At 35.3% G+C, this 72,089-nt stretch overlaps 7 protein-coding genes and 2 pseudogenes across 7 annotated transcripts; 5 read left to right on the plus strand and 4 right to left on the minus strand.

Moving 5' to 3' along the window:
- Positions 1-9,310: 9,310 nt before the first annotated feature.
- Positions 9,311-9,967, plus strand: LOC125202750 (17.8 kDa class I heat shock protein-like). The gene has a single exon (XM_048101199.1). It carries the CDS (start codon positions 9,371-9,373, stop codon positions 9,839-9,841), a length of 471 nt encoding a protein of 156 aa, XP_047957156.1. The 5' UTR covers positions 9,311-9,370; the 3' UTR covers positions 9,842-9,967.
- A 9,144-nt stretch (positions 9,968-19,111) lies between these two features.
- LOC125191888 lies at positions 19,112-19,842 on the plus strand (annotated as a pseudogene).
- A 4,618-nt stretch (positions 19,843-24,460) lies between these two features.
- Positions 24,461-25,173, plus strand: LOC125201298 (17.8 kDa class I heat shock protein-like). Its single transcript, XM_048099360.1, has one exon. The coding sequence runs from the start codon at positions 24,548-24,550 to the stop codon at positions 25,016-25,018; it is 471 nt and encodes a 156-aa protein (XP_047955317.1). The 5' UTR covers positions 24,461-24,547; the 3' UTR covers positions 25,019-25,173.
- A 1,504-nt stretch (positions 25,174-26,677) lies between these two features.
- Positions 26,678-27,751, minus strand: LOC125191899. Its single transcript, XM_048089328.1, has one exon. It carries the CDS (start codon positions 27,749-27,751, stop codon positions 26,678-26,680), a length of 1,074 nt encoding a protein of 357 aa, XP_047945285.1.
- A 2,151-nt stretch (positions 27,752-29,902) lies between these two features.
- Positions 29,903-30,643, plus strand: LOC125201210 (17.8 kDa class I heat shock protein-like). The gene has a single exon (XM_048099231.1). It carries the CDS (start codon positions 30,045-30,047, stop codon positions 30,513-30,515), a length of 471 nt encoding a protein of 156 aa, XP_047955188.1. The 5' UTR covers positions 29,903-30,044; the 3' UTR covers positions 30,516-30,643.
- Positions 30,644-50,167: 19,524 nt separating this feature from the next.
- LOC125191914 lies at positions 50,168-52,267 on the minus strand. The gene is made up of 2 exons (XM_048089350.1): positions 51,455-52,267; positions 50,168-51,253 (listed from the first exon to the last, which is right to left on the minus strand). The coding sequence occupies exons 1-2, from the start codon at positions 51,842-51,844 to the stop codon at positions 50,168-50,170; spliced, it is 1,476 nt and encodes a 491-aa protein (XP_047945307.1). The 5' UTR covers positions 51,845-52,267.
- An 11,919-nt stretch (positions 52,268-64,186) lies between these two features.
- On the minus strand, positions 64,187-65,569 carry LOC125191922. The gene has a single exon (XM_048089361.1). The coding sequence runs from the start codon at positions 65,567-65,569 to the stop codon at positions 64,187-64,189; it is 1,383 nt and encodes a 460-aa protein (XP_047945318.1).
- Positions 65,570-65,622: 53 nt separating this feature from the next.
- Positions 65,623-66,903, minus strand: LOC125191933. The gene has a single exon (XM_048089373.1). The coding sequence runs from the start codon at positions 66,901-66,903 to the stop codon at positions 65,623-65,625; it is 1,281 nt and encodes a 426-aa protein (XP_047945330.1).
- Positions 66,904-68,321: 1,418 nt separating this feature from the next.
- On the plus strand, positions 68,322-70,891 carry LOC125202754 (annotated as a pseudogene).
- Positions 70,892-72,089: the final 1,198 nt, after the last annotated feature.

Raw genomic sequence — 72,089 nt, forward strand, 5'->3', positions numbered from 1 at the left:
AGAGGCTATGGAAGGTGTTGAGAGAACTCAATGGATCAGAGCAATGGAGGAAGAAATTGAATCATTGCTCAAGAATGGCATATGGATCTTGATAGAAAGGTCAGATCACCAGAAGGCCGTAGGATGCAAATGGATTTTCAAGAAAAAAATTGAGGAAAATGCAGAGAATGGAATAAGATTCAAGGCACGGTTAGTAGCAAAAGGATACACTCAGCAAGAAAGTATTGACTACAATGAAGTATTCTCTCCGGTTGTTAAACATAGTTCTATAAGGATTATGCTAGCTGTTGTGAATCACTTGAACTGGGAACTGCACCAACTTGATGTGAAAACAACTTTTCTTAATGGAGAATTGAAAGAAACAATATACATGGAGCAGCCCGAGGGTTTCAAAGTGAAAGGGAAAGAGAATAAAGTGTGCTTACTCAAAAGAAGCATCTATGGGTTGAAGCAAAGTAGCAGACAATAGTATAGAAAGTTTGAATCATATTTGGCAGAAATTGGTTTTCAAAAGTCAGATTATGATAGCTGTGTTTACATAATGGTGGAAGGTGGAGCAGCAGTTGCATATTTGGTCCTCTACGTTGATGATATGCTAGTGGCAGTTGCTGACTTAACCTTGGTCAGAAACATTAAAGAAAAGCTGGGAGATAAGTTTGAAATTAAAGATCTTGGCGAAGCCAAGAGGATCTTGGGAATGGACATCTCAAGGAACAGAGAAAAAGGGGAATTGAGGCTGAAGCAAACTGACTACATCAAAAGGGTGATCAACAAGTACAAGATGCAAGATTCAACAGAGAAATATGTGCCCTTGGCACAACACTTTAAGCTGACAGTGGATCAGAGACCGAAGAATGATGAGGAGATGATGGAAATGAATTTGATTCCTTACTCAAATATCATTGGAAGCATCATGTATATTGTGCTGTGCACTCGGCCCGACCTAGCACATGCTATCAGTGTCACAAGCCGTTTCATGAAGGATCCAGGAAAGGAGCATTGGCTTGCCTTAAAGTGGATGCTGAGATACATGAAGGAGTCTAGTAATGTTGGATTTGTGTACAAGAGATTCAAGAGGGATTGTGAAGAATCTCTGATTGAATTTTGTGACTCGGATTATGCCTCCAACCTAGATAGCAGGAAGTCACAAAGTGGATATGTGTTCAGAATGTTTGGAGAAGCAATCAGTTGGAAATCTTCGTTGCAATCTGTGGTTGCTTTGTCTACTACCGAGGCAGAGTATATCGCCCTCACAGAGGCCATAAAGGAGGCTGTGTGGTTGAAGGGAATTGTAGGAGATTTTGGTCTTGATCAGAAGTCTGTGGCAGTTATGTGTGATAACATGAGTGCAATCTACCTAGCCAAGAACCAAGTCTTTTATGAAAGGAGTAAGCATATAGATGTGAGACTTCATTTCATCAGAGACATCATTGACAAGGGAGAGATTAGAGTTGAAAAAGTTGGAACCGAGGACAATGCTGCAGATTGTCTTACTAAAGCTCCGCCAGTTTCGAAGTTCAAGCACTGCTTGAAACTGGTGGGAGTTGTGTCTGATTAAGGTGGAGCCGTTTAGAAGAAGAGCAGCTCATAACCATTTCGAGTCCAAGGTGGAGATTGTTAAGTTTGGTGGCCTCAAAATGATTCGAGCCTGAGACCGCGAAGGAAGAAGTCGTGCTGTTGAGAAACACGTTTCTTATCTTCAACGGTCAACTAGATTAGTTGAGCTGGATGAGTCGATCCAACGACTGAGATTTACGGAGAGATAATCTTTAATATAGACCGTTGATCTCAAGGAAGTAGTTTGGGGATCTGGTTGCTCAATTAAAACAGAAAGGGGGAAGAAGAAGAGGCAGAAGGTTACGAGAGAGAGAAAAATAAGATCAGCTGAAATTTGATCCTTGAGAGTCCATCACCAGCTGCGAAGCCATCAACTCGCGATTGCAGATTGCTTGTTACATTTTTCTTCTTTGTAATTCTTGATTCCAAGTGTAGCGAGTTGTATTCACTAAACCCGAAATAATATTGAGTGCTCGTTCTTCCGTGGATGTAGACTTATGTCGAACCACGTAAAATCTTCGCATCTATTTCTTTTTCATTCGTGTTGTTCATCGCAAAATCAACATTTTATGCTTGGAGTTATTATCATCTCTTCTAAAAAAATTTCCCCAACAACGTCATCTTTGAATAACGATCATAGCTTTAAAGTTGAAATCACTAAAAAAAGTCACACCCTCTTGACAAAACAATGATATCAACCACGGTGAAACAAATTTCTTGTTATGAATTCTCACTAGCCGAGATCCGATCAGCCACAGGAGATTTCAGTGTGGAACATCTCATCGGAAAAGGAGGATTCGGAAAAGTCTACAAAGGCGTCATCGACAACGGCTATATGACTGTGGCCATAAAGCGGCTAGCCTCAAACTCCAACCAAGGGGAACGCGAGTTTGCGGCCGAGACAGCGACACTAACTAAGATCCAACATTGTAATCTAGTCTCTCTGATTGGCTTCTTTAACGAGGAGGGAGAGATGATTCTTGTTTACGAGTACATGTCCAATGGAACGTTATCTGACCACCTATACGGCCTGATGAGGGACAGTGACGACCAATCCTCGTTAACATGGAATCAACGACTTAAAATCTGCGTTGGAGCTGCCCGAGGTCTGGACTATCTTCACTTCACCAACTCAATCATACACCGTGATGTCAAGTCTAGTAATATCCTTCTTGATGGAGATTTCACAGCTAAGGTCTCAGATTTTGGCTTGGCAAAACAGATGAGTTCGGATATGTCATCAAGCCATGTCAGCGCAAGCGTTAAGGCTCGTTTGGGTATTTTGAGCCGTGCTATTTTACCACGGGGAGGCTTACTATGGCAAGTGACAAATATTCCTTTGGAGTTGTGCTGTTGGAAGTATTGAGTGGGAAACGAGCTGTTGATCCGTGCCTTGACAAGGACTACCTCTGTTTGACCATGTGGGCTCAAGAAAAAATTCGAAATGGAAAAGCTGACCAGATTGTTGCTCCGAATTTGAGGGGTAAAATCTCAAAAGATTGCCTCAAGACATTTTTAGAGGTTGTTAAGAGATGTTTAAATCATGAACCAAAGAAACGGCCAGCAATGAATCAAGTTGTGTCCCAACTCGAGTTTGCCCTTCAACAGCAGGAGAAAAGGAGAAAGGGGCAACAAGTTTGTTTAATGCATTTTGGAAGAGAGTTAGACCATCTGATAAAAGTGAATTCTTTCTATTTATACACAACTATACATTTTATGAGTCTTTCTTTATGCAATTATGTGGCTTATGGTGACATAGGAACTGCGAAAAAGGATAATGATGAGGTTGAAGTTACTAAGCTTCCTGCATTTAAAAATGAAGAAGAAGAAATAGTACAGTATGATGAACTGAGAGAAGTTGGTGTGCTCCCTAGCATTTCAGTTGATGAATTAGATGATAAAGAGAATGTAATCGACGTTCCTTCCATTCCAATAGCAGAACTCGGGGAGCTGACAAACGATTTTAACGTGAGGTTTTTGATTGCTAACGAATCCAGTGGAGGGAGTTTGTACCATGGAGTCTTACAAAATGGACAGCATGTAGCAATCAAAAAGCTCTACAAGAAGTCACCGCTGAAAATATTTCTGTCCGAGGTTCAACATATTTTGATTTGTCTTTGAAAATAAACTGTGTTACCTAAGCATAAGTTTTGTTCTGTTTAGGTATCAACAATATCTAGGTTGAAGCATGAACACGTAGTTGAGCTACTTGGTTATTGCGTGGACGATGACATGCAAATCTTGGCGTACGAGTTTGATCCACAGTGTTCCCTGCATAACAGTCTCCATGGTCCGGCTCTGTCATGGGTTCAAAGAAGTAAAATTGCTCTTGGGGTTGCAAGAGGATTATGCTACATTCATGGGAAGGCGATGATTCATCGTGGTGTTAGATCTAGAAGCGTTATACTGTTTGATGATGAAATTTCTAAAATAACTTATTTTCATCAATCAATGGAGTGTTCTTGTAAGGAAGCCAATCTTGATGAGCGCCATCCCCTCGCGTTCCCCCCATGCTTGCAGTACCATCCTCCAGAGTAGGTTTACTATTTTTATTGTCTTAATTTCTCAATGATGATTGGTGAAGAAAATTAGTTTAGCAATGCAATTGGTTTGGAGATTTATGTTGCCTGCAGGTCATAGTCAGAAAGGCGACGTTTACAGCTTTGGTGTGGTTCTGTTCGAACTCTTGGCAGGTCATGTATTAGCTCCGAGATTGGTATGTGAAATTTTCTTTTATAAAAGACTCAACCAAATCATCCAAGTTGACTAATGATGATGAACCTCCTTTACTAACAGCCTTTTTAGCAAGTTTTGACCAATCTCGTGCCCTTTCCGAAAATTCATCCTTCCTCACTTCCATATCCTTTCTAGCCGCTTTCTCAATAGTCAATCTATCACAACTATCTTAAATATCCAAACCCATTCCCCAAACCTCACTTACAAACCTACTATTAATAGTTTGATTACCAAAATAAGGCCAACATATCATCGGCTCACCCACAACAATGCTCTCCAGAGTTGAGTTCCAACCACTATGCGTCAGAAACCCATCATGCGGGGCCCACTTCACCATGTAATCCTTCTCTTTAGTACCCTCCATCAATTCCGCCGGAACTTGATCACCGGCATCTTTTCCGGCGACGGAATCCGGCCGCATCACCCACAAGAATCTCTGAGAACTATTCACTAAACCATGCCAGTACTCCAACAACTGCTCTCTTGTGACGACCGTTATGCTCCCGAAGCTCACGTAGATCACCGATCTAGGCGGCTGTGCGTTCCAGCCGGATTTATGAAGTTTGGCAACAATTAGAAAAATCATTAAGTACTTATCATACTAACATTAGTTTATGTGGGTTTGAAAAAACAAAACTATATGGAGTATATATATAAGATTATTGTTGATATGGTTTAAATGATATTAACCTTCATTTGAAGTCTAGTTTAATTTATACACTGTTTATGAATCATAATATTTCTAAAACTCCCTTTCGTCACTCTTTCTTTTTTAGTTCATTCTACGAGTTTATGTACTTTTTAATTTTGAAATATTTTTTTAACGAGGTGGGGACACTAAAAAAAACGTTTTTTTTTTTAATCAAACACCTTCGCGGTGGTCGGTTGAGTAGGTCCCTCATCCCATGTATATCATGAAAACAAAATTCATATAGAGACCATTCCCGAAAGTGGAGGGCCCAAGGGGGAAGCGCATTACACCAACCTACAACTTCCTCTACACCAAACAAACCTCAATCAAAACAAATGAGAACAACCTCAGAATCTGAAGCCAGGCATGCCGAGCTGGTCGAGCCTTGCCATGGCTCTCACCTGTGCCGGGATTGTATTACCCTCAAATCTTACCAAGTTCCGGCACTCTTTCCCTTTTGACGCAAGGAAGTTCGCCACTTTGTTTCCTTCTCTTCGAATATAAGAAATTCTCCAATGAATCCCTTTTAGCTCCATGTAGATTTTTAACATGGTGTGCCTTGTTTCTGCCGGCCCCAACTTCCTTTTTTCTAGCAGCATACACATTATTTCTGCATCCGTTTCGATCCACAGGTTGTTACCATGACGTTTTTGACACAATTTTTAACACAGTTATGGATTTTAATTTGTACTCCCTCTGTCCACAAAAGATGTCAAACTTGTGGGACGGTACGGGATTTTAGGAGGTTTTGTTTTGTGTGTTAGGTGGAAAGAGAAAATATAATATTTATATTATTGTGAGAGAACCTTTTCTAAAAATGGAATGTGACATCTTTAGTGGGACAAACTAAAAAGGAAAGTGAGACATCTTTATTAATATAACACCAATGCTTCAAAAAAGGTCCTTATTGTTGGTATTCCAACAATAAAAAAAATTAGAGGCGTAAACGGAAGTGTCAAAAAGAAAGGGAAAATTAAATTAATTTATCTTTCATTTATGAACACTTTTTTTGCATCCAAAATTGTTGTTATTTTAAAATAATTTCAAGGCAATAATTTTGTCTCAATTGTGATCTTAAAAAACAAGTTTTTTTTAAGAAATATTCATTCTCGATTAACAATACTTTTATTTACTTGTTTTTCTAACTCTCTCTTCTTGAGTAATCGTGCAATAAAACTCATGGCCAACCAAAATTACATACTCGCATGGCGGAGGGAATATAATCAAAAGAGATAGTTATTATGTATCACAAAATTTGTGCTATATTTACAGATTTAATTAGAGCATCCACAATAGATGCTTGATCTCACGCCCGATCGGCCGAAATCGGACTCGGACATGATCGGACATCCATTGCAAGTCTCGGGCATGCCCGAGGACGACCGAGAGTTCGGTCGCGCCCCATCTCTCGACCGATCCATCGGGCGTGAGATCGCAGGCCGATGACAGAGCCCGAGCCCGATCATTTTCTGTTTTTTTTTTTTTAATTAGTTAAACCCTAATTAAACCACTACAAATACTCTGTTTTTCTTCACTTTTCACACACCAAATTTAGATGACAAGTTTGATTTTTTTTTAATTTAGTGTTTTAGTTTTAATGTAGTTTTTTTTTTTAACTAAGTATGATGTAATTTCACTTTTAAATTAAGTAATGTAGTTTTTTCTTTTTTTTTTTTTTTTTTTTTTTTTTTTTTTGCATTTGTGGTGTTTAATATAATATATTTTGGTATTTTAGTTTAATTAAAAATAAAATTACAAAACAATGATTTAAAATTGAAATGAAAAGTGGATAAGAGATAGGGTATCCACTAGGGCTCCACCATTACAGAAAGATAGGGCATGCTGATGTGGTAATAACTAGGGTTTTCACTAGGGCATCTGGATGCTTTAATAGCTTAAAATTGAGTATCCTGCAAAAAAAGAGTTGACGATCATGACAGATTTGTCCTAAAGTTTGCCCTTCCTTGATGTTAAATGTAGGCCATTAAAATGAACTCGTTCTATAGCGTAAAAAATGAAAAGGAAAAAAAGATTTACCCAATGACAAATGTGATAAAATTTTCCTGAGGTACAGCAGAATCGCAGATCAATCTAGGAGATTGAGAATATCTTTTTTAAGCTAGTAAATTCAATTACTCCTACTTTGAAAAGAAAGCTTGTTTTGCTTGCATGAATTTGATGGTTCAAAAGAAATGAACTATTGTTATTAGGACTATTAATATTTGTAAGACTTATTGTATGACGTCTCTTTATTCCATGTTAATTTAAGGCACCGAATATTTATACACTATTAACTTTCCTATGGTTGGTTTATTTCTCTTGGACTAATTAATCTTAGAGTAGTGATTTAGAGACTCTATGCCATAATATTCTTATATCTCTATGCAATAATTATACTCCCTCTGTCCAGTTTTATAGTCACATTTTGCCATAAAAGTCCGTCCCACATTTATAGTCACATTTAGAATTTTCCATATTTGGACATAAAATCTTACCCCATTATTCACTAAAATTACACCCAAATGTCATTATCAACACAAAAATAAATCAAAACAAAAATAAAAAACCAAAAAGTCAACAAGGGACCCACCTTCAACCAACTCACTTAATTTATTACACACTCCTTCATCTCACTTCATTTATTACACACTCCACCATCTCACTCTTCCATCTCACTTCATTTATTACACACTCCACCATCTCACTTCATTAATTACACACTCCACCAATTCCTTAAAACTCGTGCTCTAACTAATTGTGACTATAAATGTGGGACGGAGGGAGTATTTTATATGTGGACAAATATAACCAAACGCTATTTTTGGATAAAATCAATTAGCATGATCATTAGGGAGTGATCTAATTTCTATAATAAAGACTAATAAAGCTAACGGTGAAATTCAATAGAGTATATTATATATTTTACATAGGAATAACATAAAAATAAATACTCAAAAATCAAACTAGAGTACTAATATTATAAAATACATAAAATTAAAATAATAAATTCAATTAGTATTATATTTATTTTGACTAAGGTTCGACAATAATTTTCCAAAAATTAAACATTTGAATAAATTAAATTTTTAAAATTGAATAATTTAGAATAGTAATATGATATAAAAAAACCTACACCCAATTAGTATTAATATATTATACATATTTTCTTAATTTTATTTCATGATACAGTGAATTGAGCTAATAACTCAATTATTTATAAAGTAAAAGAGAAAATGCCTTGTAATTATTTATTTGATCGATGTTTGATTGCAATGTTCTAAGAATAAAAAATTTAAATAAATTAAAATTTTGGAAAGGAAAGAAGTAGTATAATAAAAATTACAAAATTCTTAAAATAAAAACTATAAAGTCAATTATTATTATTATTATTATTATTATTATTATTATTATTAATTTTTTTAATGATATATTGAATGGAGCTTAAAACTCTAATATTTTATATAAGAAAAAAGAAGAAAATAATATAGGATTAGTATTTTTATAAAATGGATTCATAATTTATTCATTAAGTTCAAATCTCATAATTTATTCGCTTAGTTTTGGAACATTACGTTGAATAAAACATTTATGAATAAGTCTCCCATTTCTCTAATATTCTACTTCTTTAGGTATATATTTTTATTTTAAATCATATCTTCCATATTTATATATATTCCATAATTAAGCTACCACGTCCTTATCCTTATTTAAGATGTAAGGGCAAAAAAGTAGATGTAAAAAAGTGTAGATTTAATTAAAAATATAATATAGTATAAGATTACAATTTTAACCTCATTGTGGCATTATAACTTGGATACATTATGTCTCTGAAACATTTTTCTTAATGTTATTATAGCCTTCATGAGATGCGTACGCGAGAGGTTATAAATTACTTTAAACTTATAATAAGCTATAGAGATAATTGTAAAACGGGTATTATATTGAAATTCGAAAATAAAAAATCATAATCTAGTTAATTTTTACAAAAATGTATTTAATGAAATAATTATTACACAAAGTTATAGTCCATATTTTAATTGAGTGTTATAAGAAATTCCCCAAAAAGTAAGAGTATACTGCTCAAATTAATGAGCTACAGTTTGGGCAGCCTTTTGTCATGGGCCTTAAATTTATTCACAAGCCCAATTCATATATAAGTGTAATCCACGAAGAGAATTAAGAGATATGTGTATAAAGTAGGAGTACAATCTAGAATCTAACATTAAACAGAGCATTCCAGAATCCGCACGAAACGGACCGATTTCTCCTCTCATTAATATAAATTCTCCTCTTCCTTCATCCCGATTCCTCATCACAAATCTCAAGTCTCATACCAATCAATCAATCAATCAATCGTGTACATAAATTCTCTGATTAGAAGCGAAAATGTCTCTGATTCCGAGCTTCTTCGGGCGCCGCAGCAGCAATGTATTCGACCCATTCTCCCTCGATGTGTGGGATCCCTTTCAGGACTTTCCTCTCTCCACCAACTTCCCCTCCTCCGCGCGTGAAACCACTGCGGTGGCCAACGCCCGCATCGACTGGAAAGAGACGCCGGAGGCTCATCTCTTCAAAGTTGATGTTCCTGGATTGAAGAAGGATGAAGTGAATGTTGAGGTTGAAGATGGTGGCATTCTGCAAATCAGTGGAGAGAGAAGCAAGGAGCAGGAGGAGAAGAATGACAAGTGGCACCGTATTGAGAGGAGCAGCGGCAAGTTCTGCCGCCGCTTCAGGCTGCCGGAGAATGCGAAGCTGGAGCAGGTGAAGGCGGCCATGGAGAATGGGGTGCTCACGGTGACTGTGCCAAAGGAGGAAGTCAAGAAGCCTGAAGTTAAGGCTATTGATATCTCTGGTTAATAATATATCAACTGTTGGTTTCTTAGCACGATATACTAATAAAGTTGTGTGATGTTTTGGTTTTGATCAATGAGTGATATTGAACTCTTAAATGATGTGAAATTTTAATATATTGAACTTTTGTCACTTATGGAATCTTCGTTTTGATCTCCAACGCTCCTGACTTTTGGCCTTTTCCTAATATTTAAATAATGGTGATTTTTCAATACCTATGGGCTATACGAAATCAGTATATATAGAGATAATATCATTTGTTATATTTTGAACATGAGTTCATTTATTAGCTATGGATTCTGGCTTGAAAAACTATTACTCTCTCCGTCCCAAGATAAGCGACTCACATTCCGTTTTGGGACGTCTTAAAATAAGTGAGCTATTTCTTTTTTTGGTATTTTATCTCTTACTTTTTCTCTCTATTTTATTAACTTTCTTACCTTATTCACTTTTCACTTTACCCGAAAAGTTTGTACAATACTCGCTTATCTTGGAACGGAGGGAGTACTGTGATTTCGAAAATTTCTGATAATTTTTATATTACACTTAACAAATGATTAAAATTACTGATGAACATACAAAAATAGTATGACAACTGTATTCACTCTAAAATAAATGTAGCACGCATACATGCATGCATGGATAATGCATTCTTTGTATTTGAGTTAAGTCAATATAAGTACTATTTCTCTATTTTTTGTCTTTTCTTTTTGGTTTGGTTCGATTCCTTCATGTATGTTATGTAGAAATTTCCCGATACGGTTTCCCTTGTCATGCTTTGTGTGAAGGTTTCGTGATACTATTATGATTACAAATTTATAGTTTATTGAATGACCAGGACTGTGCTTTTGTAGAAAGTCTCACTAGCTTAGTACTTTAGTAGCACCTTTTTCATTATCAATAGTTTTAGTGCGCTCTCCAATTATTTGCTTAAAATTCAACATATTCAATCAACAAGTGGATGTATTGTTTCGACACAATTATTGATCATGGATTCATGAAATTTAATATACTGGCCTAGCTAATTTAAGTACCTCTATATAGTATCTGCTCGATATCAACTAATCATTTCTTTATCCAACTCTCTCTAGATCACTTACTTATGTCTCAAATGCCATTAGAATGTTAGATTGATGCTCAGGTAGCATAAATCTTAGCCAATTTTTCTAAACAATATTTTCTCGAAATCTCGAAAAATCTCTTCAAAATTGGAAACTTCCTCCTTCTTCAGCCTCAGATATTTTTGAGCGAAGCAGTAGTGGCTGCTTCTTCCCTGATTGTAGAGTCAAAACCGTTGAGAAAGAAGTTCTATTACACGAAGGGAGCGCAGCTTTTCCCCTCATCACCAAGTGTCGTAAAAGAGCACATCAAATTTGTACCTGGGCTGGGCTTATTCATGTCGGAATGATTCAGGTGGCTTTGAAACCTACGAAGCTAGATTCAGATGCATATGCAACAATATATCTTTCCGACAACAGATTGAACTATCCTTCTTCTGTTTTGAGTATGGTGGAATCAAGTTTATGTGATGGCCCCATTCATTTCACCTACTTCCCTACCTACTGTGTCCCCTTAACTGATTGCTGCGATTCATTTGGCATTGATGTTGAAATCGGAGGGGAAGGAAGCATAACCCTTATGTATAGGTTCCACTATAAAGTGGTGAAAGAGGCATATCTAGCCTCGAATCGTTTTCGTGTCTATGAGCGAGGGAAAACTACTTTCCACCTTACTAATATTGCTGAAGGCCTTCGTGTGGTGTCGAAAACGGTCTCCTGGGGCCAGGGAATAGGCCTGGGATCGGTGGCTGGGAACGAACTTGCCTCCTCGGGTGCTGAGATGGGTAGCGCTAATGTCGACTTGTGTTGAAGGTGGATGTTCCTGGTTTCAAGAAAGAGGAAGTTAGGGTTGTGGTTGAAGGTGGTGGGATTCTACAGATCAGTGGAGAGAGAGGCGACGGCGAAGGGGGTGAAGAAGGGACTGACAAGTGGCACTGCGTGGAGAGGAGCAAAGGGAGATTTGTCCGGTGCTTGAGGATGCCGGAGAATGCCAACTTGGATGAGATGGAGGCGGCGGTGGAGAATGGAGTGCTGACGTTGACGGTACCTAAGCAGGAAGTTGGCAAGAAGGTTGAAGTGAAGGTTATTGATATCTCTGGTTAAGCAAGAGAATTGTGGATGCGTGATTGATATGAAGTGTAAAATAGAAATGTGTGTTTATGTTTGAAACTTTGTTCAATGAGAAAGAGAGGTTGCATCTTTCTTTTGCTTGGGGATGAAAACATAGTGACTTTGGTTTGGTGTCAACATATGTACTCTCTATGTCCCTCATTAATTATGTATCCTCAAACACGCTTGCACGTGTAATTATCGCGTGCTCAAAACGCTTCATCGGCTAGTGAGCGCGACAGTTAATATGTGCTTGGTACTCCCTTAAGCACCGAGACGATGATCATGCTCTAAGTGTTTAGTATGTTTTTCTTTTGCCTTTTTGTATTATGCATTATTACGAGTTGTTAGTCTTCGTTTTTTGTATGCACGAGATAATAAAGTTGTGTAAATGCAATTTGTTATGATAAACTCATAATTAATGTAAAATTTTAGTATGTTGAACTCCTTGTTGATGCTTCCTATCCCTTTAAGAGGTAGGTGGTTTGAAATTTGAATCATCATGGTGTAAACGAGAACCATGATTGATTATTACAAAAATTTTTTTGTTATTTTGGTAATCTTTATTATGTTCTCCTATCTATTAGGAGTCCAATCTTTTGGCTCCTCCTAACATTTTTATGACTTAAAGGAAATTTCTTATATACATATTTTTATCAATAAATGTTGATTTTATTACCTATACGAGATCAATATAGATGAAACAAGGGTTGAATCCTCCAATTTTATGAAAAGCTATATGAATTACCACGGAAAAAGCTTCATCAAAAGTTCTAAAAAAAGTGGTAAAAATTATGGAGTATAGTACTCCAAATAACAATCGGAATCAAACATATGCATGAAAAATATTCTCCTTCTATTTAAGTTAGGTCAGTATACGTTTATTTTTCTCTTTTTTCGTCCTTTTCTTTTTTGTTTTATTTGACTCATTCATGTTATGTTATGTTGAAATTTCACAAATAAGATTTTCCTTGTCATGCTGTGCGTGGATGTTTGGTGATGCTATATGATTACAAATTTTATATTTATAGTTTATCGGATGACCAATACTTTGCTTTAGTAAAAGTCCTTTTAATTTATGCCAAAAAAGTTAATGCGGTCTCCAATAATTTGAGCCAAATTTACCATATTAAATCAACAAGTGGATGTACTATTTTGCCACAATTATTGATGCTAAAATTTATTATAATTTGATCTCACCAATTTATGCACCTTTTATTTAGTATCTGCCCGATATCATGCAAATCATTTCATTTTCCAAATCTCTCTAACTCACTTAATAATCTGTCAAATGGTATTAGATTGATGCTGAGGTAAGTCACTACACCCATTTCTCTCCTTATTCATAAAATTTTCCCAGTTTTCATAGCCATACTATCTAAGGCAATATGAAGAATGTAAACAAAAAAGTCCCCGAAAATTTCGAAAAATGCCTTATGGAAGCTGCCTCCTTCTTCAGCCTCAGATATCTTTGAGCCAGGGTGTTTTAGTTGTTTTTGTTGAATATTCAAATATTGAGTTTGAAAGAGAAGTTTATTCTCTGAATTGTATTTTTTGGATACATTGTACATTGGTATTTATAGGGCAAGAGATATAAATGTACATAGAAACTAGACTATTGGGACTCTACATTATAAATGCAATATTTTCTTTGCAATGGGTTGGAACTTCACATTTTCTCTTCCCAACATTCTTGGATACTTCAAGTTGTCTTTCCAACACTCCCCCTCAAGTTAAGTAATGAGATTCCCGATACTTAACTTGCCAAAAACAACCGAGAAATCTCTTACGCCAATTGCCTTAGTCAATATGTCTGCAAGTTGATCTTTGGATCGAACAAAAGGGAATTCAACAATTCCTGCCTCAATATTTTCCTTGACGAAGTGTCTGTCAACTTCAACATGTTTTGTTCGATCATGTTGAACTGGACTCTCTGATATACTGATGGCAGCCTTGTTATCGCAAAAAAGCTGACATGTTTTCTGTGATAACAACCCCAATTCTTCCATTAGTCTTCGTAACCATAAGACTTCTGTTAATCCATTTCTAATACCTCTAAATTCTGCTTCTGCGCTTGAGAGTGCCACAACTTTCTGTTTCTTACTTTTCCAGGTGACCAAATTACCCCCAACGAATGTAAAGTAACCAGAAGTGGATCTGTAACGCCCCACTTTTTCAAACCCTAATTTTCGGGTTATAAAGTTTTTGCATTAAATGCCTTAAATGCTATGATATGTGGATTATTTGATGAGTAATTAATTGCATAGTGTCTTTGTGACCTAATTGCGTATGAGATTTTAGATTTAGTGGAATAGTCAACTTGTTGAAATGTTGACGTGGCTATTGAATAGTCAAAGATGGGAAAATATGACGTGGCCGTTGAAAGGTCAAGGCGATGAGAAAAGAAGAGGAAATATGGAGATGATTGTTTGGGTATGAATTTTTGATGCGGAGAAATATAATTGTGGGTGAATTATTTTTCCTAAGGGATGAGTGAGAATTAAATAGGAGCATTGTTGAAAAATGTGGAATTTTCGGCCATCATGATTATTGGAGAAGAAATCCTATTTTTCTTGGATTTAATTATTTGTTTGGGATAATTATCCAAATTAAATCCAAAGTCCAATTGTACTTAAATTCCATCATGGAATTTTCGAAAAATACCACCTTTGATATCCATGAGATTTTCGAAAATCTCATAGTTTGGAGAAGAGAGAATTATTTTATTATTTGATCTCTTATTTATTCTACTCCATGAATAAATATAAATATGCTAAAATATCCCACCATATCTTGCCAAATCTAAGAAGATATTGCATATCCTAATTGAATTAGGATTTGAATTTATTCCTTGTTGGAAGAGGAAAATACACGCCACTTTTGGCTATACTTGAGGAGATTTAATTATTTATTCTTGCTCCGTGATATATTATTCTACTCCGTGAAATATTTGAATTAAATCATAGGCTAAATAAATAAGCCTAAATTTTCGAATTCTCCTAAGTCTCAACGGCTTCAACGCCAACTACTCCTCAAATCTCTCCATATCTATTCCAAATCTTTATTTATTTAATTATGGGATATTATTTTGGCACTCTATAAATACATGAGAGATTCTAAACCCTAGCACTCACAAAACCGGCGCCCCACTCCTCTATAATTTTCGAAAATTACTCCCCCACTCTCTCCAAGTTTTCTTCAAGTTTTCTACAAGATTTCTTCATCAATTGAGAAGAATTCAAGTGAAATTCAAGAGATTATTGAAGAATCAAGACTAATTCCTTGTTTCTACCGTTCGTTCTTTTGGAAAAGGTACTTTAATTATTGATCTTCTCTTCTTCTACCGATTAATCGGTATTCTTGAGTCCACATACATTTTAGATCGAGGGAATGGGAAATTAATCGGTGAATTTTGGGATGCATGGATGTGTGGGTGTGTATTTGACCGTGTGTGTGTGTGTGTGCGCACGCCTCGGCGTGCGTGCACAAGTGTGGTGTTCGTGTGCGTGTGTTGTGTGTGTGGAACACTCATGCGTGACACGATTTAATGGTGAAATTGGAGTTGTTATTTGAATAAAAATGATATGCTTAGCATACTTTGATTTTGATTGATGATTTTGAAAATAATCGATGGGAAAAAGGGAAATATGGGAGACATGCATGATTTTTGAAATCAATGTTTGAAACTGATGTGTGATACGCCTAATTTAAAGGTGATACTTCGCGCTCTCAGCGTGATAAACGAGGAGAAGAGAATACTATCGAGCTAAGCCGACGAGGTGGGCTTTCTTTTAAAATAAGGACATTGTCCTAAACTGATATTGATGAGAATGAGATATGTGTTATCATGCCTTGATTTGTTTTGTCGTGCCTATCCCTCGTGGCTATGCCACTATTGTTATAATCGAATTCGGATCCTTGTAGAGCCGCAAACTCTACTTGGGTTAGTGTACACCAATGTTAGACCGAGAGTCAGCGTACGGGTTGGCCGGTCTAGTGACCTGGATTGCGGCCGCATTCCTTGTCATGTAGAATGAGGATATGGTAAACGTCGATGTGAAAAATGGTTGCGCGACCGTGATATTTGATAAAGGAAATATTTTGGTGCCTCGGGTCTTTCTAAAGTTAAAACCCCGATGGACACTTGAGAATGGCATGATAACTATAATTGTGATAAAACTGTTTTCGGCATGAGTCCACTGAGTATGTTTATAGTACTCAGCCCTGCATGTGTTTTCTCTATGTGCAGGTTGAGCGGTGGCGAGCGGGCGGCGGTGTTGAGTAGAAAATAATGTCATGATCTGTTGGTACTATAAGTGTCGTTGTGTCTCCATACATAGCCTCACTTCTTTCTTGGTCGCTTCCGCTATATGTTATGAAAAATTGTTATCTTTTGGTTGGGATGAATACTTTTATTGCGTGGGTATATTTTGGAACACTTGAAAATATTTTGGAACCTTTACTACTTTGGAGCATTTATGGTGATAGCCTTTTGTTGGATTTCTTTGCTAAGGCATTATTCTTTTCTTATTTAATTGTTCATTTAATGCTTTGGATAAATCCCTTTTCAAATGGAACCCTAGCCTATGATCTTTGATGCATTTAAGTCCGTTTAGTTAACGATTGCCGCATTTATTATACCCTAGATGGGCGGGTCGTTACAGGATCTCCTGTCAACGGGATTCCTTGCCCAGTCTGCATCAGTGTATCCATGAATTTCCAAATGGTCATTCTTTTTTAACATGATCCCGTGATCAAATGTTCCTTTCAGATATCTCACGATCCTTAGTGCTGCTTCAAGATGCTTTTGTTGAGGTTGGTGCATAAACTGACTTACTATACTTACTGCGTATGCAATATCAGGTCTAGTATGCGATAGGTAGATTAGCTTCCCCACAAGCCTTTGGTAACTTTCTCGATCTGTCGGTTGAGCACCTTCTTCAATTTGTAGACCATGGTTGACAACGATGAGTGTTTCTGTTGGTTTACAATCCATCATTCCTATTTCCGCCAATAGATCAAAGATATATTTTCTTTGGTTGATGAAGATCCCTTTCCTTGATCTTAATACTTCCACACCAAGAAAGTATTTCAGTGCTCCTAGATCTTTCATCTCAAATTCAGTGGCCAAATTTTTCTTGAGTTGATTGATCTCCTCTTCATCATTTCCTGTTATGATCATATCGTCAACATAGATAAGTAGACAAGTAATCTTTTTTCCTTTCCTTTTTAGGAACAAGGTGATCTGCATTACTTTGTTGATATTCAAATTTCTTCATTGCTTCACTGAATCTACCAAACCATGCTCTTGGAGACTGTTTTAGTTCGTACAAAGTTTTCTTCAGTCGGCATACCTCCCCTTCTTTGAACTCTCCCTCAAAGCCAGGAGGGCTCTCCATATAGACTTCTTTCTTCAAATCTCCATGTAGAAAGGCATTTGTAACGTCGAATTGATGTAAAGGCCAATCTTTGTTTGCTGCAATTGAGAGTAATACTCGAACTGTATCCATCTTGGCTACTGGGGAAAAGGTTTCTGAATAATCCACTCCATAGGTTTGAGTGTACCCTTTTGCTACAAGTCGAGCTTTGTACCTTTCAATGGATCCATCTGGTCTTCGTTTGATTGTGAATACCCATCTACATCCCACTGCGTGTTTCCCTTCTAGGAGCAGACATTTTTCCCAAGTATGATTCCTTGCAAGTGCCTTCAATTCTATTTGCATTGCTTCTCTCCACTTTTTATTTTTCATGGCTTCTTCGACTGACTGGGGAATCTCCTTTTCTTCATATAATGCTTCTTCGAAAGCTCTCGCCATTTTTGTCAAGTTTGCCCTTGCTATATTCCCGACTGAGTATCTTGTTTTCCCTCCTCTTTCTGGCGAATATCTTTTGGGTGGGACACCTCGATTACTCCGGTGAGGTAGAATGTATTGTCCAGTATCTCCATCTACTGGGTGACATGCAGAAGTATCATCAGTAATAACAGGAATTTCAATTGCAGTATTGTTTACCTCAGGTGTCGGACGGGATATTGGTGAGTCACTGGGTTCCACAGGTTGTATCGTGTGCGAGACTTGCTCGGAGGAAATATTAGCTGGCTCGGGTGCAGTAGGATCTGCTGTGTATGGCATAGGTGACCAACTTAGGAAGTCTATCGTATTTCCCTCCCCCAAAATCGTTCATCAAAAATTGACAAATCAAAGCTTTACTGCACACACTGTGGTATGAACAAACACACAATGGAGACATGCTTCAAGCGAGATCATAGATTTGGACTCGATCGGCCCTCACACCGAAGGTTGTGACCAAGCTCTTCCACATGGCCTTGGCCGTCTGATGTTGGGCAAACTGCATGACGAGCCGGGGCTCCATGTTTTGGATCAGCCATGAGAACACCGTGTAGTCGGCAGCCTGCCATTCTTTGAATTTTGGATCGTCGGGCTTGGGAGGAATGGCGTCCCCCTCAAGATGATCCAGTTTGTCTCGGCTGCCGACGGCAACGAGCATGAGTTTGGACCAAATAGGGAAGTTTTTCCCATCGAGTTTGAATCCTATTGACACTGATTCAATTGATTTTGCCATTTGAATTGGATCTCACTTGATTTTGGTTTGCAGGTTTGAGATTGGATAAAAAAAATGGGAGTTGTATATTGCTGGATCTTTGGCCGGAGGGCTGGAAAGGTACCGAACGATGATGAAGAAAAAATTCTGAGTTCGAAAAAAGGTGTTTTTCTGATTTTGGAAAAAAAAAAAAAAAACTAGGATCGAAACATTGCTCTGATACCATGTTGAATATTCAAATATTGAGTTTGAAAGAGAAGTTTATTCTCTGAATTGTATTTTTTGGATACATTGTACATTGGTATTTATAGGGCAAGAGATATAAATGTACATAGAAACTAGACTATTGGGACTCTACATTATAAATGCAATATTTTCTTTCCAATGGGTTGGAAAGAAAAATGTACATAGAAACAGTTTTCCTTTTGGTAGAGTTCACACCGTGGAGAAAGAAATTCGTTTAAAGAGGGGATTCTCAACGTTTCCTCTCTTGTCCAAATTTCGTAAAAGAGCACATAATATCGGTTACAGCTACATTCATATTGGAATGATTCAGGTGGGTTTGAAACCCACAAAACTAGGCTCAAATGCCTCTGCAATAATCTAGCTTTGCGACAAGAGATATATTGAATACGAAGTTTATGTGTTGAGTAAGGTTGAGTCAAGTTTATGTGATGGCCCTATTTACTTCACCTACTTCCCTGACCATTGCGTTGCTTTAGTTGACTCGTTTGATTCTTTCACCGTTGACGTTGAAATCAAAGGCTCTGGTGGGAATGAGAGCGTCGTTCTTATGTATAAGTTCCACTATCAAGTGGTGAACAGGCCATATTTAATGGATTATTCGGCTGATTTTCCTATTGATAAGAGAGGGAAGACTACTTTATACCTTGCTAAGATTGCTGGGGGAGATCGTGTGGTGTCGAAAACTATCTCTTGGGATGAGACTGAAACAAGCCAAGGATCTGGCACCGCCGGTGTTGACTGGAGGGAGATGGCGAGGGGGCATGTGGTGAAGGTGGATGTTCCCGGTTTCAAGAAAGAAGAAGTTAAGGTTGTGGTTGAAGATGGTGGAGTTTTACAGATCAATGCAGAGAGAAGCGAGGAGGAGGACTGCAAGGAGAGGAGCAGTGGGATACTCCACCGATTGAGGCTGCCGGAGAGTGTTGATTTGGATGAGATGAAGGCGTGCATGGAAAATGGGGTGCAAACAGTTACTGTGCCCAAGGAGGAAGTCAAGAGGATGAAGCAAGTGAGATTATTGAAATCTCTGGTTAAGCTAATTAATTATGGGTAATAGTCCCCGTCCCAGATTTATAGTCACATTTAGTTATGACACGAGTTTTAAGGAATTGGTGGAGTGTGTAATTAATGAAGCGAGAGGTGGAGTGTATAATAAATGAAATGAGATGGTGGAGTGAGGTGTTGGAGTGTGTAATAAATAAAGTGAGTTGGTTGTGTTAAGTTTGGTATACTGAAAAGCATGTTTCGAGCAAGTTTCGCGGGAATAGAATCTTGCTTGTATACGTAAAACTCTACAATCCACTTTTAAGTCGATTCAGTATTATTCGAGCAGTCTCGCACAAATAGAATCACTATTATTATTACATTGTGTTTGGTTGTGCATTTATAAAATGTTTACAAATATTTAAATGCATAAGAAGTAAACAAAGTCTAAGTCTTTTGCTTAGTAGACCGGTTGTGGGCGTCGTCCACTTTAAGGTAACACGGTCAGATCTATGCAATGCTTTACAAAAGAAAAAGAAGAATTTCACAACCTAGATAGGCTTTGGCTACCTATCGTGAAAGGTTGCAATGTCAGTCCGCATATTTCTAAGCCTTACTTGAAATAAGATGACATTGGTGTGGTATAGCATTGAACGGATCTAACAAGCAAGACGTGTCTTTATGCTATCTACCGAAAGACTAGGTCTTGATAAAATACTATTTCTTAATCTACATATGTTAGCATTGAGCATATGGTATTGATTATGCACTACTTTGACTTATCAAATGGTGCGGGTTTTTCGCAACCCAATAATCCCGATATATTGGGTAGTGGTGATTAATATCTAGTGGTGCTAGGATTGCTATTATGTTTAATCGTGCGCGAGCTGAGTCTCGTTTGATAATGTTCTCGAGAGGAGCTCGAACAAGGTTTTATTATTCGGAAAACTGGCCAGTTGGAGTTTTATTACTCTATAAATAATAAATAAATGTTTCTTGCTAAGTCCACTCTTGGAATTGTTAAGATGTTAATTAATTAAGTCCATAGCAGACATTAATTAATTAATGGACATTTATATCTTAAGCGCGGGAAATAAATAATAAACAAAGTGGAAACCCGGATTACTTGTAATTTCGGATTTGGATGGGGAGAGTTTAATATTACTTTTGTAGTGGCTCGCTCGTAATATTCCAATATAAGCTTGTATTAAATTGTGGTCTAGTATCGAAGATCATCACGTGGAGAAGGGCAAGCAATCGTCGATTCTTTGGATAATCAAATCGGTAACTCTAAACCGTAGAAATTATGTTTAGGATTTATATTTTCTATGAGCATGAATTATTTGCGTTCTAGCATGCAATTATCTGTTTAACATGTGAATTGATTAATCGCATAATCGGTCAAATAGATCCGTATTCCGATTTATTTGTTTTGTACAAGTCTTCCGCTGTGCAAGGGCCACCAAACCCCAACAGGTTGAAGGTGAGTCCCTTTTTGACTTTTTGGTTTTTTATTTTTGTTTTGATTTACTTTAATGTAGATAATGACATTTGAATGTAATTTTAGTGAATAATGGGGTAAAAGTTTATGTCCAAATATGGAAAATTCTAAACGTGACTATAAATATGGGATGGATATGACAAAATGTGACTATAAATCTGGGACGGATGGGGTATATGTTTGTGGCTTTAATACTGTACTCCCTCTGTCCCAGATAATTCGACCCAGTATTCCATTTCGGGTCGTCCCACATAATTTGTCCCATTTCACTTTTACCATTTTTTGTAGTGGACCTTATATTCCACTAACTCATTTCTACTCACATTTTATTATAAAACTAAAACTTTAAAAGTAGGATCCACATCCCACCAACTTTTTCAACTCATTTTTCATTAGATTTGTTAAAACTCGTATGGGGTCAAAGTGTCCCAAATTATCTGGGACGAAGGAAGTATTTGCTATCGTGTTTTAGGCTTTAGTAAAGCCATCATTATGTAATGTAGAATCCAATTAATCTAATCAGTTTGCGAGTTATTGTGGTTTGTGCTGCAATTAAAATAGATGTGAATAATGTATTACAACTAGAATTTATTTGATCAAACCACCATATACAACAATTGCCTATATTTTTATTTGATCAAAATTCATACTTATAAATAATGAATAAAATTTTATAAAAAAAATAATAAATTTATTTCAGTCGGGCTTGAAACGACCCATGATATGAAGTTATCGAATATGTGGTCCAAGGCATCTCGAAAAATCAAATACTACTCCCTCCGTTCCATAAACAATGTCGAGATTTTAAGAAGTTTTTCTTTTGTATGCTAAATGGAGAGATAAAGTCATTTCTATATTAATATAGGAGAGATCTTTTCCAAAAATAAAAATATGACATATTTAATGGAACAAATTAAAAAGAAAAATGAGACATCTTTCATGGGACTAAGAGCATCTCCAATGGCTTTAGGCCAACCACAGGCTAGCCACTCTCTTTCCCTGCCATGTCATCAGCACTAAAATTCCATCTGCCACATCATCATTTTAAGCAAATAGGTTAGCTTAAGGCTAGTCACAGGCTAGCCGCAATAAAAATAATTCAATTTACGTAATTAAATTTATGACAAATTACGGAAATAAATTTACGAGAAATATACGGGAAAATTCATTAATTTCATTTAAATAAAAAAAATGTACATTGATTATAAAAAATAACATTAATTAAAAAAAATTACATAAATTACAATCACGCAAAATACGAAATTAAAGTTACGACACAGATACGGGAAAATGCAGTAATTTTATATAAATTAAAAAAAAGATACATCCTAAAATAATCACATAATTAAAAAAAAATATTCATAAAAAAAATACATTAAAAATGCAATAAAAAATGCATTAAAAATACATTAAAAATGCAATAAATAAAAAAAAATACATAAAAAATATATTAAAAAAAATGCAATCGGCTAGCCGAAATTGAGCCCGCAATGGAGACTAGCGGATCGGCTAGAGCTCGCCGATCGGCTAGCCTAAATTGCCGCAATGGAGGCTAGCGGATTGGCTAGCGCCGCGATCGGCTAGCCTATCCGCTAGCCTCCATTGGAGATGCTCTAAGGAAATATAATTTATAAAATTATTTGAATAATTAAATTTATAAGTTATTGAGATAATTATAAAAATTATTACATTGAAAATAATAAAATCATAATCAGATTATTTTTTATAAAAATGTTGCTTATATCTTTACTCAAAATTATACTTCGTATTTTAATTGATTTTTAAGAACTTCAAATTAATCCCTTAAAAATAAGAGTATGTTGCTCATATTTGAAAATAATAAATCATAATCAGGTTATCTTTTACGAAAATGTTGCTTAGGGCATTCACAATGGTGGCCTTAACTTCGGTGTCCATCTCAGAACCTATATTCGTGCAATGAGAGCTCATCCTACAACTTATCTTATTTCCACATCATCACTATTTTATATATTTCACAAAAAACAAACAAACTAAAAACATTGGAAACATTGTGACTAGAGAGAGTAAAATGTAGAATGAGATAAAAACAAGTGGAATAATGTGAATAATTAAAAATGTTGCTTAGGGCATTCACAATGGTGGCCTTAACTTCGGAGTCCATCTCAGAACCTATATTCGTGCAATGAGAGCTCATCCTACAACTTATCTTATTTCCACATCATCACTATTTTATATATTTTAAAAAAAACAAACAAACTAAAAACATCGGAAACATTGTGACTAGAGAGAGTAAAATGTAGAATGAGATAAAAACAAGTGGAATAATGTGAATAATTGGTAGGGAATGTGGTATATACAAGAAAATAATGAATAAAATAAAAAAAATAAAAAAAAAAGAAATTTCCGTTGTCGGTGGATCGGCTTCGGGGCGGAGGCAATGAAGAATGGTGATTGGCCCCCTCACCACAATCGGAGCCTATAATGGCTGATGGGGTGGCCGGTCGCAAGGCGGTTGCGATCAACCATCATAGTGAATGCTCTTATAAAAGAGTATAATTACTCAATTGATTGCAATTATAATTTTTTAGAACTTCAAAATTAATCCCCGAAAAATAAGAGCATGTTGCTCAAGTTATAAATTCTCAGAAAACAACTACTACAATTTGGGCCGGCTAGTGTGTATTGCTTAAATTAAATAGTCTATTCGTCCGTAAAATGTTGTTCACTTTTGCCATTTTAATTCGTCCGTAAAATATTATCTAGTTAATTTTTTTTTATTCATCATTTTTGGTAAATGGACCTCACTTTCAACAAACTCATTATATTGACATTCTATTATAAAATTAATATATAAATGTAAGACTCATATTTTACTAATTTTTTTCAGGTACTTTTCACATTTTCAAACTCGCACTAAATCAGAATTGGACAATATTTTAAAACTCGCGCTGAATCAGAATTGAACAATATTTTGTGGACGAAGGAAATACCAAACACCATGGGCCGCAATTGGTACAATTTGGGCTGGCTGGTCCTGGGCCGTGAATTTATTCATTAGCCTTGTGAGACATATGTAGAACGTATGAGTAGAATCTAGAATCTAACATTAAACAGAGTATTCCAGAATCCGCACAAAACGGACCGATTTCTCCTTTGATTACTATAAATTCTCCTCCTCCTTTATCCCGATTCATCATTAGAAATCACAAGTCTCACATCAATCAATCAATCAATTGCACACATAAATAATAAATTCTGTGATTTGAAGCAAAAATGTCTCTGATCCCGAGCTTCTTTGGCAACCGTCGTACCAACGTGTTCGACTCATTCTCCCTCGATGTGTGGGATCCCTTCGATGGCTTTCCTCTCTCCACCAACTTCCCCTCCTCCGCCCGTGAAACCAGCGCGGTGGCCAACGCCCGTATCGACTGGAAGGAGACGCCGGAGGCTCATCTCTTCAAGGTTGATGTTCCCGGATTGAAGAAAGAGGAAGTGAAGGTTGAGGTTGAAGATGGTTGCATTTTGCAAATCAGTGGGGAGAGAAGCAAGGAGCAGGATGAGAAGAATGACAAGTGGCACCGCGTGGAGAGGAGCAGCGGCAAGTTCCTCCGCCGCTTCAGGCTGCCGGAGAATGCCAAGCTGGAGCAGGTGAAGGCGGCCATGGAGAATGGAGTGCTAACGGTGACGGTGCCAAAGGAGGAAGCCAAGAAGCCTGAAGTGAAGGCTATTGATATCTCTGGTTAAATATTACATGAATCATGATCATGTTTCAGCTATTGATAAAGTTGTGAAATGTAATTTATTAGTACTACTACTATGGTAAAAGAATGATATTGAACTCATAAATGATGTGAATTTTAATACCGCGAGTGTATTGAAAGCCTTGTTATTTTTGTATATTTTGGTATTTTATCAAAAAGATGGTGATTTTCAATACCTATACAATATTAAATAAGTACTATCTTCATCTATTAATAGGTCGGTCAAAATATTTTACTAGCCATGGATTTTAATATGAAAAAGTAATACATTATATTTTGAAATTTCAAGTCCGAATTCATTTTAATTATGCTAAAAATTGATGAAGATTATTGAATACTATAATTATTTATTTTCTTATAAAAATAACCACTTCTATAATTAATACTTCATCCCTCCACAAATAGTAGTCTCATTTCTATCCGGCACGGGTTTTAAGAAATGTTAAAAAAAAGTGGGTGGAAGAAAGCTAGTGAAATATGAGTCTCACTTGTATTTATAGTTTTAAATAATATGTGAGTGGAATGAGTTAGTGGAATGTAGGGTCTCTTTACCATTTATGATCGAATTGGGATTCTTATTCGTGGACGGGATCAAAATGAAAAAATGGGACTCTTATTCGTGGACGGAGGGAGTATTTACCTGGTAAAGTAAAAGTTGGCAAAACATAATGTTATGTACTTATGTTATTTGTTTTTTAAAGCAGTAGAGTGGTTTTTAAATTTAACTGAAATTTATAAAATAAAAAATGCTAATAGTTATTTTCAATATATTAAATTTAAACTAAATAAAAAAAACAATGCTAAAAATGAATTGAACAATAATGATGCTAACTTAATAATCCTTTTTTAGAATGATACTCATAATGCTATAATAATATTGAAGATACATATTTTGTAATTAAAATTCAAATAAACGAAAAATGATCAAAAATGATCACAAGAACATTGCAACAGAAAACCAAAATGGACTAATTAACAAAATAAAAACCACATACTATAAGTTATAATCACACTTGTTCAAGACATATCTCGTAATTCAAATCCAAATGCACTAGACAACTTAAAAAGCTTTACTACCCCATTATTGTTGCATAGTCACTTCATGTTGAAGGAGATGTTGCAACGTCGGTTGATGCTGCAGGAAATGCCAAGGGATTTTCAATGTCTTGCGCCATGGATGCCCTCCACTCACGCTGCTGCAGAATTTCAAGAATCTCTTTACTCTCACCAAGAAGAATTGCTGCTTGTCTCACGCTATCTTGCCTTTATTTGAAGTCGTTTCTGTGACACTTGACTGTTATGACCCGCACTAGATTGGTGAGACATGCTGCTAGTATATCTGCGATGGTGATGGATTTACTCTCAAGTAGTTCGTCATCACTTAGGTGCTCAACAATTGTCATCCCTACCAAGATCGTCTGAGCAATCCTGTACATTGAGTTAGCAGCTATAACCCTACTAGGCCAGTTGAGAGGGTTCTGCATCATAACATCTCTTGTTTGAGCCATGAATCTAGTCACAATCTTTTCTGCAGCAACAGAGAGATTTTGCAGTGTTTCCATCTGCGTTGCACCTCTCGTCGAGCTGTCAAGATCATTACAATCCCATTTTGTGTATACTTCAACTCCAACCCAAACCACATCTACTCTTTTCTGATGCTTTCCATCTCCCCGTGTCTATTAAGAGTTTTCTCAATGACCTTCACGATGGACAAGCCCTCACTAACACTAGCCAATAGTTGGTTAGCCTCATCGTCAGCAATGTTGGCAAGTGCAAGTGAAATAGCCGTCAAAGTCACGACGGACAGAGACCAGCAATTTGGAGGTTCTTGAGAATGCAAGCTTGGAACTTGGTTGTTGTCAAATCGTCCCACCCCATCAAAGTTCGCAGATTTCCTGAGAAGTCGGATCAAATTCTTAGGCTGCTTTTTTTCGCCTTGTTGTATCAGCCTATCTGCCTGCCTGCAGATGTTCTTCACGATATAATCAGGTAATTTTGGCTCACCTTCAAGTAGAAGAACATATCGGTTAAAATCTACTTGTGCTCCATCGCTTGAAGATTCAGAACCTCCCACTCTCAAAATCTTGCAGAAACGTAAAAAAACTACACTCCCAAATTGAACTAGTTTGCTAGCTGAAACAAAGAGAATCTGAACCCCAATGCAGAAATTAAGAATATATGTTACAACATCACAAATTAGCTTCTTGCATACTTGGTTTTGAACTCGAAATGGAAGTGGTGTATCCCTCCACTCTACAAGCTTCAAAGTCCAGTACTTGTCAACTTTCAGTTCATCTCTGAAGCTCTTACGTTCCGTTTCTAAAGCCTTGACTATGCATGCCCATCTGGCTATAGGACCACAGTTTCCAATCAAAACTCCAAAAACTTGAATTCCTATAATCCACCTGATGGACCAGCTATAGTGTGAAGTATTATGTGGACAATAATTGATCACAGATGAAATGGATACGTGGGAAGATACCAAAATTTGATCACTGGTAGCGAGTAGGACTGTCAAAATACACAAGAGAGCGGAAGTGGAAGAAATGGGAGATCTTGCCAACACAAACTGTGGACTAGCAGTCTCTGCCATCACCCAATACCCTTTCACCAATATTCCAACTTCATCAATACTCGCATCTACTTGTCTATCTGAAACCAATGTGTGCATCTCGTTATACTTCAATTCCATGTATCTTCTGGTGCTTGAAATCATTAACGCTATAGAACATGACATTGCTAACAAGAGGAGTGTGATGACTACACATGCGTTTTGTTGGCGAAAGTTATAGAACTCATCTGAAACTAACGGATGCATCTGAACAATATGAATGCATACATTTACGTTGATAGTGATGACTAGGAGGCCTAAAGCTGCTAAGTTGAGTACAATTTCATTGTTTTCCATGGACCCCAAAGATATCATGAAATGATTCATACAAGTAGACATGAAAATAAGGCTTTCAAACCGTGAATATTGATCTTGGGTGCTAAGGTCGGTGCTTGTTAGATCTACGGGAAACTTCATGGTCACGGCTAATACTGTCAAGGAGAAAGCGTTGAGAGAGAAATAGTGAGACGGGAGCCAATACCTTTTGGTTCTAAAGCTAATGAAAGCATCGGTCGTGATAGCAAGCGTGCAGGAGGCCGTAGCTGCTGTGATATACAACCCTATCTATGGCATTGTTGAATCAAGTTTCTTTTGCACCTCCTTGAATAACGAGGTGCAGTCGGGTGAAGCCATGACTTCGGCAGTCTCTTGTTTTGATTTATGCTTCTCTCTCTCTCTTTTTTTTTAAATTTCTTTTTTTTTTTTGGCTGGGATGGAATTTCGGTAGAATGTGCTGAGTAAATGAGTTTTTTGCAGGAATATCATGGTTGAAATTAGCTTAATTTTCTTCCTACATCTATTTATTACATTATGACTTTGTAGGTCATTTTTTGTGGTCCGATTTCATGTGTCATTGGTATTTTTCTTATATTCATCGAAGACTTATTAAATCTAATTATATACTACTATATTTATTATTTTGAATTTAATTAATGTCACTTGTATAGATAAATATTAATCATGCCTTTTATAAATTATTATAAATTTTCTTTATAATAAATATCATCAAAATAATTAATTTAATAGTGGGACATGAATGAGATACCAATAATGACATTTTAATTAATTATTAAGTTCAATTCATTCGAAATTAGCTAGGTCGCAGTAAATTAAAAGAAGTCGATAAAGTATAGTTTTAGACTAGCTGATGTATTTATATATTGAAATCATACCAAGCACAAATAGTGTAAATACTGAATATATTTTAATTATAAAGTAGAATTTTATTAAGTATCCACATTTTTCAGTTCACTCTAATCAAATTAATGATTTTGAATATTTATTGGATTATCAAGTCTTGACCGCGTTGACTGTCACATTCACAGAAGTGGTCGTCTACCGCTGCCTCCAAATTCAATGCACAACTCTAAATATCTCGTGGCCACTGAACAAGCATATAATCCAAAATTCCAAATTAAACGCCATGAATATTAAGAAAAATCGTGGTAATGAACGTAACTAATTAACTAGGGTTGCAACTACAACCGATAATTTTGAACGCGTATATAACGGGAAAGCATGAAACGACAACGCACCAAAATAAGTACCGCATTAAACATTACTGTTTTTTGCTCTTATTCATTGACTATACAATGTTGTCGCAGCTAGAAGTTCAGGTCCAAATAATAATACCCAGGCTTCCTTAGTTATTCCATTACGACAACCAGGGCCCAATTGCCTGATTTTTTTGTAAAGAAGTATTTGTTTCCAGAATAAATTAAATTAAGCTACGTTCTTTTTATCTGATAATTACTATCCAATAATTTATGGTTACAGTGTGTTTTAGAACTATTAATATATGTTGTGGTGCTAATTCTACGTTGATAGTAGTAGTATAGACTTGTAGGTTGTAAGACAATCGTAATTAGTCTAATTTTATTTTCTTACAATCATCTTATACGCTATTGAGATAAATATAAAAAGTGTTGAAAATAATAAATCATAATCAGGTTATTTTTTTACAAAACTGTTGCTTATAAAATAATCATTACTACAAAATTATACTCCGTATTTTAATAGATTTTTAGGAACTTCAAATGATATTTAAGAAATTCCCTTAACAATTAGAGTATGTTGCTTAGACTATACGAAACAAATGGAGCTAGAATTTGGGCTGGCTGATCATGGGCCTTGATTTATTAACAAGTGCAATTAATATATAAATTCGACGAAGAGAATTAAGAGACATGTACGTAGGAGTAGAATCTAGAATCTACCATTTCTATCCCAAAAACAGAGCATTCCAGAATCCGCATTCCAGAATCCGCACGAAGCGGACCGATTTCTCCTCTGATAACTATAAATTCTCCTCCTACTTCATCCCGATTCATCATCAGAAATCTCAAGTCTCACATCATTCAGTCAGTCGCACACATAAATTCTGTGATTAGAAGCAAAAATGTCTCTGATCCCAAGCTTCTTCGGGCGCCGCAGCAGCAACGTGTTCGATCCATTCTCCCTCGATGTTTGGGATCCTTTTCAGGACTTTCCTCTCTCCACCAACTTCCCCTCCTCCGCGCGTGAAACCACTGCGGTGGCGAATGCCCGCATCGACTGGAAAGAGACGCCGGAAGCTCATCTCTTCAAGGTTGATGTTCCCGGATTGAAGAAGGAAGAAGTCAAGGTTGAGGTTGAGGATGGTGGAATTCTCCAAATCAGTGGGGAGAGAAGCAAGGAGCAGGAAGAGAAGAATGACAAGTGGCACCGTGTGGAAAGGAGTAGCGGCAAGTTTTGCCGCCGCTTCAGGCTGCCGGAGAATGCGAAGCTGGAGCAGGTGAAGGCGGCGATGGAGAATGGGGTGCTCACGGTGACTGTGCCCAAGGAGGAAGTTAAGAAGCCTGAAGTGAAGGCTATTGATATCTCTGGTTAATTACATTATCATCTTTAATCTATTGAAATGTTATTTATTAGTACTATTATGATAAAAGAGTGATATTGAACTCATAAATGATGTGAAATTTTAATACCGACTGTAATGAACTCCTTTTTATATTTGTATATTTTGGCATTTTATAAAAAAAATGTGATTTTCAATACCGATACAATATTAAATAAGTACCATCTTCATTTATTAATAGATCGGTTGAAATATTTTACTGGATTTTAATATGAAAGAGTAATACTTATATTTCGAAATTTCAAGATCGAATTAATTATAGTTACACTAAAAAAATTGATTACAACTTTTTTTTTCTTATAAAAATAACCGCTTTTCTAATAATATTTACTTGGTAAAGTAAAAGTTGGCAAAATATAGTGTTATGTTATTTGTTTATTTATAGTAGTAGAGTGGTTTTTAAATTTAACTGAATTTTATAAAATAAAATATGCTAATTGTATTTTTCAATATATTAAATTTAAACTAAATAAAACAAATAAGGCTAAAAATGAATTGAACAATAGTGATGCCACATAATTAATCATTTTCTCAGAATGATACTCATAATGCTATAATAATATTGAAGATACATATCTAATATTATATTGTAGTCTTTAATTACGTCCTGAGAATCACGCTACATAATCCAATTAACGCGTAATACCCGTGATAATATTATGCAATTGATATAAGTAATACAATTATGGGTATTATGTTGATTTACATGTTGGTGAGCTCACCACACCACCATGTAATACATGAAATATTACATTGCGTTTGGGTCCATTTTCCAAACTTTTTAAAATCTGAAAAATAAAAACGAAATTTTTGTAATCTAATCCTCCCTTTTTTTAGTGAATTAAGCGCTGAAGTGGTAGACGCTACAAAACACATGGATAAAATGGTGGTAGGCAAAGCGAAAACATATAATTAACTACATTTTGTAAATGTATTTTAAACTACTGAGAGTCGCATGAGCGCGTAATTTGCTAGGAAAAAGAAAAAAATGTGTCGCAAAATTTTCGTCTTTTTACTCCATAATTTATTTTTTATATTTAAATAGTGTGAGACTGATCAAAATATGACTTATTCGACAATTTAGCCTTTATAACACATGTCAATATTTTAATTAAGTAATAAAGAAAATCTAATAACTTTACAATCATATTTGGTTAATTTAATTGGTGTATAGTAGTATTTCTTGTATCTCCACATATTATATATGTACGCCAATGTGTATGGAGCCTTCTATAATTACTTTTTTCATCCCCAACTCTCTCTCTTTCTCTAACGGTGTATTTGTCATCTTTGCCAAATAAGAACCGTATATTCAGAAATATACAGTTCTTATTTGACAAATGATCATACAACAAAATGCATCGCAATATCAAGTTTGTTTTTTCCCTTACTATCATCTGTCTCCTCCTCACCTCCACTGATGCTCGTGCCAGAGGAGGCGGCCGCAGCCGCAGCAGCAGCAGAGGATCAGCAAAAGGTGGACGCGCCGGTAAGAGCGGTGCATCGGGCGGAGGCAGTAAGAGCGGTGCATGGGGCAGCGGAAGTAGTTATGGCGTCGGGAACAGTTTTACCCCCGGTTACATCATCGGAAGTAGCAGACCGCAGCAGGTGCGGAACGAGAGCAGCGGGCCATCTATTCAACTGGGGCTGTGGCACTACTTCACCGTCGCCTATTTTACTTATTATGCTTTGATAAACACGAGATTTGCATGTTTTTAAGGCCTAGATTTGGCTCGTTTTAAATGTCAATCTTGCAAATTATGTTCTTAAATTGCATATATTATATATTTTGGTATTTTGACGTGTTTGTTGATAAATGATAGAAAAAGATAGAAAAAGGGTGCAAAAAGGCCAAGGTACAACAGCCTCTGTTCGAGGCCATCTGCCAACGAGTTTGAAGTCCAATCAGTGCTTAATATATACCATTCTCTTCGTCTTTGAAATATTTTCGCGTGGGTACCTTGAACATCTAAATCGGAGTTCCGTGGAGAAAGTTATGGCCATTTTACGAACGTTGCGCAGTGCAGTCAAAATTAGGCGGAAATTGGCGGAAATTAAAGAGAGGAAAGAAATTGTTGCCTTGTGATATCAAATCTCTCCTGTTAATTGTAGGATTCGAAATTGCCATCTTTTCTCTTACTTGGAGGATACTTTTTTACCAATTATAAATCCTTTTCAAGCCTATATATACCCCATAACCTAATTCATAATATTCATCTCAGAGCCTCCAATCCTCTCCATCCCTATAATTCTTCCATCTCATATTCCACATATTATTCTTCCATCTTCCATTGGAGCGGAGCTCTGCAGATCCAGGCAAGAGAAGACTGAAGACTGCATAATTCAACCTTGGGTTTTGTTTTATTTTTCTTTATGTCTAGTACTTTTTGTTGTTTTACTTGTCCATGAGTATTAAACATCTTTTGTAGAATTTTTGGTAATATGCTATGATTTTGAGTTATTAATTCAATTGTTTTTCCTTGTTAGCTCTTGTAGTTATTTCGATTTCTCTTGTGCTTATACATTTGTTTGACTGGCCATCTTATGAATGCATGTGGATTTTACTACAAGAACTGAGAAGTGAGTAGTCTAATTTGAAAGAGGAGAAATTGACGTCTTTGCCAATAAAATCGAGAGATTTGAGCCTTTGAATGAAGCAAAATTATCTTAGGAGCTTTTAGGAGTTGTTGCCTTAGTTCTAGGAAGGACACTTCGGTTCTAGGTAGCAATCTACAAATTATATGCTTCGAGAGAAGATATAGTTTTACATACGTGATAGCTTAGTAACTCTAGAGACCGTAATTCAAGGAAGTCTTTTGGATTTTAGCTTTTGATTGTGGTTCCTAAAATTCTGCATTCCTTAGCCTGTTTTGTATTTTATTTATTTTTATATGTTCTGTTATTTATTTATTTCTTTATGTCTAGTTTATAAATTCAAACCCAAAAACCATGTGTCTCTAAATAGTACATGACGCTTAGTATATGATAGACAGTTGCAATCTTATTCCCTGAGTTCGATATCCCGGTACTGACCTTTAGCTATACTAGATCTACCTTGTATACTTGCAAGAATTTTTAGTGCTAATAAATAGTGCATCATGCTTTTCCATTGAATTAACAAAAATAGGCTCCCTATTTATTCCCTATATTTGTTTTCAAATGAATATGCATTTTTTGAAATATACATTTATCAATATTAATTTATTTATATTATTGGTTTGCTTCAAGATTAATAGTCAAGTGGTAACAAAAAAAAGATTATCGAATTTTGTTGGATTTGTTTAAGTTAATTATGCGTTTAATTTATAGGAGTATTTTGATTCAGTATAAATGTTAGTACAAATAAAAGTTATGAAATCTTATTAAAACCCTCACATGTAATGTCCGGTGATTAGTTCATCGCTTAATTTGAGTATCATATCACTATATCAGTTTCAGCTTATATAGTAATAATCTGAGAACCATCTAATATTGCACTATAAATTTCAGAAGTACAAAATTGAGGTAAGATAAAATAAGACCAATTTTATTAATTTTTTAGACTAGAAATTTACCAAGTCCGATCCTATAAAACCCTCAAATAGCTAGGTAATTACTGGTATACTGTTAATAGTTAATACTATATGGTAGTGATAAAATGCAAACTTATATATTGTACAAACTCTAAACTTTTTAACACAGTGTCAACACAACGTCAACACAGTGTAAGATTTCAAGATTTTGATGTCAACACAATGTCATCACCGTGTCAACCGTTGACACTGTGTTGATATTTTCTGTTGCTATTATTTTGTAATCTGCTGACATTTTTAACGGTTCAGATCATAGTTTGGATTTTGTACAATATCAGGGCCCGTTTGATAAGTTAGTAATGCCTAGATATATATACTTATATGACTATTTCTAAGTGTTTAATATCATAGTTAAGCTATTATGTTAGTCCATGGTTTTCTCTATGGCCCATCTGAGCCCGCAAATTCTTCCTCAAAATACAAAGATATGTATCTCACAGATTTGGTCGGATAGCATTTCTACCTCATTTATTATGATTTATTAATACAAAATCTAGATAATTTCTTGTCTACCAAACAACAACCAAAAAAACCTTCATCCGAGCTTATCTTGACACGAAGCCCGCATTTCTTATTTTATTTAACAAATCTTGGTATATCTCATCTCTCTTATCAAACCTCTTATCAAACGAGCCCTTAGAGTTTGCATTTGATCACATTCTCAATGCTATATTCATCTATTTTGTTTATGCATATTACTTACATTTAGACAAACACAGCACCTTAGGTAATAAGTAGATTTATTAATTTATATTGTTTGATTTGGTAATTACACGGAAGCAGCTGGCCGTCTATTGGGAATGTGGTACTACATCACCATTGCCTATTTAACATACGATTCTTTACGCTTATATTTAACATCACCATTGCCTATTTCATAATTTGTTGTTGATTATATTTAGCAAGTATTAATTGTATTGTTGGTTGTAGCAAGCTATTTTTGTCATCCCAGCAATACGATTAATTTTTCTAACATTGGCATGAGAAGTTCGAATTTTAGAAAATTTTACTTGGTTTGTGACTTGTGAGGGAATTGATTTGATCTTTTGATTTTGAGGAATCGTAGTGCTCCATCTACCAACTTGGCTAATTAAAAATCACTTAATTAAAAATCAATTAAATTATGCTATATCACATAAAATCATATCTAATAAAATAGTACAACATCTATAATTAAAAACTCCTATAAAATTAAAATTTTTAATTATTTTTAGTAATTTAAATTTATATCTCACTAATTTAATATATTCACATTATTATAAAACTATTAGTCAGCAATATGCATCCCACAAACTTTTCATTATATTTTCCTAAAGAACAAAATGCCAAAAATCACGAAGTTTGATTAATACTATCTAATAAATCCCGGGACTTTAAAATGACTAATTATATTATAACATTGATATTTTTTCGTTGTTCCATAGTCCACGATTTGAGGGAATTACGTATGATTTGGTAAACAGAAAATATTCTACAGACAAAATGTTCGGCTACTTATATAACAGCGTTTAATATACTGTAATTAGCCATGCATGCCTTTAATTTTACACTAATTGGATTTACTAATGACTGTATTATTTTCTTAATAAATTGCCCCTGTTGTGCATTAAAAGATATTATTAAAAATTGTGTAGCTTGCATGATTTGCGGTAATTTAATACTAGTACATGATTTTCAGTTTGGTTTTGAGATAATGATGAACATGTCCAATTAAAAAGTTAAAATTTTATTTTTCTAAATCTTAAAATATTAATTTAATGAAATTAAAATATGAATAAAAGAAAAAAATGTAATATATTAATTATTTTTAAATTTTTTAATATTTACAAACTAATTCTGAATGTTAAAATATTAAATAGTCAAATTATGTATATACATTAAATAAAGCCTCACATGTAATGTCTGGTGACTTGTACATCACTAAATCTGAGTATTTTCCAGCTTATATATAAGCAATATGTTAATCATCTAAAAATGCATTACGAACTTTGGTATTTTTGTTGCAATTGTTGGGACATTTTCCTATGCCTACGTTCATGGCTCGGTGCTCCATTCAAAAGATTCAACAAACATGTATGGATATCCATGTTTTATGTCACTGTTTTGTCAATTTGTGATATTAGAGATAAAATGGTTTCCCAAAACTTTAAACCCAACAGGGAGTTCGAGACGAAACGACACTTATGGCGAAAGGGAATATGGATTAAACAATGGTGCTCGGACTTCCCTTTCACGCCAGCTCTTTTGATGAATCACGTTAATCCCTTACCAAATCAACAAAATGCATCGAATCATCAAGTTTGTTTTCGCCCTTACTATCATTTGTCTCTTCACCACATGCGACATTGCTCGTGCGAAAGGTGGCAGCAGCAGAGGAGGAGGAGGTGCACGGCCCTTGCCGCTGGTGGTGTCGCACCAAAGCAGTGGGCCGTCTATGGAATTAAGATTGTGGCATTACTTCACCGTTGCCTATTAATTTCATATTTTGTTGATTTGGTTACACCTAGTAAATATATTAAAAGTTTACGGTTGCTTGTAACAAACTATTTTTGTCTTCCTAACAGTACAGTTATAGATCTATTGCCTGACATTATTATGCTATATTTTATATGCCAATATCAATTCACAATTCCTTCAACCAAGTAATTACTACCCTAAACCCTAAACCCTAAATCCTTAATTTATATCAAGAACGATGAGACTTTTTTTCATTAACTAGAATTGTATTCCTCTATTAATATATTTAATCTATTTACAAAATGTCATATGCCCATAATCAATTTATTTCAATCTTTTATACCACTACAAAAAAATAAAGCAAAATAGTGACAGAATTCAATAGCTCAACAACTAGTGACAGATTTAGTGACTGAAAAGTGTTTGTCACTAATTAGTGACAGAGTACTCCGTCACTAGTTTGAAACAATCGCCGTCACTAGTTTGAAACAATCGCTTGTAATTCTGTCACTAAAACTTTTTACTGACAAGTTTATTATTGACATATCTGCCAAAATGATCTGTCACTAATCTATTTTTTGAAGAAATTTCACTGTTTAGTGGCGATTTTTTTATAGTGTACAAATAGAACAATTGCGAAATCAAGATTTCATGATTCGTCGTTGTGCGCATATAATACTGTGAAATTGATATATTGATATAAGGAATACAATTATGGCCATTACGCGGAATTATATGTAGATGAGATCACTATACCACCACATAAAACATGAAATGTAGTACTTACATTGTGCAGGGACGGAGCCATATTACATTGCATTCATGCAGACAAGATCAATATTACATACACTACACGCTATGTCCTAAGTCTAAAATTGGTCCCTTATATTTGTCCAATTTTTTTTTTTTTTTAGTTCTGCATATTAAGTGTAATACCTTTTAGTCTTAAACAATACGTTTTGTTTATATTTAAATAGTTTTGTAAAAAATTAATGGTCATCTATTTAATTATACATTTCCTTCTTATAGACAAACACAAGACCTTAAGGTAACTATATTCCCAATTTCTATAATTAGTATTTTTTGATTTAGTTATATTCGTTTGTTTGTCTTTTATTCTTACTTTCTCTTTTTTCTTTCTTTGGTTAGGAACTTACCATTCACAATCCAAAAGTTAATTAATATGGATTTTTATAAGTTAAAATCAGTTTTGAAAAATGAATTGGGATAGATTATCGTATTCATTTTATTGATTATATTATTTAGTCTCATCATTATTATTTTATTTCATATAATTTCAAATTTAATTTGATTCAAAATGTTAAGGCATGATATAATAACACTAGTATTATACTTATTCAATTTTAAGCCTTGAAATTTACCAAGTCCAACAATACCCACAAATAGCTAGGTAATAACCGGTATAATTAACTTTCCTATGTTAATAGACTATTGATAAACTCATGTTTTAGTCGGTTTAATTGGTATGTTGAGGTGCTTAATGTTGAGTTTCGATGCTTGAATTATCTATTTCCAGCCAATTAACCTATCTTTTGGAGTTTCATGTGTTTGTTGAGTGTTCTAGGATAAGTAGATAAAAAAGAGGCAAAAATCCGGCCAATTGTGGATAGGAGGTAGCAGGGCCTCTAAAGGTTACACCCGGCCGGGTGAGTTTCACCCTTATTAATTACACCCGGCCGGGTAGGACTTGCAGAACAGAAGGGATCCGGAAAACGACACCCGGTCGGGTGAATTTACAGCACAAATATTCCACCCGGCCGGGTATTCTGAAGACAGCGTTAAGATTCCAGAAAGGGGTCAGAAATGGACACCCGGCCGGGTGGATTTAAAGCACTAAAATTCTACCCGGCCGGGTCAGTCAGTTTGACGGGTTTGACTTCTGGAAACGCAATTTTTTATGAAAAAATGAGGAGAAAAGGCTAGGGTTGGATTGGACGAGAGACATTCTAGACTTACCGCCTCCAACACTCATACACACCTCCAAGAACACCTTTGAGAGTGAGAATTGAAGATTAAAGACTCCAGATCGGAAGATTGAAGACTTCACTCCATAGATTCGTTCCACAGGAGTAGTTGATACAAAACTTTTGGGCACGGAGATTAAGAATTTATATTAAATAAATAGGAGAGATGAAAAAAGTAGAAAAGATAAGAGAGAGTAAAGTAAATGATGGAATAAAGTAAGAGTGATTAGATGTTTTGTCTTTTGTTAAAAAAGGAAATGACTCAACTTTGTTGGGACGGACTAAAAAGGAATACGACTCAACTTTTATGGGACGGAGGGAGTATTATTCTATTTTGCTTTCACTTTACTTTCATTCAGAGAAAGAGAAACACAAGACTGTAAACTGTGAAGTGATTATTCTCCATTTCTATAGCTTTAATATTTATTTTGTTTGGTTTAATTTAGTAATATTCGTTCGTCTTTCATTCGTTCTTTCTCTTTATATTTTTTGGTTAGGAACTTTCTGTTCATAATTCACAATTTAATTTATAGATTTTGATAAGTTCAATTCAATTTTCTCATGAACACGAAAATCTATTCCAATTCATCTTATTGACTACATTAGTTAGGCCTGTCATTATTATTTCATTTCATATAATATCAATATTTCCATATACTTAACAAATTATATACATGGAATCTTCCATAATAACTAATAAACGAGTAAATATAATTATATGGAGCAGTATTTTTTACACGTTCCCAATCTCTTTAAAACCGTGGCTCTCTTCCTCAACTCATTAACCCTATTTCTCTAATCAACAAAATGCATCGCATCATCAAGTTTGTTTTCGTCCTCACTATCATTTGTCTCCTCCTCACATGCGATGTTGCTCGTGCCAAGGGCGGAGGTGGCGGCCACGGTGGAGGTGGAGGCCACGGTGGAGGTGGAAGAGGAGGCGGAGGAAGTAGAGGAGGTGGCGGAAGTAGAGGAGGCAGAGCAAAGGGCGGCGGAGTGGTCATCATACCGGGACACGGGGCTACGTCGGGCGGTAACGGGCACGGAAATCATCGAAGCATCGGGCCGTCTATTGAATTGGGATTGTTGTACTATTTCACCATTGTTTATTTGACATACGCTTCTTTACGCTTATAGTTTGATTTCATAATTTGTTATTTTGGTTATGCCTAGTCAATAATATGGTTGCTTGTAGCAAACTATTTCATCCCACCAATACAGTTAATAGTTATAATTGAGGTTGTTCGGTTTATAAGATTGTATCTCTAGATTAAATATGTAGTGTGTTTGGTTTATGAGATCAATTTCAATTCATCTTATTTAGTCTTATCATTTATTTCATAAAAATCGGAATTTAATTTGATTTAATATTGTACATCCCTTTATATTTCCATATATTACATTTATATGTGGAATCTTCCATAATAATTATTAGATGAGTAAATATAATTATACTCCATATTTATTATTCTTCTTCTCAAGCACACGGTCTTTCCAAATCTCTTTAAAACCGTAGCTCACCCCTTACCAAAATCAATAAAATGCATCGAGTCATAAAATTCGTTTTCGTCATTACTATCATTTGTCTCATCCTCACATTCGATGTTGCTCGTGCGAAGGGCGGAGGTGGTGGCAGAGGTGGCGGCGAAAGTAGAGGAGGTGGCGGAAGTAGAGGAGTGGACATTATACCGGGGAACGCACCAAAATCGAAGCAGCGGGCCGTCTATTGAATCGGGATTTTGGCACTACTTCACCGTTGCCTATTTAACTTATGCTGCTTTACGCTTATAGATTAATTTCATGATTTGTTGTTTTGGTTATGGCCAGTAAATATATTAAAGTTTATGGTTGCCTTGTATCCTAGTATTTTACATTAATTTATATCATGAATGATAAGAATTTGATTCATTAACTAGTATTGGATTCCTCTTTTAGTATTTAATTTATTTACAAAATGTCAAGTGCCCATAATCGATTTGTTTTGTATTTTATATTTAATAAAGAAAAAGATGTAGTAGTATTATTTATTAGTTAGGAAATCAATCAAGTCATGTAAATAATATTAATGGTCCTAAAGAAAATGTTGCAACCATATTTTTTTTGTTCTAGCTTGATTAGTTAGTAAATATCTTAAAATATGAAAAAATATTACATAAAAGATAAATGAGTTAGCATACATTCGTACATTGAGAATTTTGGTCCCATAGCTGGTAATGGAGCATATAACTTCTATTCTATTCATTCTTTAGTATATATAAATGAATTATAACTATCCCTCCATCCCAAAAAAAAATCTCGTAGGTGAACAATACAAGTTTTAATAAAAAATTGATAAAGTATGAAAAAAAAGGAAAAAATATGGTTAAAATATGAACAATAAGGAGTAAAAAGTGGGTAGAATATGATTAATAATTTTAGAGAAACTTTTTATTTTTGTGGACACCCAAAAATGAAAATTTAAGATTATTTTTTTTGCACGGTGAGAGTATATGAAATAGTATGCTCTGGTATATGTTTAAATGAATTATAATGTATATATCATGGAGATGCCATTTACAATTACTACTAATTTTAACAGAATATATTTAAGTTTAATTTGAAATCGATCAAAAGTATTTCCTCCGTCTCATTGAAGATGTCCCACTTTCCTTTTCGGTTTATCCCAACCAAGATCCATTACCAAAAATGGAAACACGTTTATCTCTACTTTATTTTCTCTCTTACTTTACTCTTTCCACTTAACACATAAAATAAAGTTGTATAAAATCTCGTGCCGCTCAAGAAAGAGGACATCTTCCTTAGGAGGGAAGGAGTATAAATTTTACTTAGAATTGGTGGAAAAAAGATTTTTATGTAAACACATTTGAGCACTTTCGACATCTATTAATTAGTACCAATATATAGTGTCATACAGAAATGCAATAGACATTAATTTGTTAATTTAAGAAATAATATTTTGATTTAAGATAAAATTAATTTTGAAATGTACGGTTCTTATTTTTATATAGTCTTAAAATACGATTGTGAAGGAAGGGGCTTGTCCTGTATATATATGTAGTTCTGAAACCAAAAACCTAAACACGTAATTTTCATTTCTTCATTTGTCAAATAATTCCGAATTAAATCTATAAAATGCATAGCATCATAAAGTTCGTTTTCATCCTTAATGTTTGTCTCTTCCTAACTGCCGCCGGTGGAAGTAGCGGAGGCGGGGCAACGGGTCGAGCCGCCGTTCGAGCCGCTGCATTGGGCTGCCACGAAAATAGCGGTCGAATTGGGATTGTGGCATTACTTCACCGTTGCATATTTAACTTATGCTGCATATCAATTACTACTACATCAGCTTTAAGGTGAATTATTTTATTTTATACTACTCCCTCCGTCCCATAAAAGTTGAGTCGTATTCCTTTTTAGTCCGTCCCAACAAAGTTGAGTCATTTCCTTTTTTAACTAAAGACAAAACATCTAATCACTCTTATTTTATTCCATCATTTACTTTACTCTCTCTTATCTTTCCTACTTTTTTCATCTCTCCTCTTTATTTAATATAAATTCTTAATCTCCGTGCCCAAAAGTTTTGTCTCAACTTTTATGGGACGGAGGGAGTACTACTTATGATCATAGTAGATTAAATAAATTTTATATCAAGACTTATGTTTCTGAATTTGATATATACTCCCTCCGTCCCAGTTTTATAGTCACATTTTGCCATAAAAGTCCGTCCCACATTTATAGTTACATTTAGAATTTTCCATATTTGGACATAAAATTTTACCTCATTATTCACTAAAATTACACTCAAATGCCATTATCAACACAAAAATAAACCAAAACAAAAATAAAAAACCAAAAAGTCAACAAGGGACCCACCTTCAACCAACTCACTTAATTTATTACACACTCATTCATCTCACTTCATTTATTACACACTCTACCATCTCACTCTTCCATCTCACTTCATTTATTACACACTCCACCATCTCACTTCATTAAATACACACTCTACCAATTCCTTAAAACCCGTGCCCTAACTAAATGTGACTATAAATGTGGGACGGAGGGAGTACTATATAACAACGATTAATTACAAATTATAAATATCTAATCATTATATTTATACAAAGTCTACCCGAAATATAGTCTCATTTTGCCAATTTATACAAAGTCTACCTGAAAAATAGTCTTATTTTGCCATTTCAGTATGTTCACAAAAAATAGTCCGATTTCTAAAATTAGAAATATTTACTCTCATACTTTAGTACTTTATCCAATTTTTCTCACCTCTTTCATACTTTACTTATTTTTTCTCCGTATCTTTCTTACTTTACCTACTGACTACTTTTTCTCATTCTCTCATATTTTATTAATTTTTCAATAAAATTCGTGTCGTTTATAAATGAGATTATTTTTTTTGGACGGAGGGAGTTTCAAGTTATATTATTGATGATCATCAATGTTCAAGAAATTGAGAATTTTATTTCTCAATAATTTTATTTGCTAAATACAACCTTAATCACAGAACAGAAATGGAAGTAATTTCTATAAGAAAATATTTCTATTATTATTGGATAGTAATTATCAGATAAAAAGTAGTACGTAGTTTAGTTTCGTTTATTCTGAAAATAAATGTTTCTTTACAAAGGAATCAGTCAAAGCACTGGAATTGGGCCGTGGTTGTCGTTTTGGGACAAACTCAGATTGCTTGGGTATTATTAATTGGGCCTGGGCTTATCGCTGCGACAATATTGTCAAATAATTCTGCATAGCCCAGTTTTTGCTCTTGAAAACCCATGATTTTAAAAAATAAATAAATAAATTATTAAAATTATATATTTTTGTCATAAAAAAAAGAGAAAACTGTCAACTAAATTAAAATGTCAAAAGCCAAATTTATGGACAAGTACAGCATTACTCTTTTGGGAATATGTTATCGCTGTTGCCAATTCAAACGCTGATTATGCATTTGTTGCGAATTACTGTCCCTGAAAATTTGTCATTTATTTCCAATTCTATCCATCTCTAAAAGTTTGTCATCTTTCACTTTTATCATTTTTGGTAGTAGACCTCATATTCCACTAACTAATTCTCACTCACATTTTATTATAAAACTAATATATAAAAGTAGGACTCGCATTCCACTAACTTTTTCAACTCACTTTCCACTATCTTTCTTAAAAGATGTGCTTAGTCAAATGGTGACAAATTATGGGAGACGGAGGGAGTAATTTTTTATTACTCCCTCCGTCCCGGCTAAGATGACACATTGCTTATCCGGTACGGGATTTTAGGAGTTATTGGTTAAAGTGATTAATTGGAGATAGAGAAGGTGGGTGTATGTATTAAAGTAGAGAGATAAAGAAAGATAGATATTTTAATAGGAGTGAGAAAAAGTGGTTGAGTGTATTAATTGGAGAGAGAAAGTTACCAAAAAAGAAAATGTGTCATCTTAGTTGGGACAAACTAAAAAGGAAAACATGTCATCTTAAGCGGAACGAAGGGAGTACTATAATTCATAATCCAAAACAATCTTATTTGTGAATTAGTTAATTTTAGTTGTAATTCACATATTTGAATACTCTTAGCTATGAATACTCACTTTTAATTCCTCTTTTATTTTCTCTCACTTTCTTATAAAATATAACCATTCTCATTTTTCTCCAATGAGGAATGCATTAATTTGTAGTGGTAAAATAACTAAATGGTGAAATAAGAATGGCAAGCTATATATTATCATCATTGAATTTTCACTTTTCAGTTAATTGTTAATAATAGCTGTTTTTAGAGTTGATATTTGTTGATTTGCACACAATTAATCGATCCATTTAGTGGAGAAATATGGAGTGAAAGTGGCCGGCTCCATTGTGATTTAAGTTATAATCACCATAAGTCATAAACATATTTGGTAATTGAAATTCAACTGCACTAAGACATAAAAATATATCAAAAGAGTTACAACCATGCTTGATAAGAACATACGAGCAACATAAATCCAAGTGTTAAACGAAGAGAAACAGAAACGGATAAAAGTTACAATCACAATACTAAGACACATTTTGTAGAAATTCAAATGCACTAGAGAAACATAAATAGTAAGATAACAAAATTACTATCCCACTATTGTTGCATTGCCACTTGATGCTGATGGAGATGCCAAAGGAGATATTGAATTGTCACCTGATGTTGAAGGACGTGCCAAAGGAGATGTTGCATTGTCACTCGATGTTGAAGGGGATGCCATAGGATTTTCAATATCTGGCTCCATGGATGCCCTCCACTCATCAATATTACCGGCTTTCTCGACATCCAAATGTGGAAGCTCACGCTGCTGCAGAATTTCAAGAATCTCCTTACTCTCACCGAGAAGAAGAGCTGCTCGCCTCACATTCTTATGCCTTTCTCTGAATTTTTTTCCGTGACACTTTAGTCTTATGACTCGCAGTAGATTGGTGAGACACACTGATAGTATATCCGCAATGGTGATGTTGAAAACGTGTGAAATAAGGAGAGGCTTTTGGCCTTTCATGTGGCTAAGTCCTTTGGCCTTTCATGTTCTTATAACCTCCATTTGGTTTATGACGTCCCTTAATGCTAAGACCTTTGAGGTAGCCTCCCCTATCCTATAAATAGGTGGAGTTTGGAAGAGGGAAAACACACCAACAAAAGCATTACATCTTCTCTCAAGCTCTACATCATAGTGTGCATCTTAGGAGCATTGCATAGCTCGATTCTCGGAACTCCATCAAGTTCGCCGGTGCCTAGCGGGTTTGAGGTGCTTCTACACGCTAGGAGGAAGTTGTTTTATCTTTGGGGGCAATACGCCATTCCGTGAGCACTAGCCCGGGCGTAATTTGTCTTGCGGAAAGAGGGCTTCCCTCGACTCGACTTATAGTTCGGTTTGTTTTATTATTTCCGTCGTAATTTTCATTCCACTTATTGTTATTATCTTCTTTCGATTGTAATAGTTAGAGTACCGCCTGTAGCGGCTTGGGAATTTTATCCATTTATTTCCAACAATCGCAAAGAAGAGTACAATAATTTGTCTTGCGATTGTTAGAAATAAAGGAATGAAATTCCCAAGCCGTTACAGGCGGTACTCTAACTATTACAATCGAATGAAGAAACGATTAATCGCAAGACAAAATTAGTGTACTCTTCTAAGACAGGGTTATACCAATCGAAGTTGGAGGAAACATGAGCTCCAAAGCTGGAATGAAGAAACGAACAGTCGCAATGTCGATGTGCATGAAGTGGTTAATTTCTTGAGAGTTATTCTCTTGAGAATTGTGTTTATCGTTTGTCATTTGACAAGCAAGACCAATTTTGACTTGGTAGTAATAATTGGGATGCATGTGGTGTTGAATATACCAATGCACATATGGTTCAATATAATTGTGTACTTATTGATGGAGACAATATTGTGCAAATTATTTGAACGTGTTGTTATAAACAACAAAGATCACGAGGTGGTCGCAATGGTCTCCGACGTGGACCATGGTAATAATCAAAATGAATGGTTTATTGATACGGGTGGCACATGTCATGTGTGCTCCGAGAGAAGCATTTTTTCTACTTACAGATCTGTTGGAGGTAGAAAAGTACGCATGGGAAACCAAGCCTCTTCTGAGGTAGTTGGTGTGGGTAATGTGTTCCTAAAACTAGGATCTGGAAAGGTTCTTACCCTTAAGGATGTGCTACATGTCCCAGACATCCGAAATAATTTGGTATCAGGCTCACTTCTAGTAAATCATGGATTTTCACTAGAATTTGAGTGTGAAAAGGTTATATTGACCAAGAATGGAAAATTCATAGGTGAAGGTCACCTAGTGAATGGGCTTTTTGAGCTGAATGTTACAGTCATTCACCGTGGAAAAGGAAAATGCAATAAGGAAGATGACACATCCTCTTATTTGCTTGAGAGCTCTGATTTATGGCATAATAGATTAGGACATGTAAATCTAAATGCTATAAAAAGATTAGTAAATCTTAATTTACTAAAAGTTGATAAGTTTAACTCACAAGAAAGATGTGAAGTGTGTGTTGAAGCCAAAATGGCTAAGCTGCCGTTCCATTCGGTAGAGCGGAGCACAAAACCTCTTGAGTTGATCCATACAGACGTATGTGATTTGAAATTTGTGCAAACAAGAGGTGGTAAAATGTATTTCATCACATTTATAGATGATTGCACAAGGTATTGTTACCTTTACTTATTAAGAAGTAAAGATGAGGCAATTGAAGCGTTTAAAGACTTCAAAAATGAAGCCGAAAATCAACTTAATTGTCGAATTAAGTGTGTTCGAAGTGATAGAGGTGGTGAATATGTAGCGACGTTTGCAGAATTATATCATGCAAGTGGTATAATTCACCAAACCACGGCTCCATATTCTTCTCAATCGAATGGTGTTGCTGAACGCAAAAATCTAACACTAAAAGAGATGATGAATGCTCTGTTGATTAATTCAGGTTTACCCCAGAACATGTGGGGGGAGGCTGTGTTAACGGCAAATTATATCCCGAATAAGATTCCACTAAAAAGTTGGGATGTGACTCCCTATGAGTTGTGGAAAGGCAAGAAACCTTCGTATTCATACCTCAAAGTGTGGGGGTGTTTAGCAAAGGTAGAAGTGCCGCCTCCGAAACAAGTTGCCATTGGCCCTAAAACAGTCGATTGCATCTTTATTGGCCATGCACTTGATAGTAGTGCATATCGTTTCCTAGTCCATAAGTCAGTTGTGCCTGGTGTGGCTGAAGGATCAACGATAGAGTCAAGGAATGCTATATTCTTTGAGAATGTTTACCCTTGCAAGAGGCAGGAGGATCTTTCTAGTGAAAGAATGATGGATGAATCCACTAGTTCTAATCCTCCAAAAAGGACGAGGTTAAGTCCTGAGGATGTAGAACCAAGACGTGGTGAAAGAGTTAAAATTGCTAAGACTTTTGGTCCCGACTTCATAACCTTTATGTTGGATGATAAACCAAAGTCGTTGGCAGAAGCGTTGTTTGGCCCAGATGCGCCATTCTGGCAAGAAGCGATCAATAGTGAAATTGAATCAATTATGAGAAATAACACATGGGTGTTAGTAGACTTGCCAGAAGGTTGTAAGACCTTAGGTGTAAGTGGATCATGAGAAGGAAATATAAAACCGATGGTACTATTGAAAAGTACAAAGCTCGCCTAGTTGTAAAAGGCTTTAAGCAGCAAGAAGGATATGACTTCTTCGAACGTATTCACCCATTACGAGAATCACTTCCATTCGGGTCTTCTTGCGATTGCTGCTTTGCACAATCTTGAAATTCACCAAATGGATGTGAAAACTGCATTTCTGAATGGTGAATTGGAGGAAGAAATTTATATGGAGCAACCTGAAGGGTTTGTAGTACCTGGCCAAGAAAGGAAGGTATGCAAACTAGTGAGGTCTCTATATGGATTAAAACAAGCGCCTTTGCAATGGCACTTGAAGTTTGACAACGTGATGTTGTCAAATGGGTTCACTATCAACGAGTGTGATAAGTGTGTTTACATTAAGAACACAAATAATGGCTTCGTTATTGTGTGTCTTTATGTGGATGATATGTTGATTATGGGCAGCAATAGTGCCATTATCAACGAGACCAAAAATATGTTGAATAAAAATTTCGACATGAAAGATATGGGTCTAGCTGATGTGATTCTCGGAATCAAGATTAAAAGAAATCCTGAGGGAATAGTTTTAACACAATCTCATTACATTGAGAAAGTGCTTAAAAAGTTTCACTCCCTTGACTGTGAGTCAGCTAAGACTCCATTGGAACCCAACGTGCATTTGAGTAAGCACACGGGTGAGCATGTAGCTCAAGAAGAATATGCAAGGATCGTAGGGAGTTTGATGTTTATCACAAACTGCACCCGACCAGATCTTGCGTGTACGGTAAATAAGCTGAGCCGATTTACGAGCAACCCAAGCAAGGAACATTGGAAAGCTCTGCATAGGGTTTTGAGATACTTGAAGTATACTCTTAACTTTGAGCTGTAGTACACAAACTATCCCCAAGTACTTGAAGGGTACTGTGATGCAAATTGGATCTCTAATTCAAAAGACTCGTTTTCGACGAGTGGGTATGTGTTCACTGTGGGGGGTGGAGCTGTTTCGTGGAAGTCAACGAAGCAGACGTGTATAGCTCGATCCACCATGAAATCTGAGTTTATCGCTTTAGACAAAGAAGGGGAAGAAGCTGAGTGGTTTAGAAACTTCCTAGAAGATATTCCATGTTGGAAGAAGCCAATGCCGGCAGTAGTGATACACTTTGATAGCCAAGCGGCTATAAGGAGAGCACATAGTGGCTTATACAATGGTAAGTCTCGACATATTCGTCGGCGACATAATACCGTGAGGCAGTTGATCACAAGTGGTGTTATCGCAGTTGACTATGTAAGGTCAGTGGATAACTTAGCGGATCCGTTAACGAAAAGTTTAAACCGTGATCAAATGCATAAATTGCTAAAAGGAATGGGACTGAAAACCACATTTTAAAAGATGATTATAGTCGTAACCCAACCATACGATTGGAGATCCCATGAGCTTGGTTCAATGGGAAAACAAAGTTATATGACTGTAGTTGTAACACTCGGAAAATATTTTATCTTCGCCCATTCTTTAGAAAGCATTGAGTGTTGTAACCTGCATGTGGTAAGAAGCTAAGTTTTGACTTTTAATGATTCTTAGAAGCCTCGAGGAGATGGGTACTGCAGGATACCCGGAAAAGAATCACCTATGTAAGTGAAGAAATGTGGGCCGCTTCAACAAGTGAATCACTTATGAATCCAAAGTGGTGTTCCATGGCCAGTAAAGGACACAAACGTGAGAACTGATGAGTTTGTAAATAGTATTGTGTCAATATTATTGTCTCGGTATACACCAAGGAGGAATGGTTCAAGGCATCACGTCCACCAGGCCGTCGGTATGCCCGATTGTGTTGACTATGGAAAGTTCAAAGCCCCAAGCTACTATTCCAAATGCAATATTGTTTCCCGAGAATTGAGCGAAGAGTCTGCATGCATGCAAGCACGTCTTGTGTTGGTTTGAGCTGTCAGTGCTCTAACCAATGTGGGGGATTGTTGAAAACGTGTGAAATAAGGAGAGGCTTTTGGCCTTTCATGTGGCTAAGTCCTTTGGCCTTTCATGTTCTTGTAACCTCCATTTAGTTTATGATATCCCTCAATGCTAAGACCTTTGAGGTGGCCTCCCCTATCCTATAAATAGGTGGAGTTTGGAAGAGGGAAAACACACCAACAAAAGCATTACATCTTCTCTCAAGCTCTACATCATAGTGTGCATCTTAGGAGCATTGCATAGCTCGATTCTCGGAACTCCATCAAGTTCGCCGGTGCCTAGCGGGTTTGAGGTGCTTCTACACGCTAGGAGGAAGTTGTTTTATCTTTGGGGGCAATATGTCATTCAGTGAGCACTAGCCGGGGCGTAATTTATCTTGCGGAAAGAGGGCTTCCCTCGACTCGACTTATAGTTCGGTTTGTTTTATTATTTCCGTCGTAATTTTCATTCCACTTATTGTTATTATCTTCCTTCGATTGTAATAGTTAGAGTACCGCCTGTAACGGCTTGAGAATTTTATCCATTTATTTCGAACAGGTGATGGATATACTCTCAAATAGATCGACATCACTTTGGTGCTCACCATTTGTCATCCTTCCCAAGAATGTCCGAGCAATCCTGTACATTGAGTTAGCTGCTATGACTCTAGCAGGCCAATTTAGAGGGTTCTGCATCAGAACACTTCCTGGTTGAGCCATGAAATCTGTCACAATCTTTTTTGCAGCATCGAAGAGGTTTTGCAGTGTTTCTATGTGCGTTGCACCTCTCACATTCGTGCTGTCAAGATCTATATCATCCCATTTTCTGTATATCTCAACTCCAATCCAAACCGCATCTGCTGCTTTTATGATGCTTTCCAACTCCCCATTTCTGTCCACAGCTTTCTTGATGAGCTTCACAATTGACAAGCCCTCAGTAACACCAGCCAATAGTTGGTTAGCCTCTTCATCTGTAGTGTTGGTTAGTGCAAGTGAAATAGTCGTCAAAGTCGCGATGGGCAGAGACCAACAATTTGGAGGTTCTTGAGAATGCAAGCTCTGAACTTGGTTGCTGTCAAATCGTCTCACCCCACTGAAGTTTGGAGATTTCCCCAGAAGTCGGATGAGACTCTTAAGTTGGGTTTTTTCGCCTTCCCGTATCATGCTATCCGCCTTCTTGCAGATGCCCTTGACCATTTTATCAGGCAATTGTGGCTCACCTTCAAGTAGAATGACATATTGCCTAAAATCCACATCCCTTGAAGATTCGGTTCCTCCCTCTCTCAAATTCTTGCAAAAACGAAAGAAACACACTCTCCAAAATACAACAGAGAGAAACACAACCAGTTTTCCAGCTAAAACAATGAGAATCTGAGCTCCAATGCAGATATTTAGAAAAAATCTTACTACATCATAAAGTAGCTTCTTGCAGATTCTGTTACGAATTCGGAAGGGAAGTGGTGTTTCCCTCCACTCTACAAGCTTCGAAGTCCAGTACTTGTCAACCTTGAGTTCATCTCTGAAGCTCGTTGGCTCCGTCTCTGTAACCTTGATGGTCCAAGCAATGAACCATCTGGATATAGGACCAATACTTCCAACGATCATTCCCAAAAATTGACATAATAGAATACTCTCTCTGTCCCATTAGAAATGAAACGTTTTCCTTTTTGGTCTGTCCCATTAAAAATGAAACGTTTCTAAAAATGGGAACAATACTCTCTCTACTTTTTCTTCTATCTTACTTTACTCTCTTTTCATTAACTCACAAAATAACACTGCATAAAATCCTGTGCCAAAAAGCAAACGTTGCATATTTAATGGGACGGAGGTACTTCTTATGGACCAGCTATAGTCTGAATATTCACAATAAATGATCAAATCTGAACCGGACAAATGGAAACGTACAACAATTTGAAATAGGTAGGAGAATAGTAGGACTGTCAAAATACACAAGAGAGCTGAAGTAGAAGAAACGAGAGATCTTGCCAGCACAAACTGTGGGCTAGCGGTCTTTGCCATCACCCAATACCCTTTCACCAATATTCGGATTTCATCAAAACTCTTATCTACTTGTCTGTTTAAAATCTCTTTGTGCATCTCATTATATTTCAATTCCATGTACCTTTTGGGGCTAGGAACCATCAACGACATAGAACATGACATTGCAAGAGAGAGGAGCATGATGATAAGAGATAAGATTTGTTCGGGAAACATGTATACCATCCCTGAAATGGATGGAAGTATCTGAACAATATGAATGCATACATTTCCCGTGATAGTAATGACTAAGATGCCTAAAGCAGCGATGTTGGGCACAATTTCATTATCCTCCGTGGACCCAAAGATATCATGAAAGCAAGGCTGCAGATCCGTGCTAGTTGATCTTCGTCCGTGATGTCTGTGATTGTTAGATCCACCGGCAGCTTCATGGTGACAGCTACTACTGTCAACGAGAAAGCATTGAGAGAGAAGAACTTACATTTTTGCCAATACCTTTTGCTCATAGAAGACATGAAGTAATCAGCCGCCATAGCAAGCACGCAGGCGGCAGTCGCTACTGTAATATATAACCCTATCCATGGCATGGTTGAATCAAGTTTCATTTGCACCTCCTCACGTATCCGGATGCACTCAGATGAAGGTAACATTGTCAAGTTGTATGTAGTATGTATGTACCACACTCTTGTTTCAGTCAAATGAGTTTTTGATGAAGAGTATAGCCAGAGAACTGCCTTTCCATAAAAAGCAAATGTCCTACCTGATTTATGGTTCGTACCTTAACAATCAATCAGCATTGCCATGGTCCATGACTCATGTGTGACATGCATGTGTCGACTTTAATCAAGTCTTAAAAGGATGGTCGAAATTTTACCAAAAAAGAAAAATTCAATTCTTATCATGAAAGAAAATTATGTCGAAACAGTCTCATTTTTCTATTTTGATCCGTCTACTAAAATAGTCTCATTTCTATTTATGAAAAATTTCTCACCTCATTTTCTCGTTGTTACCTTCTTTAATCATGTTTTCTTTTTCTTTCGTCTACTTTACCAGTTGCGTACTAAAATCAATGTCGTGGATTTTGAAACATGATTTTAGCAACGACATTTACAATGAATAGTATCACCTAGCAATAAGATTAACATCTATGGATTAATATAAGGTCCCGTTTCATAATTAAGTTGGGATTTACCATGTTAGTAAAATCAACATCGATCTATGGATTAATAGTTGCAAGTTATATTATTGACGATCATCATCAGTGTTCAAGAAATTGAGAACTTTATTTGGATGGTTACTCAATAATTTTATTTGCTAAAGACAACCTTAATCACAGAACCGAAATTGAAGTAATTTATATAAGAAAATATTTCTATCATTATTGGATAGTAATTATCAGATAAAAAAGTGTAAGTGTCATTTATTCTTAAAATAAATGTTTCTTCACAAACTCAGAAGCACTGGAATTGGACGGTGGTTGTCGTTTTGAGACAAACTCAGAATGCTTGGGTAATATTAGTTGGGCCTGGGCTTATCGTGGCAACAATATAGTCAATGATTAATAATTCCTCAAAGCCCATTTTTTGCTCTTAAAAACCCTTGATTTTTAAAAAAGGATAAATTAATAATAAAAATTATATACTTCCTCCGTCCCAAAAAAATATGCGCACTTTCTATTTTCGTCCGTCCCACAAAAATATATGCATTCCATTTTTGGAAAGTTATATCAATTTAATAATGTACGTTCCACTATTTACTTACGCTACTTTAAATACTATTCTCCTCGTCTCTCTTACTTTTACCACTCTTTGGACAAATTAAAATGTTAAAAGCCAAATTTATGGACAAGTACAACATTACTCTTTTGGAATTTTATCACATTTTGACCGTGCACGTGTTTTAAAAAATGTAATGGAAAATGAGTTGATAAAGTTAGTGGAATATGAATCCTATTTTATAGTATTTAATTTCATAATAACATGTGAGTGAGAATGAGTTAGTGGAATATGAGGTTGTAATCGGGTTCTTATCGTGCTTTCATGTTCTAACTGTGTTAGCAGGCCGTGTTGTTATAATGTCGGGCATGTACTTGTTGTTATCGTGTCGTGTTGACCCAATGTAGTTAATAGGTTTATGTTGGGTTCGTGCGTAGGGCTGGGTAAATATACCGAAAAAACGGTATATCGATCGTATCATATTGAAAAATATCGAAATATATCGAATTTTTGGTATACCGAAAACTTTCGATACGGTACAATACCGTATCGAAAGTTTTCGGTATGATAACGATATGAATTTTCTTATACCGTGATATACCGTTTTATATCGAATATACGGTATATATCGATATTATCGGTATACCGAAATATATCGAAAATCAATACGTATCGAGTTATCGATACATATCGTTTATACCATTTATACCGATGATAATAATAATAATAATAATAATAATAATAATAATAATAATAATAATAATAATAATAATAATAATAATAATATAATTTATTTTTTTAAGATTAAAAATTTAAATCATAAAGATATCCATATAACTTAATTATATATATTTTGATTATGAAGATGTGGACAATGTTTATTTTATTATGTTAAAATTATATTAATTTTGGTTTTATTTTTTAGTTTTGAAATTATAAGTTTTGGTATAAAGGTATTCGAAATGGTATAAAATTTTAGTATATCGTACGAAATATCGATATACCGTTCAGAACGGTATACCGAAGTTCGGTACGATATACCGAAATTTTGAAACGATAACGGTATAGTTTTTTTTCATACCGAAATTTCGATATACCGAAACTTTTGAAACAATAACGATACGAAATTCTTTCATATCGATATTTTCGGTATGATAACGAAACAAAATTTTTGATACGGTATATCGTATCGACCCAGCCCTATTCGTGCGTGTTCGGGTTTGAGAGTAGCAGGTCGTGTTCGTGATCGGGTTTAAGGTTTTCTTAACCGGTCGTGTTCTAAATCTTAAAATATTTAGATTTAGTGATAAAAGTTAGATTTTTTTCTTAATCTTAAAATATTTAATTTAATGACATTAAAATATGCATAAAAGTAAATACTATGTAATATATTAATTATTTTCAATTATTTAATATTTACAAACTAGTTCTAAATGTTAAATACTCCCTCCGTCCCACTTTAGGAGTCCCGGTTTACTACTTTTGGGTGTCCCACTTTAGGAGTCCCGGTTGAAATATTCCATAATTGGTAATAGGCCCCACATTCCACTCACCTTTTTCCACTCACATTTCATTATAAAACTAATATATAAAAGTAGGAGCCATATTCCACTATTTTTTTCACCAACTTTCCTTTGTATTTCTTAAAACCCGTGCCGAACTCAACCGGGACTCCTAAAGTGGGACAAAGGGAGTATTAAATAGTCAAATTATGTATACACATAAATAAAGCCCTCACATGTAATGTGTGGTGTCTTGTACTCCCTCCGTTCCATTGAAGATGACCCACTTTCCTTTTTAGTTTGTCCCAACTAAGATGACCCATTACTTAAAATAGAAAACATTTATCTCTACTTTATTCTCTCTCTCTTACTTTACTCTCTCTTCTCAACACACAAAATAAATTTGCATAAAATCCCGTGCCACCCAAAAAAGGGGTCATCTTCCTTGGGACGGAGGGAGTACATAACTACATTGAGTACTTTCAGCTTATATAATATAAGAACCATTTAAAAATGCATTATAAACTTTGGTATTTTTGTTGCCATTGTCGGGACATTTCCCTTTGCCTATGTTCATGGCTCGGTGCTCCGTTTAAAAGATTCAACAAATATATGTGAATATCCATGTTTTATGGCCCTGTATAGTCGATTTAGGATATTAAAAGCAAAATGATTTTCTAAAACTTTAAACCCAACAAGGAGTTTGAAAAGAAACTGACACTTAGAGCATCTTAAAGGGGAGAGGTAAATGGAGAGGTAAACTAATATAACTACCATATTTATCTTTTCTTCATGAAAAAACATTCTCCAAGGGGAGAGGTATTTGGGAAGGTATTATACCTTTTCCCATTTTGAAGAGGTATCTTTACCTCTCAATTGATGAAGAGGTAAAATTATATAACCACCATATTTACCTTCTTTTCATAAAAAATCATTCTCCAAGTGGGAAGGTATTTGAGAAGGTATTACACTTTATGTTTTTAATGCTTTTGTACTATTATTTTATTTTTTTTAAATAATATACCTTTCTATATATCTTTTATTCTTGGAGTTGATTAATTTTTAGAAAGGTATATTGCACTTTTTGAGAAGGAATAAACATGATATATCCTTTTCATTTACCTTCTCCCTTGGAGTTGCTCTTATGGCAAAAGGGAATATGGATTAAATGATGGTGCCCAGACTTCCCTTTCGCACCAGCTCTTTTGATGGATCACGTTAATCCCTTATCATATTAACAAAATGCATCGCATCATCAAGTTTGTTTTCGCCCTTGCTATCATTTGTCTCTTCCTCACATGCGATGTTGCTCGTGCGAAAGGCGGTAGCAACAGAGGAGGAGGCGGTGCACGGCCCTTGCCACTGGTGGTGGTGTCGCACCAAAGCAGCGTGCCGTCTATGGAATTAAGATTGTGGCGTTACTTCACCGTTGCCTATTTAACTTGCGCTTTTTTACTCTTATAGATTAATTTCATAATTTGTTGATTTGATTATACCTAGTAAAGTTCATGGTTGCTTGTAACAAACTATTTTTATATGCCAATTACAATTCCCTAGCAAAGGAAAATTTTGGTGACATCAGAGGATGAAAGACTTCAAGATACCCGAGCAAAGGGCTGATGCTGGAACTCCCCTAAAAAAGGGTCTCAGACTGATTGCGTGGATGAAACTTCAAATCATTGTGACCACAGAAGATGCAAAGAGGTGCTTGCTTGCTTTTTTGGGCTTGACTTGGGTGTGTGTTACGGTTCGTTTTCCTTGCCTTTTCTCTGCTTGTATGCTGCTCTCTCCTCTCTTTTGGGTGTGCTGCGTGGAGTGCGTTTTCAGGGACCGCTCTGTTTGGTAGCGTGTTTTTTCCTTTTGTGGTGCTTAACTCTTGTTTTGCTTGGCTTTATTGCTTTGGTTGTTGCTGAACTTTCTTGTGGTACTCTTTGGCTCACCACTTTTTTGGCTTGAGCATTTTAGCTTATAAAAAAAATGCCAATTACATTTCATAATTTCATAACTACTGTCAATCAAGTAATTACCTATATTCTACATTAATTTATATCAAGAATGATAGAGAATTTTTTTCATTAACTAGAATTGGACTCCTCTATTAATATATTTAATCTATTTACAAATGTCATATGCCCATAATCAATTTATTTCAATCTTTTATACGAATAGAACAATTGCGAAATCAAGATTTCATGATCCGTCATTGCGCGCATATAATATTGTGAAATTGATATATTGATATAAGCAATGCGGTGTGTTATATTGCTAACTCACCCCTAAATTGCTAACTACAACTAAATGATAGACATTAGATTTTTAAATTAAAGGTGAAGATCATTCAACCCTTGAGTATTAATATCAAGCACAAAAAATATCAATAGGGATATTAATGTCAATTAACTACAAAATTAGTTTTAACTAACTTTTAAAACAAATCCAAAAACTTACAATTCATATAACATATATCAAATTAAAGATAATTTTATAAGGATTCCAACGATATCCTACATGCATATGTTCCGACGTCAAAATTTGAAAAAAAAATTCAAAAATTTTTAATTTTTTTCGTACAGCAGAAATGTCAACATACTATATAAAATATGTCAATATAATACATGTAGAAAGTCAATATAAGCAATGGATTAACATTCTTAAAGCATTGTGTTGACATTCTCAAAGCATTGTGTTGATATTTTTGAAATACTATATTGACATTTTCATCCAAAACCCTAATTTGGAGATTTTTTTTTATCTTTTTCAGTTTAATTAATAAAAATAAAAATTACACGTGGCAAATTTTAGACCACACGTTTTCTAAAATTCTATGACCTTAAATTAGTTATAGTTAATAATTAAATGATGAGTTAGCAATTGATCAATCCCCTGTAAGAAATATACATATGTGGCCATTACACAAAATTATATTTAGATGAGATTACTGTACCACCATGTAAAACATGAAATATAGTATTGTATTGTGCGTGGATGGAGCCATTACATCGTATTCATGCAAACAATTAGATGAATATACCACTACGCATTATGTCCAAGTCAAAATTTGGTCCCTTATACTTGTCCAATTTTTTTTTTTTAGTTTTACACATTAAGTGTAATACCTTTTAGTCCTAAATAAGTATATTTTTGTCCATATATAATGGTCCCGTAAAAAATTAGTGGTCATCTATTTAATTATACATTACTTTTATTTAGATAAACACAAGACCTTAAGGTAACTAGTCTCCATTTCTATAATTATTATTTTTTGATATAGTTATTTTCGTTTGTCTTTTATTCTTACTTTCTCTTAATTATTTCTTTGGTTATGAACTTACCATTCACAATCCAAAATTTAATTAATAAGGATTTTTATAAGTTAAAATCAGTTTTGAAAAATGAATACGATAATCTATCCCAATTCAATTTATTGATTATATTATTTAGTCTTATCATTATTATTTTATTTCATATAATTTCAAATTGAATTTGATTCAAAATATTAAGGCATGATATAATAACACTAGTATTATACTTATTCAATTTTAAGCCTTGAATATTACCAAGTCCAACAATACCCACAAATAGCTAGGTAATAACCGGCATAACTATCCTATGTTAAAAGAGTATATAGTATTATTCTATTTTGCTTTCCCTTTACTTTCATTCAGACAAACAAGACTGTAAAATTTAAAGTGATTATTCTCCATTTCTATAGCTTTAATATTTATTTTGTTTGGTTTAATTTAGTAATATTCGTTCGTCTTTCATTCGTTCTTTCTCTTTATTTTTTTTGGTTAGGAACTTTCCGTTCATAATTCACAATTTAATTTATAGATTTTGATAATTTAAATTCAATTTTCACGAAAATCTATTCCAATTCGTCTTATTGAGTACATTAGTTAGTCTTGTCATTATTATTTTATTTCATATAATATCAATATTTCCATATACTTAACAAATATACATGGAATCTTCCATAATAATTAATAAACGAGTAAATATAATTATATGGAGCAATATCTTTTACACGTTCCCAATCTCTTTAAAATCGTGGCTCTCTTCCTCAACTTACTAACCCTACTTCACTAATCAATAAAATGCATTGCACCATCAAGTTTGTTTTCGTCCTCACTATAATTTGTATCCTCCTCACATGCGATGTTGCTCGTGCGAAAGGCGGAAGTGGCGGCCACGGTGGAGGTGGCGGCCATGGTGGAGGTGGCAGAGGTGGCGGAGGAAGTAGAGGAGGTGGCGGAAGTAGAGGAGGCAGAGCAAAGGGCGGCGGAGCGGTCATCATACCGGGGCACGGGGGCACGTCGGGCGGTAACGGGCACGGAAATCATCGAAGCAGCGGGCCGTCTATTGAATTGGGATTGTTGCACTACTTCACCATTGTTTATTTGACATATGCTTCTTTTTGCTTATAGAATATAGATTGATTTCATAATTTGTTGTTTTGGTTATGCCTACTCAATAGTATTATTAACGTTTATGGTTGCTTGTAGCAAACTATTCCATCCCACCAATACAATTAATTAATAGTTATTAGGGCTGTTCGGTATGCAATTCAATTCCAATTCATCTTATTTAGTCTTATCATTTATTTCATATAAATCGGAATTTAATTTGATTTATTATTGTACATCCCTTTATATTTCCATATATTACACATATTTATGGAATCTTCCATAATACTAATTAATAGAAGACGAGTAAATATAATTATATTTATTATTCTTCTTATGAAGCACACGGTCTTTCCAAATCTCTTTAAAACTGTTGCTCACCCCTTACCAAAATCCAATGTTTTAAAAACCGAACGGGCAAGCAAACCGGCGAAGCTACTGGTTCACGGTTCAACTGGTCTGACCGGTCCAACCACTGGTCCGGACGTTTTACTGTATCATATATAATTAAATATATTATATAAATACTCAAATATCTTATATATAATAAAATGTAGTTTTGATCAAATTCATATAATAAAATGTAGTTTTTGATCAAATTTAGTGAATAATAAAATCTTATTAAGGTTAATTGAGGATAGGTATAATTAAATTTTAGTGAAATAAAAATATAATTGTATAAATATATACCTAATATATTAAAACTTATATTTAATTAAATATATGTATGACAATATTCAAATTTAGTGTGATAAATTACTATCAAAGTTTATTAGATAACATGTATTAATAATATATTTTATTTACAATTAATCATAATTAATTAATCAATTTATAAAAATAATATGGAATGAATGAAAATTTATTTATTGATTATAAGAATAATTAAAGTTATTATTATGTCACAACAATTGAAGTGGTGGAATGGTAATGAAGTTGGACTTGCATCCATGATTCTATGGTTCGAATCTCATTGAACTCGAATTTTTGAAAAAAATGTTGAAAATAAAAAAAACGGTTCAACCGGTTGGCGGTTCCCAGTCCGACTGGCTGGTCCAAACCGGTTTTTAAAACACTGCCAAAATCAACAAAATGCATCGAAGCATAAAATTCGTTATCGTCATTACTATCATTTGTCTTCTCCTCACATGTGATGTTGCTTGTGCCAAGGGCGGAGGTGGTGGCAGAGGTGGCGGGGGAAGTAGAGGAGGCCGAGCAAAGGGCAGCGGAGACGAAGTGGTCATCATACCGGGGCACGGGAGCACGCCGGGGGGGTAACGGGCAGCAAAACCGAAGTAGCGGGCCGACTATTGAATCGGGATTGTGGCACTATTTCACCGTTGCCTAATTAACTTATGCTTCTTAGGGTTGATACTGAACTTTGGTTCCTTTGCTCACCGATCTCTAAGCGGTTTGAGCCTTTTCTCTCGTATAAAAAAAAAAAAACTTATGCTGCTTCACGCTTATAGATTAATTTCATGATTTGTTGTTTTGGTTATGGATAGTAAGGGGAGTGATCAATTGCTAACTCATCCCTTAGTTGCTAACTACAACTAATTTAAGACCATAAGATTTTAGAAATCTTGTGCTCTACAATTTGCCATGTGTAATTTCGTTTTTCATTTTTTAATATTTAAAAGATAATAGCAACTATCAAATTTAGGGTTTAGAAATACAATGTCAATACAGTGTATGAAATACATCAACACGAAGACATAATAATGTCAACACAATTTCATATTGACATTTTACAAGCATAATATTTACATTTACATATTATGTAAGGTGTATTGACATAAATCTGTTCGTCAAAAATACGAAAATTCAAAAAAAAAAAAATCAAATTTTTTTCAAATTTTGACGTCGGAACATATGCATGTAGTATATCGTTGGAATCCTTATAAAATTATCTTTAATTTGATATATGTTATATGGATTTAAAGTTTTGGGATTTCTTTTAAAAGTTAGTCATAACTAACTTGACATTAATACCCTTATTGATTTTTATTGGAATTAATCCTATAGCCTTATTGACGTTTTTTGTTGATCGTATTGACATTTCGTGGTTGATGATCTATGCCTTTAATTTGAATATCTAATGGCTATTATTGAATTGTAGTTAGCAATTAAGCATTGAGTTAGCAATATAACACTTCCTAAATAATAAAGTTTATGGTTGCTTGTATCCTACTCCCTCCGTCCCGCTTAAGATGACACGTTTTCCTTTTTAGTTTGTCCCAACTAAGATGACACATTTCTTTTTTTTAGAAACTTTCTCTCTCCAATTAATACACTCAACCACTTTTTCTCACTCCTATTAAAATATTCATCTTTCTTTATCTCTCTACTTTAATACTTACACCCATCTTTTCTCTCTCCAATTAAACACTTTAATCAATAACTCCTAAAATCCCGTGCCGGCTAAGCAATGTGTCATCTTAGCCGGGACGGAGGGAGTAATATTTTACATTGATTTATAGCATGAATGATAAGAATTTGATTCATTAACAAGTATTGGGTTCCTCTTTTAATATGTACGAGTAGTATTTAATTTATTTACAAAATGTCAAGTGCCCATAATCGACTTGTTTTGTATTTTATAATTAATAAAGAAAAAGAAAAAGATGTGGTAGTATTATTTACGTATTACTAGTTAGTAAATCTCTTAAGTCATGTAAATAATATTATATGGTCCAAAAGAAAATGTTGCAACCATATTTTTTTTATTCTAGCCTGATTAGTTAGTAAATATCTTAAAATATGAAAACAATATTACATTAAAGATAAATGAGTTAGCATATACATTGAGATTTTTGGTCCCATAGCTGGAATGGAGTATATATAACTTTTATTCTATTTATTCTAAAAGTGGACCATACGAGTTTTAATAAGAAATTGATAAAATATGAGAGAAAATGAGAAAACGTGGGTAAAATATTAAAGATAAGGAGAAAAAAAGTAGCTAGGTAAAATATGGTTAATAATTTGAGAGAAACTTTCCATTTTTATGGACATCCCGAAATGAAAAGATGAGATTATTTTTTTTGCATGGAGATGCCATTTACAATAACTAATTTTATGAATTTGATATTAATTTTATTAGAAAATAACTTTTTTCATATATAGAAAGAATGAATATATTAAAGTTTAATTTTTGAAATCAAAAGTACTACTCCCTCCGTCCCAAGATAAGTGACTTGTATTTCTTTTTGGGGTGTCCCACTATAAGTGACCTATTTCCATTTTTAGCAAAAAGTCATCTCTCTTACTTTATTCTCCACCTACTTTATTCTCTCTTCTCTCCTCTACTTTTCCCTCTCTCATACTTTACTCTCTCCACTTTAACTTATTTAAATACCATTCTTTAAATCTCGTGCCCAAAAGAAGTAGGTCACTTATCTTGAGATGGAGGGAGTACAACTTTTACTTAGAATTGGTGGAAAAAAGATTTTTATGTAAACACATTTGAGCACTTTCGACAGCTATTAATTAATACCAATATATAGTGTCATACAGAAAATCGACATTAATTTTGAAATATACGGTTCTTATATAGTCTTAAAATACGCTTGTGAAGGAAGGGGCTTGTCCTGTATATGTATGTAGTTCTGAAACCAAAAACCAAAACACGTAATTTTCATTTCTTCATCTGTCAAATAATTCCGAATTAAATCTATAAAATGCATCGAATCATAAAGTTCGTTTTCGTCCTTACTGTAATTTGTCTCTTCCTAACCTCAGCCGGTGGAAGTAGCGGAGGCTGGGCATCGGGTCGAGCTGCCGGTTGAGCCATCGCCGTGGGCTGCCACGAAAATAGCCGTCCATCAATGGAATTTGGGATTGTGGCATTACTTCACCGTCGCATATTTAACTTATGTTGCATATCAATTGCTACTACATTGGCTTTAAGGTGAATTATTTTATTTTATTTTATTTTATATCATAGTAAATGGAGTAAATTTTATATCAAGACCTATTTTTCTGAATTTGATATCTATTGTAACAACGATGAATTATAAATTACAAATAACTAATTATTATATTTATACAAAGTCTTCATCCTCAATTGTACTCCAATTCGTTCACGAAAAATAGTTTATTTTTTCATTTTGGGATGTCCACAAAAATAGTCTCATTTCTAAAAATAAAAGTTTTTCTCTTATACTTTACCTATTTTTTCTCGTCTCTCCCATACTTTACTTACCTTTTCTCCATATCTCTTTTACTTTATCTACTTTTTCCCCTTCTTACTTCTGTACGTTATTATGAGGTATTTTTAGTGGTAAAATAATTAAAATGTGAATTAAGAATGGCAAGTTGCTTATCAACATTCTTTTTTCCTTTTTCGATTAATTGTTAAATATGGTTGCTGTTTTAAAGTTGATATTTGTTGTTAGATTTGCACACTATTAATCGATCCATTTGGTGGAGAAATAGGAGAGCAAGTGGCCGGCTCTATTATGATTTAAGTTATAATCATCACACTTCAGTAAAATATAATTTTAATTGAAATTCAAATGCACTAAGACACAAATATATATCAAAAGAGTTACAACCATGCTTGACAAGAACATACCAGCAACAGAAATCCAAGAGTTCAACGAAGAGGAACAGAAATGGATAAAAGTTACAATCACACTTCTAAGACACATTTTATAATAGAAATTCAAATGCAATAGAGAAACATAAAAGGATAACAATATTAGAATTACTACCCCACTGTTGTTGCATTGTCACTTGATGCTGAAGGAGATGCCAAAGGAGATATTGCATTGCCAATTGATGTTGAAGGAGATGCCAAAGGAGATGCTGCATAGTCATTTGATGTTGAAGGAGATGCCAAAGGAGATGCTGCATTGTCACTTGATGTTGAAGGAGATGCCGAAGGAGATGCTGCATTGTCACTTGATGTTGAGGGAGATGCCAAAGGATTTTCAATATCTGGCGCTATGGATGCCCTCCACTCATCAATATTCCAGCTTTCTCGACATCCAAACTTGGAACCTCGCGCTGCTGCAGAATATCAAGAATATCCGTACTCTCACCAAGAAGAATAGCTGCTCGGCTCACGCCCTTATGCCTTTCCATATAGTCATTTCCTTGACACTTGAGTGTTATGACTCGCACTAGATTGGTGAGGCACGCTGATATTATATCCGCGATGGTGATGGATACACTCTCAAACAGTTCGGCATCACTTTGGTGCTCGCCATTTGTCATCCTTACCATGATCATCTGAACAATCCTATACATTGAGTTAGCAGCTATGACTCTAGCTGGCCAATTGAGAGGGTCCTGCATCAGAACATCTCTTGTTTGAGCCATGAATTCTGTCACAATCTTTTCTGCAATATTGGAGAGGTTTTGCAGTGTTTCCATGAGTGTTGCACCTCTCACACTCGTGCTGTCAAGATCTTTATCATTCCATTTTCTATACACTTCAACTCCAATCCAAACCACATCAGCTGCTTTCACGATGCTTTCCAACTCCGCATTTCTGTCTAAAGTTTTCTCGATGAGCTTCACAATTGACAAGCCCTCTGCAACACTAGCCAGTAGCTGGTTAGCCTCATCATCAGCAATATCGGTTAGTGCAACTAAAATAGTCATCAAAGTCACGACGGGCAGAGACCAGCAATTTGGCGGTTCATGAGAATGCAAGCTTGGAACTTGGTTGCTGTCAAATCGTTCCACCCCATTGAAGTTTGCAGATTTCCTCAGAAGTCGGATCAGATTCGTGGGTTGCTTATTTTTGCCTTGCTGTATCAGCCTATCCGCCTCCATGCAGATGCTCTTGAGCATAATATAAGGCAACTTTGGCTCACCTTCAAGTAGAAGAACATATTGCTTAAAATCCACTTGTGCTGCATACCTTGAAGTTTCGGATCCTCCAACTCTGAATATTTTCTTGCAGAAACGGAAGAGAGTTGTACTCCCAAATTTAGCACGGAGGACTTGACATAGTTTTTCATGTGAAACAGAGAGAATCTGAGCTGGTTTGGCAGCCGAAACAAAGAGAATCTGAACTCCAATGCAGAAATTCAGAACAAATCTTACTATATCATATAGTAGCTTCTTGCAGACGCGGTTTTGAACTCGAAATGGAAGTGGTGTATCCCTCCACTCTACAAGCTTTAAAGTCCAGTGCTTGTTAAGCTTGAATGCATCTCTGAAGCTCGTTGAAGCCCTTGCGGCCTTGAATGGGCCATCATTTATCACTCTGCACCCGCAGGCTACAACTCCCACGATAACTCCAAAAGTTTGAATGAGTTCAATCCAATCGATGGACCAGCTATAGTTTGAAGTATTATGTGCACAATATTTGGCCATCTGTAAATTGATAATTCTTGGATATCGCCAGAGTTTAGATGTGACCGAGAGTATTAGTGATATAGAAATAGTGATGAGAAATGTAGCAGGAGTAATGGAAGATCTAGCCAACACAAACTGCGCTTGCAGAAACGGAAGAGAGTTGTACTCCCAAATTTAGCACGGAGGACTTGACATAGTTTTTCATGTGAAACAGAGAGAATCTGAGCTGGTTTGGCAGCCGAAACAAAGAGAATCTGAACTCCAATGCAGAAATTCAGAACAAATCTTACTATATCATATAGTAGCTTCTTGCAGACGCGGTTTTGAACTCGAAATGGAAGTGGTGTATCCCTCCACTCTACAAGCTTTAAAGTCCAGTGCTTGTTAAGCTTGAATGCATCTCTGAAGCTCGTTGAAGCCCTTGCGGCCTTGAATGGGCCATCATTTATCACTCTGCACCCGCAGGCTACAACTCCCACGATAACTCCAAAAGTTTGAATGAGTTCAATCCAATCGATGGACCAGCTATAGTTTGAAGTATTATGTGCACAATATTTGGCCATCTGTAAATTGATAATTCTTGGATATCGCCAGAGTTTAGATGTGACCGAGAGTATTAGTGATATAGAAATAGTGATGAGAAATGTAGCAGGAGTAATGGAAGATCTAGCCAACACAAACTGCGGGTTGCTGGGTTCTGCCATCACCCAATACCCTTTCACCAATATTACAACTTCATCAATACTTCCACCTAGTCGTCTATTTGAAACCAATTTGTGCATCATGTTATACTTCAATTCCATGTATCTTTTAGCGCTTACAACTATCAACGATACAGAATATGTCATTGCAAACAAGAGGAGCGTGATAGCTACCATTGCAATTTGTTGGCGAAACATATACAACACATCAGGAACTAAGGGAACTGTCTGAACAATATGAATGCATACATTTACCGTGATAGTGATGACTAGGACGCCTAAAGCTGCTATGTTTAGTAACATTTCATTATTCTTCATGGACCCCAAAGATATGATGAAAATACACATGAAAGCAAGGCTGTTAATCCGTGTATATTGATCTTGGGAGCTAATGTCAGTGCCTGTTAGATCTACAGGCAGCTTCATCACCACAGCTAATACAGCTGCCAATGAGAAAGCGTTGAGAGAGAAGAACTTACATGGGATCCAACGCCTTCTGCTATAGAGACCATTGACAATATCAGCCGCGATAGCAAGCACGCAGGCGGCACTAGCTGCTGCAACATACAACCCTATCCATGGCATAGTGGAATCAAGTTTGTTTTGCACCTCCTCGAATAACCGGGTGCAGTCACGGTCAGATAGAGACATGACCTCGGAGGCTAATTCTCTCGATTTGATTCATGCTTTTCTTTGTTTGATAATTTGCTTTGGATGGAATTTTGTTGCATATACCACACACATTTAAGTCATGCGCGCTGAGAGAATGGATACACAAGTCTTCGCATCAAAGATTATTAACTATATTAATCGTTGCGCGTGACTCTAAAGTCTAAAAGTTAATGCCTTTAATTTTAAAAAAGAAAGTTTTGTACCAAAAAACTCCATTATCAAGTTCTGAACGACTACGAAATTTCTTCCCTTCTTCTCGAAGAGCGGGTATCATATCAATTAATTAATCGGTATTCCCGTGGCTGATGTAGTGATGAGTCGACTCTAGTCCTGAGTCTCTAATTTGGTTACCATCTTACTTCTATAATAATATAAGTAGTTTCTTTTTAAAAAAAAATAAAAATTAGAGACTTTGAAGACAATACGTATTTAATGCAAAAATTGACAAAGTTAAAGAGTAAATGAGATAATGAATTGAAATAGTATTAGTAGATAGCTTCACTCACATCATTAAATATTAATGGTGTAATGTGTAATATTAATTGTGTAATGGACGAATTATTCTAATAATTCTAATGGACGAATTATTCTAATAATTCTTTAGTCTATACACAGTATAAATGAGTACGACATGCATGTCATAAAATTATAATCGTAAGAATTTCATAGTAATATTTTTAGAAATTCAATTGTCATAAATTTATCCTATTTTTCGATTTCCATCCGTCCCCAAAATTTGCCCCATTTCATTTTTACCATTTTTGGTAGTGGATCCTGTATTCCACTAAATCATTTATACCTACATTTTATTATAAAACTAATACATAAAAGTAGGACCCACAATCTACTAATTTTTTTCAACTCACTTTCCATTATATTTCTTAAAACTCGTGCCGGATCAAAGTGAGATATATTTTGGAGAACGGAGGTAGTATATTTTTAGGAAAAAAATATTTTTATGTAAAAACATTTGTGCACTTTCTACATCTATTAATTTATTGTATTTTCTTACAGAAATGCAATCGCTATTGATTTTTTAATTTAAGATAAAATCAACAGGTGGCTACTTTGGTGCCTTAATGCTTACTAACAAAAAATATTCACCATTGATATCTCCAGATAATACTATAAATATGAAGTGTTTTTTAATAATTGGTATATGATTGCAGAGTCGTTTTAAAGTTTTACTTTGTGCCACTGGTTAAATTATTTCACTTTCAGGGACATCAGTATGGAATTTTCATATGCATTTTATGCTTGGAGTTATTATCATCACTTCTAAAATAATTTCCCCAACAACGTCATCTTTGAATAACGATGTAACTCGAAAATAAATATTTCACAAAATTTAATATACCAATAGAAGATATGATCATAGCGTTAAAGTTGAAATCACTAAAAAAAGTCGCACCCTCTCGACAAAACAATGATATCATCCACGGTGAAACAAATTTCTTGTTATGAATTCTCACTAGCCGAGATCCGATCAGCCACCGGAGATTTTAGTGAGGAACATCTCATCGGAAAAGGAGGATTCGGAAAAGTATACAAATGCGTCATCGACAACGGCTATATGACTGTGGCCATAAAGCGGCTAGCCTCAAACTCCAACCAAGGGGAACGCGAGTTTGCGGCCGAGACAGCGACACTAACTAAGATCCAATATTGTAATCTGGTCTCTCTGATTGGCTTTTGCAACGAGCAGGGAGAGATGATTCTTGTTTACGAGTACATGCCCAATGGAACGCTATCTGAGATCTGACCACCTATACGGCCTGGTGAGGGACAGTGACGACCAATCCTCTTTAACATGGAATCAACGACTTAAAATCTGTGTTGGAGCTGCCCGAGGTCTGGACTATCTTCACTCCACCAACTCAATCATACACCGTGATGTCAAGTCTAGTAATATCCTTCTTGATGGAGATTTCACAGCTAAGGTCTCAGATATTGGCTTGGCAAAAACAGATGAGTTCAGATATGTCATCAAGCCATGTCAGCGCAAGCGTTAAGGGCTCGTTTGGGTATTTTGACCCGTGCTATTTTACCACGGGGAGGCTTACTATGGCAAGTGACACATATTCCTTTGGAGTTGTGCTGTTGGAAGTATTGAGTGGGAAACGAGCTGTTGATCCGCGCCTTGACGAGGACTACCTCTGTTTGACCATGTGGGCTCAAGAAAAAATTCGAAATGGAAAAGCTGACCAGATTGTTTCTCCGAATTTGAGGGGTAAAATCTCAAAAGATTGCCTCAAGACATTTTTAGAGGTTGCTAAGAGATGTTTAAATCATGAACCAAAGAAACGGCCAGCAATGAATCGAGTTGTGTCCCAACTCGAGTTTGCCCTTCAACAGCAGGAGAAAGGGGCAACAAGTTTGTTTAATGCATTTTGGAAGAGAGTTAGACCATCTGGTAAAAGTGAATTCTTTCTTTTTATACACAACTATATATTTTATGAGTCTTTCTTTATGCAATTATGTGGCTTATGGTGACATATATAGGAACTGCGAAAAAGGATAATGATGAGGTTGAAGTTACTAAGCTACCTGCATTTGTAAAAGAAGAAGAAGAATTAGTACAGTATGATGAACTGAGAGAAGTTGGCATGCTCCCTACCATTTCAGTTGATGAATCAGATGATAAAGAGAATGTAATCGACGTTCCTGCCATTCCAATAGCAGAACTCAGGGAGATGACAAACGATTTTAACGTGAGGTTTTTGATTGCTAACGAATCCAGTGGAGGGAGTTTGTACCATGGAGTCTTACAAAATGGACAGCATGTAGCAATCAAAAAGCTCTACAAGAAGTCACCGCTGAAAATATTTCTATCCAAGGTTCAACATATTTTGATTCGTCTTTGAAAACAAACTGTGTTACCTAAGCATAAGTTTTGTTCTGTTTAGGTATCAGCAATATCTAGGTTGAAGCATGAACACGTGGTTGAGCTACTTGGTTATTGCGTGGACGATGACATGCAAATCTTGGGGTACGAGTTTGATCCACAATGTTCCCTGCATAACAGTCTCCATGGTCCGGCTCTGTCATGGGTTCAAAGAAGTAAAATTGCTCTTGGGGTTGCAAGAGGATTATGCTACATTCATGGAAAGGCGATGGTTCATCGTGGTGTTAGATCTAGCAGCGTTATACTGTTTGATGATGAAATTTCTAAAATAACTTATTTTCATCAATCAATGGAGTGTTCTTGTAAGGAAGCCTATCTTGATGAGCGCCATCCTCTCGCGTTCCCCCCGTGTTTGCAGTACCATCCTCCAGAGTAGGTTTACTATTTTTATTGTCTTAATTTCTCAATGATGATTGATGAAGAGAATTAGTTTGGTAATGCAATTGGTTTGTAGATTTATGTGGCCTGCAGGCCATAGTCAGAAAGGCGACGTTTACAGCTTTGGTGTGGTTCTGTACGAACTCTTGGCAGGTCATGTATTAGCTCCGAGATTGGTATGTGAACAACTGTTGTTTTAGTCTGTATGAGTTATATAGTGATTCCAATTTTCTCTTTACACTGATGTAACACAGCAGGCAAGGTCACTGCTACGCGAAGACAAGGTACACGAGATTGTGGATGCTAGACTAGAGGGAGACTACCCTCCTAAGGCAGTTGCAAGGGTGATTAAAAATCAGTTATTTGACTTATTTAACTCTTCGCAATGCTAGAATTTGTGTCTTCCTTTTACTTTTACTGTGATGTGATTTCTGCTGAAAATAGATGGATGCCGTTGCTGCGTTGTGCCTCGAACGAGAAGCTGATTCCCGTCCAGACATGAGCACTGTTGTAAGAGAACTCGAGATTGCATCATGCGAAACGCAAGCTTTTCTCCAACAATTGCACTATACGTATGAGAACAAAGTGATAATGCATACTCATAGAAACCTTTTTGCTTCATTTAGTTGATTTTATTCCTTGTTTTGAGCAATAGTTTCTTATGTATTTCCAGCTGAAATTAGGATATGGTGGCAGTTTATTAGCTATTTGCTCAAGGTGAAAGTTTAATATTGCTCAAAGAAAATCAATAAATTTATAGTATAAGAAAATCCAATTTTATTCCTTGCTTTGAGCAATGGTTTCTTTAGTATAACGCGGAAAAAACCAACTTCGTGGTACATAAGCTACAAGGTGAAGTTTTTATTGATACCGCCACAAACTAAGATTATGAGAGTCACGGCAAAAATTTGTGCCACAATCTAAGATTAAGAGTCATAGCTAGGCCTGCTTAACCGGTACTCCGGTTCTCGGGTACCCGGTACCGGAACCGGAACCGGTCGGGTAATTGAGGAACCGAGAACCGGCAAAACCGGTTCCGGTTCTTATGCTTTTGAAAATTCCGGTTCCGGTTCTACCCGGAACCGAATAATATATCAATTTTAGATATTATAAAATTTAAATATAAATTAAAATAATAAACTAAGCATATTTCATTTGTTTTATTATTCATAAAATATTTTTGATTATCCTATTAGCAAAAGTGATTACTGCCTTTGCAAAAAGAAAGTATTACTTTTTGTGATCAATCTTCAATTTTTCGCACCTTTTATTAGATCAAAATTATTTGTTGATTCGCTCCTATTATGATAACTCAAAAATAATTGAAATTTTTAAAAAATAACTCATAATTAATTAAGATTTTTTTATTATAAAAAATCAAGTTTAAAGTGAATGATTAAATATATTAATATATCGATTTTTTTCTAAAATCAAAATAGAGTAATTAAGATGTTGGTCTTTTGAATATTATTGCCTTATTAGAATATTGGTTTCGTATTTTGTTGTGTATAGATTGTAATTTTTAGTGTTAGATTTTTTTAGTAATTTATTAAATTATTGTTTTAGTAATTTAAATATTGGTTGATGCATATTGTTATCTCGTTGATTGGCATTTTTTGTATTTTTTGTGTTTATTTGGACTTTTAGGTATTAATTATTTTAGGTATTTATTGAATTATATTTTTTAGGTATTGGAATATTGGATTATGAATATTGTTATTTTGATGATTTGTATTTATTTGAATTTTTCGGTATTAATTGTTATATTTGTATTTTTTGTGTTTATTTGGACTTTTAGGTATTAATTATTTTAGGTATTTATTGAATTATAGTTTTTAGGTATTGGAATATTGGATTATGAATATTGTTATTTTGATGATTT

Source organism: Salvia hispanica, chromosome 1 (assembly GCF_023119035.1).
Source record: "Salvia hispanica cultivar TCC Black 2014 chromosome 1, UniMelb_Shisp_WGS_1.0, whole genome shotgun sequence".
Classification (NCBI taxonomy): domain Eukaryota; kingdom Viridiplantae; phylum Streptophyta; class Magnoliopsida; order Lamiales; family Lamiaceae; genus Salvia; species Salvia hispanica.

Excerpts from the sequence above, each read along its gene's own strand:
- LOC125202750 (XM_048101199.1), top strand. The coding sequence starts at position 9,371 with ATGTCTCTGATTCCGAGCTTCTTCGGGCGCCGCAGCAGCAATGTATTC.
- LOC125201298 (XM_048099360.1), top strand. The coding sequence starts at position 24,548 with ATGTCTCTGATCCCGAGCTTCTTTGGCAACCGTCGTACCAACGTGTTC.
- LOC125191899 (XM_048089328.1), bottom strand. The coding sequence starts at position 27,751 with ATGATTTCAAGCACCAGAAGATACATGGAATTGAAGTATAACGAGATG.
- LOC125201210 (XM_048099231.1), top strand. The coding sequence starts at position 30,045 with ATGTCTCTGATCCCAAGCTTCTTCGGGCGCCGCAGCAGCAACGTGTTC.
- LOC125191914 (XM_048089350.1), bottom strand. The coding sequence starts at position 51,844 with ATGGTATACATGTTTCCCGAACAAATCTTATCTCTTATCATCATGCTC. Across the intron at positions 51,254-51,454 it reads ACTATAGCTGGTCCATAAGA|AGTATTCTATTATGTCAATT; the intron begins AGTACCTCCGTC and ends TGGGACAGAGAG.
- LOC125191922 (XM_048089361.1), bottom strand. The coding sequence starts at position 65,569 with ATGGCCAAATATTGTGCACATAATACTTCAAACTATAGCTGGTCCATC.
- LOC125191933 (XM_048089373.1), bottom strand. The coding sequence starts at position 66,903 with ATGTCTCTATCTGACCGTGACTGCACCCGGTTATTCGAGGAGGTGCAA.